A 72,089-nucleotide genomic window follows, 5' to 3' on the forward strand; every position below is an offset into this window, starting at 1 on the left:
GATCCCGGCCGCACGTGTGTGGGGCCCACTATTCAGAAAAAGGACACCTTGGCCCTGGTTGGCCAGGGATGGACTCCAAAGCTCCCAAATCTCAGCTCAATCCGATGTACGGTTTGTGCATGGTGCTCCGCCGAAGTTTCAGCCCTCCTATAGAGCCAGATTCTGAAATTCTGTTGTGGGGAGGAGAATTGCTGCAATAGATGATTGATTCAAAGTGTAGATGATGGGGTGAGATGAGAAGAAGGGATGGTAAAAGATGGGTAGTAGAGATGGTGATGGATGGGGGCGAATTGGGATAGATGTGGCTTCGCACCACGGTAGTTAATCCTTTGATGAAGGGAGGGCTTTGCACCCAATTAGGCTTCACAACTCAGAGAGTAGAAAAATGTAGAATTTTTATTAATCTTTAATCAATCAAAAGAACTACAAAGGGTGCCTATTTATAGGAAAACCCTATACCCCAAAACTTGCGCCATGTGCGCAACCTGTTACTTGGCGATGAAGTAAACTACAATAAAAACTAAAGAAAGAAATCTAAAGCATTCATGATATTCTAAATAATAACAATAAGCAAAACCCAAAATATGAAATCAATCCGACTAGTGGGCCACGATCATGAGATCCCATGATGGGCTTTCTTGACTAACGGGCCCACTCTTTTGAATCAAAACTTCGTCTTCTAGCTAGGAGGCCCTCCCTAGACGTCGTCATCGATCCAGATCGACGGTGGGCTCTCCTTCTGGCGTACGAGCGTAGAGGGGGTAGTGTGCGTGCACGTGTGGATGGCGGGCACGGGATGTCCCCATCAGCTACTGTACCAATTTTTGGAAATAAATATCGTTTCCTTTGATTGAGCATCATGTACATTCAAGACAAGAACATGATTGACTGTATGTATGGCTACACTACAACAAAGTTAGCCTTTCCTAGCGGTCAAAACCGGTGGTAAAGGTCCAAAAAACCGTCGGTAAAGGTTTTATCGGTGGTCAAGCAAGTGCTAGTAAAGGCTCTGTTGGTAAAGGTTTTACCGGCGGCCAGCAGGTTTTACTAGCAATTTTGCGGGACGCCCCTAAATTGTAAGTTTTTTACTGCACTAACGGAAAACGGGAAAAAGCTACGGATATAGGTTATAGTCTGTAGTACCTCTGTAGCCATTGGTACATGACCATAGCTTTTAAAGGTATGGATACGGATCTGATCCGTAGCTATAGAACCTATGGTTACATATAATCTGCAGCCTTTTGGATATTGTTGCACCTGATAATCTATAGCTTTTAAAGGAAGGTTTTCTTGTAGTTATTTTTTAAGAGTAAGCATGGTGAAATAAATGACCACCTGCTTTGCATATAAACTCCATAATGCACGAAATTCAAACTCATCATACCATAATCAACATTTACAAAGTGTTATAATGACCGAAAAGTAGGAAAAAGATAAGATAGCCCTCTCCAAAAGATTTTTGGCCTATGGCACATCAAAAAGGTGGCCCATCTAATAAATAGTCTGGACTGCCAAGCACATTAACCAACCTTATCTGATGACTGTAAAGATGGATCACTTAAATTGAGGACAATAATTAAGAAAAAAAACGGTTACCCATCAAACCACTATCATCTTAAAGAAAGAAAAGAAAACACATCATATATATCCAAAATACAAAGGCCCATCATGATGGGGACATCACGCGCACACGCGCACTCAGGCTGCCCCCCCTATGCACGTACACTAGAAAGAGGGCCCCACCGTCGATTTGGATTGATGACGACGTCCAGGGAGGGCCTCCTACCTAGAAGACAAAGTTTTGATTCAAAAGAGTGGGCCCGTTAGTCAAGAAAAGCCCATCATGGGATCTCATGATCGTGGCCCATTACTCAGATTAATTTCATATTTTAGGTTTTATATATTAATGTTATTTAGAACATCATGGACGCTTTAGATTTCTTTGATTAGTTTTTATTTTGGTTTACTTCATCGCCAGGTAATAGGTTGCGCACATGGTGCGAGTTTTGGGGTATAGGGTTTTCTTATAAATAGGCACCCCTTGTAGCTTTTTTTTTAATTGATTAAAGATTAATAAAAATTCTGCATTTTCCTACTCTTTGAGTTGTGAAGCCTGATTGGGTGCGAAGCCCTCCCTTCATCGAAGGGTTAACTACCGTGGTACGAAGCCACATCTATCCTGATTCACCCCCATCCATCATCATCTCTACTACCCATCTTCTACCATCATCTCACCCCATCATCTACACTTCGAATCAATCATCTGTTGCAGCAATTCTCCTCCCCACATCATAATTTCAGAATCTGGCCCTATAGGAGGACTGAAGCTTCACAAACCGTATATTGGATCGAGCTGAGATTTGGGGGTTTTGGAGTCCATCCCTGGCCGACCAGGACCAAGGTGGCCTTTTTCTGAATAGTGGGCCCCACACACGTGTGGTCAGGATCACACGTACGTGCGTCTGGGCTATTGTTGTTGTCCGTGCGTGCGGTACTTTTCTGGTTCGTTTCTCTCCTCTCTTTCACTTCACTTTTACCCAAAATCCCTAAATCTAACCCTAAATTACTCAAATCACCAATTTTATGCCCCTTTTCTTACCCTAGGATTTCCAGAATTGGAATTTCTGAATCCCTTGGATTAGGGACTGATTACTATGCATGTGTGGATGATTATTTCTTATCTTTGAGTATCGTTTGGTTCATAATTTTTATTGATCCAGCCCTATCATGTGTAGGCCTGAACCCGCATAGATTCCCCTTAATTGAATGTTTGGCCTGTCATGTGGGATATGGAATTTGTGTAATTGTTTCTGAACTAACGTGATCTTAAGCCTGAAATCTCGCGTATCATATTTAATTTTCATGTCCTGCATCACATCACCTCATTGCAGCTACATCCAAGAAACATAAACCATTAAACTAAATGAAGTTGCCATTCTAGACATTGAATCACATATATTATCAATAAAAAAAAATGCCAAAAGAAGAAGAAGAAGAAGAAGAAGAGAATTGAGTGAAAGATATTGATGGGTTGGGATTTTTTAATAAAGAAGAAAGAAAAAAAAAAATTGATGAAGGGTGAAGAGCCCAGCCCTTGATGATATCAATGCTCATCTTGATGGGGTCTATAGCTTTCAATTCCACTTGAAATTCATTTAGCTCTCTCTTTAACCTGTCCTTGAAGCTTGCATATAGCATCTTACTCCTCACTTGTGATGCATCTGGGGACCTGACATGCCAGACCACAAAAAAAACCCATCAATTTCTTTAAAACACAGGCAGGACTGGATGGTCCAACTGGTTCGAGTAGGTCCGCTCATTACACTACATGGTCACTTGAGTTGGTGATTTTTTATTTTTTTCCTTCTTTGCTGTAGAAGATTCCTTGCAATTTATTTATTTAGTTTGGACTGAAATGGACCAGACCATTTTGACCGCTCTTGCACTGGCCATTGAACCAAAACTGTAAAAAAAAAAAAAAAAAAAAAAAAGCCCTTTCAAATCATCAAATATATGCCAAACCTATTGGTCAACTGAGATCGGTCGATTGAATTACCAAATATCCATATAATGTTTTTTTTTTAATGAATTTTATCAGAAGTCTGCTCCATACATCAATGGTGGTAAGTTGGAGCTTTACCCTTTAAAACTGGGTCATCTTCCAAGATCCAAACTGCCTATATGACAAGTGTCAATTTGTATGGTGGATAGATATTCATTTGTTTAATACAATGGTCTATCAAGGATGTAAAACAGCCTCTTATTTTCAGGCTAGAAGATCAAAAGTGTGGCCCATTAATTTCAGATCTCCATACAAGTTACATGTTAATTAAAGTGGACAGGTGAAATGTACATATGTGCTCCAAGCTTCCAAGCTCCTAAAGTAAAGTCCTACTTATTAATCAAGTTCTTTTGGTGCCCATATATAAGAATCATAACATCTGAATGATGTTAACTTAGGAAATTTAAAATGAAGGTGAAATGATGAAATATGGTTGTGACATCCTTATCAATGAGTGTCAAATGTCCCATTCAAAATCATATATGGTGTTTATGGAAAATTACTTCTCTTTAGTAACATCGTATGTTGGTTGCCCACAAGTGTTTATGTTGTTTTAACTATATTTGCTGTAGATCTGATTAAGAGTTTGGATGCAGGAACGCTGAGGAGGTAAAGCAGTGGTGTGGATAAAATGTCAAGGTATAGAACAATTGAAGTTTATGTTTTGGGTTTGCAAGACTAAGTCTTAAGTTACCTATAGCTTCCTTTCTTTGATTCGTTTCTTTTCCATGTTGTTGCAGGAGATCTGAATATCCTAATAATGCTCCAAAGCTTTGTAGAAATGCTTCTGCTGCAGTTGGCATCAGTAGCCTAGCTTCACAATGCTCTCCTGTCAATCCAGGTAAGTTGTGACAACTAACAATCATAATGCATACTTGGTACATCAGGGCCAAACAGTCCCTTCTACTGATTGTGCCTATTGGCAGTGTTTGGCAAGCACCGAGGTATCAAATCCACCATTTGACTAGTAGACAGTTTAACCTGCATTTTGTAGACATTATAAGACTATACACCTGGGGCGCTTTGGCAAGCACCTGGTATCAAATCCAACATGTACTGTCAATGAGTATTTTACTGGCTGATTAGTTTAGTCCATCACTGTTAGTAGCATTAGAATCAGTGATGTAAGTACCTTTTCTTCTGGTAGGTCATGCCAATCAGCACCTGGGCACTTTGGAATTCTTTGGCATCGGATGTAGTTCAACTCATTCTTTTCTTTTGATATGTGATCACTCAAAACCAACATGTTCCCTCGGATTTGCTTTTGGAACCATGACACAGGATCATTTCCACACTGCAAACAAAAAACAACGAGCAATTGTAAGAGGAATGAAAATAGACCATCGGTAAAATGAAGGTCAAAAGGATATCTCAAAGTGTATTCCATAACTAGAAGTTTTAACTAAATTTGTTTTGTGAAGACAACCGAGGACAAGGTTTCATCAGAAATCTCACATCCACTCCGTTTTAGATGCTCCATTTCCAACAGATGGGAGATCTCCAATTATATCTCTCACAGTTATTACACGGAAGGGTGCCCCTCCAGCTGTACTCCTGATGGCAGCATACTGTACATCCCTTGGTAATGTGATTTTCAGTTCTGGGCCTGCAAAGACGTGCATTGGCTCTGGCCACTCTGGGAGTGTCTCTTCTGGAGAAGTTGCCCATATGAATGCTCGTTTCCTAGACTGAGAAACACCAAAGGCTCCAGCCTCTAGAACACCAAATTTCACCTAAAAAGGCACACACAGAAATTATATAGCTACTTTACAAGAGAAAAAAAAAAGAAGGGAAAAAGTGTAAACTGAGAGATGCAGAAGATTTTCTGTGTATTTGAGACAACCCAATGGGGTTGAATATATAGAGATTACAACTATCTATACAAGGAAAGTAGTAAACGCAAAATCCCCTACCTATAGAAACAAGATATATAAGGTAACAAGATATACAAGGTATGTGAGGTGTCTAATATCCCCCCTCAAACTAATGCTGGTTATCGACAAGTAATAGTTTGCCAACAAGAAGCGAGTGACGTGCAGACGTGAGGGACTTGGTGAGAATGTCAGTAATCTGATCATGGGATGCCACATGTGGAAGAGAAATGAGCCCAGACTGAAATTTCTCACGAATAAAGTGACAGTCAACTTCAATATGCTTCGTTCGTTCATGAAAAACTGGGTTAGAGGCGATCTGAATGGCACTGAGATTATCTACATGGAGTGGAGTAGGATTTTGTAGAGGAATGCCCAAGTCTGAAATAAGTCCACGTAACCAGACAAGCTCACTACACGCAGCGGACATCGCCCGATACTCGGCTTCTGTACTCGATTTGGAAACAGTGGCCTGCTTCTTACACTTCCAAGAGATGAGAGAAGTGCCGAGAAAAACACAGTAGCCAGTGGTAGATCTTTACGTGAGAGCGCATCCGGCCCAATCAGCATCCGAATAAGCACGAAGGTCTAGAGTCACCGTGGAGGAGAAGAACAGAGATCGATCTAGAGTTCCACGAAGGTACCGTAGGATGCGCAATACCGCAGTCATATAAAGAGTCCGAGGAGCAGAAACAAACTGACTGACGACTTGGACAGCATAGGCAATATCAGGGCAAGTCATAGTTACGTAAACCAGACTCCCAACCAGACGGCGATATAAATCGGGCTGTGCAAGTAGATCACCATCATCACGACCATAGTGAATGTTAAGTTTTAAAGGAGTCTGAACCATCTTCTGATCCGTCAATGATGCTAAGGCAAGAAGATCCTTAGTATATTTACGCTGGCTGACTAGAATCCCATGGTTGGAACGTGAAAATTCAAGTCCAAGAAAATATGTTAGATGGCTGAGGTTTTTCATCTTGAATGATGATTGCAGAACTTCCTTTAAAGCCGAAATGTCAGTAGCATCACTACCAGTCAGTAGGAGGTCATCAACATAAACTAGAACAATAACAATGCCGTGAGCAGTGGTGCGCAAAAATAAGGATGGGTCATGACCACTTTGAGTAAAGCAGCACCCGTAACCACATTGTGAAAGCGTTGGAACCATGCCCGCGGTGCCTGTTTGAGGCCGTACAGGGCTTTCTTTAGGCGACATACCTTATTGTCAGGAATTAAAAAACCAGGAGGAGGTTTCAAATATACGGTTTCTTGGAGGTCTCCATGAAGAAAGGCATTTTTTACATCCATCTGAGAGAGTGGCCATGAGCGAACAGAAGATATAGCCAGAAGAGTACGAACAGTTTTCATCTTGGCCACAGGAGCGAAAGTCTTATCGTAATCAATTCCGTATTCCTGTTTGTATCCCTGAGCGACAAGTCGAGCCTTGTATCGATCCAATGATCCATCACACTTGAGCTTTACAGAATAAATCCATTTGCTACCAATTAGCTGTTGGTCAGCGGGTCGAGGGACAATCTCCCATGTATGGTTATCATCAAATGCCACAAGTTCTTCTGTCATAGCCTTCTTCCAACAATCATGAGTGGCTGCCTGAGAATATAAAGTAGGAACAGAAACAGTATCCAGAGTAGCATTCATGGCAGACATAGAGTATATCAAGTGATCAGGCGCTCGATGTTCATGAGCAGAACGACGTATCGAGGTAGGTTCAGGATCCGCAACAGGTACAGTAGGTTCGGGTTGAGTAATAGGTGGTGGATCTATACGTGGTCGACATGAGTATACCTGCAATGGACGAGGGAGAGTACTCGAGGCAAACGGAATTTCAGGAAAGGTGATTAGACCAGAAGAGTTTGGAGTGTGCGGAGGAGGAAAAGATGAATGAAAGGCAATATGTTCAAGAAAAACAACATGTCGTGAAACCCGAATACGACGAGAAACAGGATCATAACATCGAAAACCCTTTTGAGTTTCCCCAAATCCCAAGTACATACATTTGACCGATTTTGGAGATAGTTTATTACGTTCACGTGAAGCCAGGTGAACATAACAAATACAACCAAACACACGGAGTGTGGAATATGCAGGAGGTAAGCCGGTGAGAACAAAGTAAGGAGATTTACCATTCAGAACTTTGGTTGGCATCCGGTTAATCAAGTAGACTGAATGTAACATGGCTTCCGCCCAGAAAGAACGAGGAACACTCATAGCTGTCATCAGAGTGTTGGCAGTTTCAACAATATGACGATTTTTCCGTTCAGCCACCCCGTTTTGTTGTGGAGTATCAGAACAGGTGGTCTGATGAATAATCTCATGACCTTGAAGAAATGTACGAAATTCGGTTGAGAGATATTCCCCCTCTGAGTCAGAGCGGAGAGTTTGAACTGGAACCCGAAACTGAGTCTCCATCATAGAGTGAAATAACTTGAATTTTTCAAAAACCTGTGACTTTGATTGCAGAAAGTAAATCCAAGTGTACCATGTGAAATCATCAATGAATATAACATAGTATCGTAACCGAGAGAGAGACATAATTGGTGATGGACCCCAGACATCTGTTTGCACAAGTTCAAACATAGAAGATGATTTTGTAGTACTTAAAGAAAAGGGAATACACTTACTTTTTGAAAGACAACAGGAAGAACAAGAATAATCCAAATCATTTTTATTAAGAGAAATATTCCCTAACATGCCAGATGAAATTAACTGAAGTAACCGATCCAAATGTGGATGACTTAGGCGAAAGTGCCATAGTTTTCACATTTTATTTGCTGAAGTAATATCTGATTAGATGAAGAAAAGAAACAACGAGCCGGAGTGATAAATGGATCAAAGTCAAGCACGTACAGACAACCATGCCACCTACCCTTCCCAAGTACCTTCCCCGTTGCCAGATCCTGCACAAAACAACAGTTGGGAAGAAATATGACTAAGCAGTTATTGGAAGTGAGTTGACCAACTGAAATTAAATTGGAGGAGAGGTTAGGGACATGAAACACATCACGAAGAGTGAACTGGCGATGAGCAGAAGGAGAGAAAGTCAATGATCCAACGGACTGAATAGGTAGTCTAGTGCCATTCGTAGTAGAAATAGTCTGATTGCCGGTATAGGGACGAATGTCACGAAGATGGGATACATCACCGGTCATATGATTGGAAGCACCCGAATCGAAGAACCATGTAAAGATGGGGATATACCTGACATACTGGCGGCAGAAAGGGCCTGAACAATTTGTTGGAGCATCGCAGGAGTCAATGGAGATGAAAGACCTTCAGCAGAAGTAGTAGATGCAGACTCACTAACAGATGGCTTGGAAGAAATAGTGGCAGCCGTAGCAGAAAGAGCACGACCATGGCCACGACCACGACCACGGCCACCACGTCCATGGCCGAAAGAAGATGCATAAGCTCGTGTACGGCAGTCCTAAATACCATGACCAGTCCGTTGACAATAAGCACACCATGCCTTACATTGAGCGACAACATGACCCACCTTGTTGCACCCACGACAAGTCAAGAGAGAGGAACCAGAACCACGTGTTGGTGGAGTTGTGGACACAGCAAGCACCATATCAGATGAGCCGGGAGTTGAGAGAACTTTCAGTCGTTGTTCCTCAGCCAATAATTCATTAATAATCGAATTCAATGAAGGAGTAGGGCTACGGTTCAAGAGAGCAGCCTGACAATGCTCAAATTCCGGACGTAACTTCATAATTGACGAACTTGCGCACTCGCGCGCATAGTTTGGAATATTTTAAAGTCATGAGGAAATGTTGGATCCATCATAGCCATCTCTGTCCAAATTGTGACAATTTTGGAGTAAAATGATTGAATACTGTCATTACCCTGAGTAAGGGTGACAAGATCCTGTTCCAGACGGTATAACCGGGCCGCATTACTCTGTTGATAAATCGACCGGAGATGTTCCCACATCGCCTTAGCAGTGCGATGAGGCGTGAGTCCAACAGCAATGGACCGATCGACCGAATCGAGAATCCAGGTAATAATCCATCCATTGTTTATTTCCCAATCATCTAATTTGGCTGCATCTGTGGGGATAGTAACAGATCCATTCAGTAGTCCCCACAAACCACGACCCTTGAGGAAGTTCTTAAAATGGATGGCCCATAGAGAATAGTTCGTACCATCAAAACTACAACGTGAGGCTTCTGTACGTGATGAGTCCTTATCCATTGATTGATCTGAAGTAATGGAATACACAGAAGAAAGTTTTGAAAGTTTCAGATGTACCGTACAGCAAGGGATCGGAACAGAGAGTGATGAATCCGGATCTGGAACAGAAGGTGGCTGGATCTGGATCTAGATGAGCAGAAGTTGAATCTGGACGAACAGGATCTGGACGAGCAGAGTGTGTCGGATCTAAATCTGGATTTGGATGAGCAGAGGCCAAGCAGGGGCTGGCCGGACGAGCAAGGGCTGGCCGGATGAGCAGGGATGAACATAAGAGCAGAGGGACAGAGGCGCAGAGGTGAGCAGAGGCGAGTAGGGATGACCGGACGATGCAGCAGGGTCGGACGAGCAGATCTGAAGCAGAGGGGTCGTAGGACGACGCAACAGGGACAGCCAGACGACGCAGGGGAGGTCGGATGAGCAGGAACAATGACCGAACGCAGCAGGGATGGCCGGAGGATGCAGCAGGGGCGGTCAGACGGCGTGGGAGAGGTGGCCGGACGACACAGGGGCGGTCGGATGAGCAGAGGCACTTACCGGATGCAGCAGAGGTGATGAACGGATGACGTAGGGACGGTTTCGGATTAACTTGGCTCTGATACCATGTAAACTGAGAGATGCAGAAGATTTTCTGTGTATTTGAGACAACCCAATGGGGTTGAATATATAGAGATTACAACCATCTATACAAGGAAAGTAGTAAACGCAAAATCCCCTACCTATAGAAACAAGATATACAAGGTAACAAGATATACAAGGTATGTGAGGTGTAACAAAAAGAAGAAGAAGAAAAAGAAGAAGAAGAAGAAGATCCCAAGTACATGCAAAGGGACAATAGCTGATAACCCATTTCAAGAAGTGAAGCAAGCATTAATCGGAATGTCTGCCCTTTGTTTAAAGAAACAAAATTCCTTTCGTTTTCTAAAAGAACAAAATGGCCACCAGTTGGATGGGTGGCTATAAACTGAGCATCATAGTAATTGACAACTCTAACCAGTTGATTGTTATGAGTTTTCCCCTGTTGATATAGCCATTGCTTGTTCTTTCAGGCCCCCAATTGGAATGGTTACCATAGTCAGATGGCCATGCTTTTGGGGGTATGACCCATTGATGTGGTAGCCCACGAAATCGAGGGTCCAGATCATCATATGCAAATGCCAAGTGTACAGTAGAGATGTTTAGGGGAAGTAGCATTATTCAATAGCTTAAAGAATACAGAAACCAGTGAGGAAAGGAAAAAAAAAAACACTAAAGAATGCCATCAAACTACCTGGAAATCAAAGGCAGTGAAACTATGTGACAGTCGAGAATGTGAATTTTGACTAGAAGACCAATCACCAATACACTCAATGAAGATCATGATATGATATTTTTCATTCCTCACCGTACATAACCTGCCCAATGGTTTGAAGTTTCTAAATAAAAAGATGCCCCCCGTACCAATGTAAAAATATCAGATTTGACAGAAAAGCATACAAGAAATTTATAAATATTCAATCAAATAGCATCTCAAATAGTAGTATGCATTGAAGGAAAATAAGGGCAATGTCATCATTTCTAAGAGAGTTAACTCAGACTATCCTTAAAAAGAGTTCCACACTTAAGTTGCTAAAAGCAAAGGAAGATTATACGAGAAATACAACTGAGAGAACTTTTTGACGCCTTCTTAATCCAGAAAGTCGAAGCCGATAACCTGAGTCGGCATTAGGAATATCTGTGCCAGGTGAAATCTTCACTTCCCTCCTTCACAATCCATATAAAGACTTAGAAAAAGAAGCATTTGGAAATAAATGAAATGTGAAAAAACATTATTGAATACAATTACCATTACATTTAATCAACATAAATGAAATGCTTATTTACAATTTAAATGCATTCCAGCAAGGTGAACAACAAAAAGAAAAGACACAACAAGTTTAGCATCTTAAACCAAATGAAACACACAAAAGATGCATGTTAAACTCCTGGATAATCCATTACACGAATTCAGAATGAATGGATCTTGGTAAAAATAAAATAAAAATGCATCAAGTGGCATGGTTCTTCCACTTCTTATTTTGCTTATGCATTTGGAAGAAGCAGGTCAAGCTGTTAGATGCAACAACGATTTCCATGAGAATTATTTAAACATGAATTCCAATTTTTATTTTTTATTTCAATAGGTAGTGAAAATCTCATATTTATCTCAAAATACTCATTTAATTTTTTATGCTAAGAATCCAAATTCAATACTCGCATAAAAGCTCACCTTTGAATAATGGACACTCCACACAACTTCTTGTAGAAGTCTACTCCAGTGTACATGGACCATGGATAGAGAAAAAGGAAGACAAAACATGGACCATGAAATCAACTTCATAAGGTTGAATAGTTCCAAAAAAAGAAAGAAAAAAAAAAGATGAATGTGTACATTGCCAAAATTGAGGTGATTCTAATGTTGTTTGAATAAGCTGAATAAACTTATAATGATAGCATTAAAAACCTAAGGCATCTTAAAGTGGTAGCATTCAAAACCTCAGTCATTCTCATGGACTGACAATTCATCCAACTTGTGGCTCAGAGTCAGCTAAGTGTAGTCCTGTGGATATATAGATTAGTTGAAGGAAAGTTGGATAAATAGAGAAAGGAAAGAGATTCTTTGGAAATCATGGAAGAGAGGAAATCGAAATTCAAGTGGATTTGTGTATTCTCTGGAAGCAGCCCAGGCAAGAAAATCAGCTACCAAGAAGCTGCTATTCAGTTGGGAAATGAATTGGTGGAAAGGAGGATTGATTTGGTGTACGGAGGTGGTAGCATGGGGTTGATGGGGCTATAACTGGCGACATTGTTGGTGAAGTGAGAGCTGTATCTGACATGCACCTATGAAAGGCTGAGATGGCTCGCCAAGCTGATGCTTTTATTGCTCTGCCCAGTGGATATGGGACACTCGAAGAACTGCTGGAAGTCATTACTTGGGCGCAGCTCAGAATCCATCAGAAACCGATGGGTCCCTTGAACGTGGATGGATATTATAATTCCTTGTTATCATTTATCGATCAAGCTGTTGACGAAGGTTTCATCGCACCAGCTGCCCATCGAATTATCATATCTGCCCCAACAGCCAAGGAATTAGTCAGGCTACTTGAGGAATATGTTCCAGAGCAGGATGAAGTCACAGCCAAGATGATCTGGGAGGCGGAACAACTAAGCTATGTGCCTGAAACACGTGTCGCCATGTGATTGGCTTGGGAGATGGACCCCACATTTTGGCCTAACATATAAATATTTATATAAAATACATACTGTGATCCAACCGTTCTACAACACATACACGAAAACTAGAAAATGTTATACATAGTCACGCTCAGCAGCTTTGTTTTGGGGGTTTTGTTGGTTTTATCTTTTGATGAATCAAGTGCAAAATTATTGAAAAAAAAATTAAAAAAAGTGTAGTCATGTTCAGCACTAGAAGTTAGCATTGAAAAATGAATCTGGATCCTCTGTTTGCCACAAGTAGAAAAATTCAGTTTTTTTGCATCGTGATTGGTCCACCTGATGGCCCACCATAGGCTTGGAATTACCTCAATTTTATCTAAGTTGTGCTTTGATGGGCTTATTATAATGACCAATATCTATAAGGCATTCTAGTTGCAGGATGTAAAACACAATTAAGAATTTTAATATATTTATAAGATTTGGAATTTATCACATTCCAAATACAAACAACCAAATGAGCCATCAAACACCTTTTCTTTTCTTTTTTATTATTAGCAGAAAGTATACATATAACAGAATTCACCTGCAGAGATATGATTATTTGAAGCAAACAGGACCCACCTAAATATTGTTAGGTCTGCAAATGGAAACAGGTGGGCCCATGGGAACAATGAAATATTGTACCTTGGTAGGCCGCAAACCACAAATCAGCCGAATGGAGAAAATTTTGCCGTTGATGAAAGGTGGGCTCGTGAGTCATGTCAATTTGCAAATGAAAAAGAAGAATACAGGTGAATATCCTTTTCTCTGCCGAATTGATAACATCTCACTCTTCAAGGCACAAAACATGTAGATAATAATCACAATATCTTTACTACTACAAAGGATGATATATAAAACCATGCCATGTACTCTCTTTTTTCTAAAGCTCCACCCTGTCTGAACCATCATCTGACCATAAACCACAACATCCACTGACCTATCTCTATAGGCTTGTGTGGGTGGACTTTGGACAGCTGTTCCCTGATCATTTATAGAATGCTACGCAGACTATAAATAAAATGCACAGTTAAGAGAGAGAGAGAGAGCGCGGAGAGGGAGAGGGATAGGCAAAGATCGACACAGAGAGAGAGAGAGAGATGGGGGCGGCTTGAGGGAGTGGGAGGTGTACAAACAACATCACTTCCTGAAAGTTATGTGCCCCCTGCAGATGAACCTTGGACAACTGGAATTTTCAGTCAATTGTTGCCAAAACTGCCTCGTCAACTGAATGTGTCTCATCTAATGTTCTGGTACTTGTGTCTCAGTTCTGCTCTTAACTCATCTCAGCCATCACTTAGCACCACTGATACATCTCTTTCTTCTGGCAATGGAGCTTTGGATCCTATGGATACGTCTCCTTGTTCTATGGATATCATGCATGCAGACATCTTGAAATTTTTGTTGGATTGATTCTGAGGGTCTTACAAGAATGTCTGTTCTCACTTTTGTTGTGCAGGATTTGGCAACTGTGGTTCCAGATCTTGAACCAGCAGGAATTGATCTTCTTTCTGTAAGTTTTGGTCTTCAGTTGTTTTGTTTTCATATGCTTACATGTAATCTTACATAGACATACACAACTGATTGTTAGTCAAAATAACTCGAAGTATACTCCAGGTTTGTATGTGGTCTCTTACATTTATAGTTTGCTGAATTCCCAGTTAAACACATAATTTCAGTGGAATGCAGGGTTTTATCTTGTAGGGAGAGCAGGTTTTTAGATCTGATCCCTCATCCTAGTCGGAATACTCAGCTGAGCCAACATGCGCATGTAAGGGATCCATTGACACACTTTCTACTTTCCATCATCCAAATTCGAAGTCTCTAGATATCATAGTAAATTTCTGACAGTGAGTAAGATTATCTTGTGATCTTCATTTTGTGGCGTATGAAATATATGCTGAACCTAGTAGATCTTCAACAACATAGGGAAGACAAAAACCTTTCAACTAATGGAGTTTCAATGGTCCCATAGTCTCTCTAAATCAACAGTCTTATATGTAGAAATAAAGACAGTTTTAAAATTATGATTTAAATATGTTGATACTACAATCAAGAATTAAATGAGTTTGTGACAAAGAATTTAAGCATGGATGGCATTGACTTGAATATATTGGATTTTTCTTTCTGCCTTGTTATATGGTAATGGAGAAGCGCAATAAATTGAATGAAGTAAGACCCAGCTACTCCGACATATGAAGTCATCGTTCATTATGATAGCTTGGCACCGACTCATGAAGGTGATTTCCTGGTTTCATGTTTTCTGTATTTAATTGAAATCTACACTAGTGGAAACAAAATCTGGTGAGTGGAAATGCAATTTTTAATTATCAATAGAAAAAGGAAAATCTTTTAGTTCTTTATTGCATTATTCTTCTGATATTGATAATTTGGTAGAAGTATTTTTTGAAATGCTGCGACAGACAATCAATGAAAATGCAGATCTTTCCGAGACTAAGAACCTTCTTGACAAGCTTGTTGTGCTGAAGCTGAATGGAGGTTTGGGGGCTACGACGGGTTGCACTGGTCCTAAGTAAGCTTTCATCTGATTTTGATGATCAACATTTTCTTTTATAGCAATTTTGGCAAGTTGATTCTGTTATAATGTTATTCTGTGAGAGATTGCAAACCTACCTATATATGTATATGAGGAACTATTTTTGTTTACATATATGAAGAATCATGTGAGGACTTCATACAAATTTGCAATTGGCAGTGGGCCCAATTTTGGATGCCATGGGCAGTTGGGTTACTTAAAAGGGAGCTGAAAACTAGAATAGAAAAGATGAAAGAAAATTAAACCCAACCAAATGTTGACGAGGAATTATATGGTCCTTGATTCAAAAATATACATGAAAAGGATACATGTGACCGACCTCAATCAGTTAGGATATGGCTTAGATGACATGATTCAAGGATATGCATTGTTCTCAGCCTTGATCTGTACAGGTGGAATAGGCAATGCCCTAAAAGTCTCATCACACGAGAATCGTACAACCCCTAGACCTGTGATCAGTCAAAAGATGGCTGAGAAAAAAAAAATAGCTAAAGACAACATTCAATAGCAAAAAGGCCAAAGATTTGGCTAGGATTTTCCAACATGAGAGACTTTTGAGGCATTCCTATCCATGGTGGACCCATCAGATCAACTGTATGTCTAATGTCTCACTGCAACCTGCCACAACCACCACCCGCCACAACCACTAGCAGCAGCAAAAAAGAAAAGAAAAGAACAGAACGGAAATACAGTTTCAAGATAATTGGTAGAAAGTGCCCTTTGATTTCGAATTTTTCATTGTTGTTTATAACTGTCATCATGAGGGCTTTTCAAGGACTCGGACAATGTTTGTATCTATTATCTTTATATGCTAAGTTGAATCTCCTGTCATCAGCAAGTAATCATGCAAGAACATTATGTCCTCAATGCATGATGAAATCAATTTCCATCAGCATACCTGAGACTGGAGGTTTGCTAACCCCTCATGTATCCTCCACTGGTCCACATGCACCTCTATTTGGGGGTCCACATGTCAACCTGGAAAATGTTATCTGTGTATCACGTGTGAACCAGTGTAGATCATCTAGCCAGAAACTCAAGCTATTCAACTGTCAGGTCAGCTGCACGGGAATAGGCAGAATAGATGGCCTTGAAAATGACTGTCCAATGTTTTTGTTCATTTGTGGCTGGCCTGAGTGGTTTTCTGGACTGGCTTTTGGCTGGATAATCTACACCATTTTCCACCTGATACGTGGCCTGGATGTCATATGCACGTGCCCAGTTAGCATGCATAGCCACATGTGGAGGTGCCTGTGGGGCTAGAACCTTGAAGTAGTGAGCAAACATCTCTTTATCTACTGAAACTTAATGTTTTACTGCTATGAATTTGTTCCGCTTCATTTAATTGATAGTTGAATCTCACTTTTGATTGTTCCTTTTACTCTTTAATTGATAGTTGAATCTCACTTTTGATTGTTCCTTTGAAGAGATCTGCTGTTTTCGATCTGGTGGGAGTTAATTCATTCATTGAATAGAAATAGCATTGAACTAGGTGCTGTTGTGAACAAGGTGTAGCTTGGAAATCACACAGATCATAAGACACTAACATTTTGATTTGGCCTGCCAAATTCAGCTACTTTCCATTTTCTTTCTAATTGTACATTTCATTGTAACTCGAGGAAATATTAGGATTATCTGATTAGTGCAATTTTAAGGTTATACTCCTTCATAAAGTTAGTTTCTTATCATTGTTGAATGCTTTACTGGTGTCTTTTGTGCATTCATTCATTGAATGGGATCTTATTAACTCATGGTATATGCTCTTTTATGGTGATTCCAATGCATTAGGACTTCTATCATTATTTGCAGTCCTTGGTCCCTATTGCACATGACCAAATCATTTAAGTGTACTTTCCTTCATCTTGTTACCTATTGGTGATACCCCTAAGTTCCCATCCAATTCATTCATTTCTATTTCTATCATTCCTTGTCTTGCCACTCATCCATCTCAACATCCTCATTTCAGCGCCACACATCCTATGGATGTGTTGTTCCTTAGTTGCCCAACTTTTTGTCCCATAAAGCATGCTTGGTCTTATAACCATCCTATAGAATTTCTCTTTCAGTTTGAGTGTAACACGGCGATCATATAAAACTCCAAGGGTACATCTCCATTTTTTAATGTTAGAATTCTATGGGCAAACATCCTTCTCAATCTCTCCACTCTCATGAATTATTGACCCACGATATTGAAAGTGGAAGTAGAGGCTCGATTCTAAAATATTTTATGCTTGCAGTAATATGCCAAGAGGAATCGTGGTTTGACTCTGTTAGTATTGAGGAGTCTGACTCAGATGATGGCTTCATCAGCGTTCATGGGCGTAAAGTTCATAATTCTGTCTGCATTTCGTTTAATGATATAATGCTAAGAGGATTATACATTTGACTGATAACTGATTTTTTGCTTTGTCCCTAGACTGCTTCCCTTTTGTAAGCAATGCAATTGGGAATATCTCAAGTGCACAGAAGCTACAGTATGAAAGTGCATCATGCTTTATGGATGCCATGTGTAAGTATGAGGAACTTTATGACAGCACCCCAATAAAATTTTCTGTTGAACATTATTTGAAAATTGATGGAAGCAAGACAGAAGCTTTTGGGGAAAGATGAATACAAAGAGGCTGACATATTTGCAGATTTAACTTCGCAAGGTTATGAGCTATCTTGTTTTGGAGTGTAGAACTCCATAGCAGCCATGAGATGAAACATGAACTTGTACTTTTGTACTTGTGTGCTTCTTTACACATGTGTGCTTGTTTTTTACTGTAGAACTCTGTAGCAGCCATGAGATGAAACATGAACTTCATTCTTAGTTGAGATCCAAGAGGCAAGGACACAAGACTTAATAATTTGGAAAATTATGTCTTGTTTTGAATCATAATTTCTTGTTTTGTTTCAACTTTGGATGATTTTTTTTTTTTTTTTGGTTTTGGGTTAGCTTGTTAGTACACACCCATGTCAGTACACACACTCCAAGTTAGCCACCCCCACTAGGGATCGATACCAAGACCTCAAGCGTTGAAATGAGGTATCTCCACTCAGTCTGCCAGTTGAGCTATGGATCTGGGTGTGGATGATATTTCCAAGCTCGTGCTTGAATTATTTGAAGTGCCTATGATGGCTTTAAATATACTTTTGAGTTATAACTACGAAAAAAATATGATCAGAGGCACATCTATTTATCTTTATTTTTTTTCTTAATTATTCTCTATTCAATTTCAGATGATTGCTTTCAACTTAGAGAATATAAGCTTTATTACTAGAACTCTATTTATAACAATTCACATCTATTTTATAAATATTTGTGCCCGTGATTTGTTTGCTTTTTGTGCAGATTTTGAGTAAAGGCTTTATCAGCATGCCTTGGCTGTCTTCTTGTGTTAATTACAGCAAGAAGTGTGTTCGCTTGGTAGTGTTCTTTCGTGTCTTATTTTTTTAAATTTCTTTGAGTTATCCCATAATTCCATTCTATTGCAGTTTCCCCATACATTTTACTTGTTTACATCGATGTTGATAATACATATGGCATCACTTAAAATATTATTTTGAAGACTGCATTGTCTAGGAAACATTTATGTATGTCATTAAACCATAGGGATTCTTGTACTTCGGTGGATTTCAGGGATATTTGGTGAATTACCTTCAAAAGAAAGGACGTCTACAGCCTTCTAAAGCTCTGAGATTTGCTCTTGATATTGCTTGGTAAGCTCATAACTTGATATTTGGCCACCGACTGATTATTTTTTAATTGAAGATGATGTGGTTTTCACTGACTTTGTTGGTGACAGCAAGTAATCAAAAGCCATATCACTTTTCCCTTAGTTTTCTTTTCTTTTGTGGGGACCTATGATACCACCAAAACCACAAGATCTGACAGTGATGTATAGCTTCATCTACAATTGGGTCAGCAATTTGGACAATCTGGATTTCTGAACAGCTAAAAGTTGTAATTTATCAGATGTGTATCATTACAAGCTATGTAGTAGATACTTTGTATTTATAGAATTCTATAAGAATATCTGTATCTCTTGTGTTCTTTGAACTGACTCTGAACATTTCTCATCACATTATGGAATCAACCAGCTTGTTTTCATGCAAATGCCAAGATTAGTCTCCTCCATGCAGCCCTGTCTTTTGAAGCCCCCAAATTATTTAAATCTTGTGATGTGTAGAACAACATAAACCCATTTTAATCTCCCTTTGTGCAGGTTCTAGACCATGGTGAGAAGATTGAGCTTCTGGTAGATAAAATAGAGAACCTCCGCTCACAGGTGGTGAACCTCAATATCATTGAGGGCCTGAACTTGCTGAAGGACTCCGAAATACTAGTGTTGATGCCTGTTACTGCTACATAGCTTACCAAAGATTGACAGAAGAAACTAGTCCCTTGGAAACAATGGCAATCATTGGCAACAAAGAGATCATTGACATTAACCAAGGTATGTTAGCTGCTTAGACTGGTGTTTAAAAAATAAAAATAAAATAAAATAGGATACATGTGGGTCACCTTTTCTTTCTTTCTTTACTTTTCTTTTTTTCTTATTATTATTATTATTATTATTATTATTATTTATTTTTTTAATAAACTTTTTGATAAGAAAGATTTTCTCTATGGCTACGGGTTGTTGGTGGCCGTGACCTCTATAGCTACGGATTTTATCCGCAGCTTTTGACCAATTTTCTGGTAGTGTAGCAAAAAAGTAACGATTTAGCGGCGCCCAGTACAACCGTCAGTAAAGGTCCTGATTGCTGGTAAAGCCTTTACCAACTGAGGCTTTACAAGATAGTCAGTTGAAAACGTCTACGTGAGAGTTCAACTTTACAAATATTAGTAGGGCTTGGTTTATATATATATATATATATATATATATAGAGAGAGAGAGAGAGAGAGAGAGAGAGAGAGAGAGAGAGAGAGAGAGAGAGAGAGACGCTTATCTGGCGTGCAAACCTTCCTATCAACCGTCAGATAAGGTAGATGGTCTAGATAAAGGCGCTCTTATGTGCGAGTTTGAGAGAGCGCGTTTCCATCTCTGGCATGCTTCTTCTACCTATTCTTTAACTCTTTGAAGGATGCGGCGGAAGCGTTTTATAAGAAGTTCTTCCATTGGGTTGCAAGGTGGGTCCCACCAAGATGTTAGTGACAAATCCACACTGTTCATCCATTTTGAGAGGTCATTTTAGGATATGGGACCAAAAATGAGGTGTATCCAAAACCAAAGTGGTCCGTATGAGAGGAAACATTGTATATTTAGTGACCACAGTTTAAATATTCATGGTGCAAAAGAAGTTTTAAATCAGGCTAATATTTGTGCTCTCGATTCTCCCAGTACGAATGATGTTATGAACGGTATGGATGGTGTGTCAATGTAGGGGCATTTTCACACCGGGCTCAAGTGGGGTCGCCTGTGAGATGTAGGGTCACTCTCGGGTTGGGTGCGGCCCACGGGGAAGGTCTCGTATTTGAGACTCCTCACCAGGGGTGATTAATGTGCATTTCACACCGGGCTCAAGTGGGGTAGCCTGTGGGATGCAGGGACACACAGTGGGTGGGGCGGCCCGTGTGAGGCCGTACCCATGTAATTTGGAGCCCACAAGGGGGGTTCGGTCGAGGTCCTAACCAATGAGATGTGGGGCTTAGGCTATAAGATAAAAGGATTAATTCGCTATGCTTTAACAGTTCGAGCTTTTAGAGTAAATGGTTAATTGTTCTGCATCAAATTGGTATCAGAGCGGGGAGGTCTTGTGTTCAAGACTCCTAACAAAATCTCAAGTGGGCCACACAGTGTTGATTGAAATCTCACCATTAAAAACTTCCTGGGGCTACCAAAGTTTTGGATCAATCCGATATTTGTCTTTTACCATCATCCATGTCTGTATGACCTAATCTAAGGTTGGATGTGAAATAAACATTATGGTGGGCCCTAAAAAATATTTAATGGTGAGAATCATTATCATCGCTGCTTCTTGTGGTGTGGTCCACTTGAGATTTGGATCTGCCTCAAATTTGGGATAATGCACTGAAATGATAAGGAAAAATGGATGGATGGTATGGATAAAACCCATACGTCACATGACCACTCAAAGCTGCTGCCCATTCCTAGATGGAGACTGACAGTGGAAGTACGCAATCCCCGTCCCCTCTGCACACGCGGAATAATCAGCTGCACACACGGGACTCGGGCAAATTTTATTGAGAAGTCATCATACTTGATGTGACTTCAAAATCTGAATGTTACATGTGAAGCAGAACCTCATGAAACCTCCTTAGCCCAATTTTTATTTGATTCAAAATTTTGGTGGGCCATGAAAAATGAAAACAGTATCCTCTCTTGATTTGCATTTTCTCTTTGCTAAGGCCCACCAGATTTTTTTATCAAGAAGAAAATAATACTAAAAAAAAATGCACAGACAGTGTGGATATAACCCATACATCATGGTGGCCACTCAAAGCTCCCGCACGTTCCCAGTTGCAGATGAGCGGATTTCTGCAAAAGCCTTTTTGCATGGGGACGTGGATTGCGTCCTACCCCCATTCGGGCAGGGCTCTATGGGGCCCAACATGATTTAAGTGTTTTATCCATGCCGTTCATCATTTATCTTAGATCATTTTATTGTATGAGACAAAAAATTAAGTAGGTCCACGTCTCCAGTGGACCACACCAAAGGAACCTACAGTGATAATGACACCCACCGTTGAAACCTTTCTAAGGGTCACGTGATGTTTTTTTACCATCCAGCCTATTCATAAGGTCATGTAGGCGCAGATGAAGATAAAAAACAAATATTAGTTTATCTAGCCACTAACAGGCAGTTCTGTGGGCGGGCCCACCTTGATGTATTTGTTTATCTAAACTGTTCATTCCTCATGTCAAGTCATTTTAAGGTATGTGCATAAAAATGTAGTAGATCCAACGCTCAAGTGGGCCACACGACAAGAAGCAATAGTGATAATGATTCTCACCGTTAAATGTTTTTTAGGACCCACTGTGATGTTTATTTGACATCCAACCTGTAGATTAGGTCATAAAGACCTGGATGATGGCAAAAAACAAATATCAGCTTGATCCAAAAATTTGGTAGCCCCATACAGTTTTTAATGGTGAGAATTCAATCAACACCGTATAGCCCACTTGAGATTTTGATATACTTCAGTTTTGGGTTCATATCATAAAATTATTTTTAAAAATGTATGGACGGCGTGGGTGTATCACTAATATCTTGGTGGGACCTACCTAGCATCCCAACATAAAAACTTAGTGAAAGGCTTCCGCACCATCCATTGGAGAGTTAGAGAATAGAGTGAAGAGGCTCGCTCTTTCAAACTCGCGCATAAGAGCGCCTTCGTTCAGATTGTCTGACTTATCTGACGTTTGATAACAAGTTTCGCATGTAATGACATACAAACTGAGCAGCCGAGCGTTCCTCTCTCTCTCTCTCTCTCTCTCTCTCTCTCTCTCTCTCTCTCTATATATATATATATATATATATATATATAGGGCCCAGGTGCCAGCAAAGGTTAACCGCATCCGCAGTTTCACCCGATTTTCTTGTAGTGAGCTACAATGTGATAAAACTAAAAGAGGAAAGATTCTATTAGCTATGCTGTAAAACACAGCAGCCCCTGAGCAGATAAATGTGTCTATCCAAGTGCCATGTCAATCAGGCCAGCTGCATCTCCTCACATGTTTCGATTCTTTAAATATGATTACCTACAACTGGTTACTGAGTCAGATATGAGGCAAGGCAGAAAACTGCTACTGCCAGCAATTTTTTGATAAGCATCATCATTGTCCAATGAAAGATTAAGAGAAAAGTGGCAAAAATGACAAACCTCTGCGACATGCTGAACAAGTTAAAAATATATATTATATTACGATGTTAATGCAAGCTAGTTGGTGCTTTTTATTTTTCTGGGCCCACCATCTGGTAATTTAAACCATTCATCTAGTAGAACCCCATCATCGATGAGCCACGGCCAAAATTCCCTCCATCAGACAACCCTTTCCATCTGATTGGTGGCTCACAAAATGGAAGGTTACAATCAACAGCTTTCACTAAAAGAGAAAAACATGGGTCCAATTGATCAATTAGGAGTTAGAATCATCCCAACAGTGGAGATTTTCACAGCATGCCCCATCCACATGAGGCCCACCAGGCTGTTTGGTGTAGCCAAACATTATATATTGTTTCCTTCAAAATGCATCATGCTTCATCAATCAAAGTTGGGAAATTGACAACCATCTACAAAATGTTTTCAAATTTCAGCTGAAAATTCTATATTATATTTCAAAGTCACTACTAACCATAAGTGCATGCAATGTGTAAAGCTGTGTGGATGCAAAACCATACTGAATTGTGAAAATTCAATTCTATGAAGAGGAAATGACCAAACTGAAATGATTTTTCCAAGTATTTAAAATTAGGAAGTAGCCCTTCAATGGAAATCTACTTCTCATGCAAAGCCCAATCATCACACCTTTCGGATGATTCTAGGCATTTGATAGGAAGTGAGTCTTGTGGGAAAACCGCAACGGTTTAAACAATCTCAGGCAACCGTTCACGTTCAATTAAGAGAGTTCATCCAAGCACTTAGTATTGTCATCCAAGCACTTAATATTTCTCTCCTTTATCTAATAATGAGAGAGAGAGAGAGAGAGAGAGAGAGAGACGATGGAAGATGGGAGGATCAGTTGCATATTTAACAGGGTGGGGAGCTATATGATACTCTGGCAGGGTATGACGCTTGATACGCAGGTACTCGGAACTTGGACTCGTGACTCACAATCAATTAAATTAAACAGTCTAAATTATGAAACTTACTGTATTTAAGTATCATGCAGAAAATCATATTATTGGACACTTCCTATCCTCTTATTAGAAAATACGTTTAAACAGGACCGTTGGATGCCTTTTCATTTTAATAGTCCAATAAATGCCCACTAATTTTCGGTTGATGATACAGTTAAACTCAATCTCATAATTTGGACTGTGTAATTTTAATTATGTATGATTTTTATGTAAATTTCTTAGTGCATGTGTATCATCTATCATATTCTGCCAGAGTATCAAAGTATAGTGTCAAAGTATTGTATAGTTCTTCTGGAAGACGTAGGGATGGGGCTGCTTTGCGGCTTTGTCATTATCGACGAATCACGCAAGCAACCGAAAAGAGGGCCTCGTATAGTATAGTCCTAGGAAGGACGGTGAGGGATCTTTCTCCACTTTCTCGCCCTGCTCCTCTTTTGAGTACTGCTCTCACATGGAACGTCTGTACGGATGATCCAAGCTGTTCATTAGGTAGGATGCACCTTTTGGGTGCCTGAACGTGAAAGATCGAGCTGATCCCTTGTTAATGTGGGCCGTAGGTCTACAGAAGGATAGGATGCTTGGAAGGAATTGATTGACTGTCCATAATGATTTGGATGTGTAGTTCATGAGATGAGATAACTGTCCTGGTTCTCTGATCTGGAGAGTCTACACGGTGGGTCTCTGCTGATGGACGGTTTTTCTTATCTCCTGTGGGTTAGACTCATGTGTTGGTTTCCCACTATTTAGATAAGAGTACTGACTATTAATTACATCTTAAATATTATTTTCCTTTTGTAGTTTAATCATCCATTGTGTTGCACATCTCATTTGATGAGGGAAATGAGGCCATTGATTTAATAAATTCATGAACTAGGTGAATTCATGAATTTGCATTGGACTTGGACACATAAAATTTCAAAGTCTAATGAAGATTTAAAGACCTTGAATTTAAAAGCATTTATACCAATGTTAGAGCATTTATTATGATGAAATAACTTTGAGGGCTTGTTTAAAAAATGAAAGGAAACTTAATTTTTCATTAAATCCAATGAAAGAAACGTCATTTTCCAACTTTGAGGGTCTGTTTGAAAATGTTAGAGCATTTATTATAATGGATTAACTTAGAGGGGCTGTTTGAAAATGAAAGGAAATTAACTTTCCATTCCTTGTTAAGCCTTTATTTTGTATAGGAATTTGTGGGAAACACAATTTCTGGCTTCTTTTTATTAGAAAATTAATAAATTTAGTTTTCCACTTCCATATCTAAGAAATATATTTTTTCACATAAAGATGAGTTTTTCAAGAGTTAAAATCCAAATATGCCGCCACCTACCTTAAATAAGGTCACATGTGTCATATTTGCTAATGTAACCCCATCGTATTTTGGTCCCCATAATTTAGACAATGCCATTATAATGTCATGTGTGCCAATCATGCCATTTGGTTCTTATAACCTTGCGTTTGTCACATTTAGTCCTTGAAACTCATGTATTTGATCCCTATAACTCAAAATTGTCATCCACCTGTTTGGACAAGATCTGACAGATCCAGATTGAATGATATAAATGCAGCCTCATAGTAGGTACGAAATCTTCACGACGTATGTTAAATATATAAAGGACAACTTATTAATGATCAGGTCTTCAAAGAGTCATGTTACTTAGGTAACTCGTAGATAAGAAAGATGAACTGTTAGAGCTACGTTAGTATCGAAGCATGATCGATAACCGATTATCTTGATAAAAATGTGTTCAATGATGGCAAAGCACAAACAATCAAAGGCAACGACCTCTTTACAACTGACAATATACGGTGTTGCCATATAAGCAGTAGTTATTCTCATGCCCCCACTAGAGAGTCTATAAATAATGAGTGGGAACGCAAAACAAAATGGGAGAATCAATCAATCAATTAAAACTAACCCAAATAAATCAACTTCGGTACAACATTGCTTATTTAGTCCTTCAGGACACTTATCATCTCCTCCATTCATCAATGTGGAACCAGTTCATCATCACTTTACATCGGCTGACTTAGTCGAAATCAGTAGCCATCATTCCCTTCCATCTGCACTCGTGTGACAGATCTGAAGGAAGATCGACAATAACTTATAATTTTGGCATTGCTTATTTCTCCCTCATTAGCCTATTGCTCAGTTAAGCACCTCGCTGCTCTTAGCCAAGATAGTGATTTGTGTTAGTGACAAATTTTAATTTTGACCTCCATCACTAATTTTTGTTCGACCAAACACTTGTTGCACTTTTTAAAAGTCATTTATTTCCAAGACAAAAAAGAACTCATTGGAGAAAGAGATCTAACCATTGCAAATCACTTGATAAGTGCACTCGACAATTGGTAGAGTAAACAGTTGGTCTCCCACCATTTAGTTTAACCGCTTTATCTCGACATTAGGGGCCAGTGGTATTCAGTTTGAATTATACCAAAATTGGTTCTGGCAGTTAGTGCACTTATTTGTCTATTTGTCAATCACATGCGTCTGTGTGTCAAGGAGTCAGTTGAGCCCTTAGAAGCTGAAGATTAAAGACACATGAAGACTTGGAGTATTGAGGAGTGAAGAATGGGTATATGAGGTGCCTTGGTGACTTGTAACACCCTGTACTTTTCAGTACTCAGGTTTTACCATGAATACCTAACTTATTAAATCGTACGTTAATGGTTCTAGAACTTAACTATCAGAATCCACCGTTCATCAGACTGACAACCTCTTGTAAGACGACTTGGGTACTTAATTAAACAATATAATCATCGAACTTTAAAAACAATGGTTTAAGTGTATCTATATTAGCCTAGGAACATTTAAAAACATTGATGATCAAATATGAGCATGATCCGTCAGTTGAATCATCGGGTATCATTAGATAGAACACAAAATCATTTGATGTGGGCCTACTTGAGCATGGGAACTGTTTGATCAATGGATTGATGTCCCATCTATGTGAGTAGAAATGAATGGACGTAGTGGATTGGTTCACACATCATTATGGACCCCACACAAAACCTGGGTGGGCATAGTGTGTGTGCACTTGTTGTGCACTGAACACTGAAACCCAATCAAACTGGGTTGACCTAAGCCCAAAGAAGAAAAAAATCCTCATTCCTTTCGAGTTTTCTCGCCACTTGCGGTTTAAATAGACTGAGCCCATGTGATGATCAATGGCCCAGAATGCCCCTCTAACTCAATGATCTGAATGGTCCATTGTGTTGGGGTGACAAATCTAGATAAAACCCAATCTTCTCTACACATTGGAATGCACGTACGTGCACACGACAGCGGGCACAAATCAAGTTATATGTTTGGAGTTTTATGAAAATGAAAACTTCAGTACAGTTGCTATGCTAGCAATCCTCGGAGAATTTTTCCTTACATCTCAGTCATCCACCTCAACAAATCCTAGCCTCACAACCCAATCGTTTTAGGGTTTTCATATGCTAAAGGATAGCGTGGAAAGAATCTTTCCATTTCGGTATCATGGCCAAATCTCCAACATTCCATGTCCTTTAAAAGCCTCGTTAGTGCATCTTGGATGTCAAATCTACGGCTTCTAAAATTTCCTTTGCTTTGGCTATGAGGTCTTGTATGAGATCTCATTGCTTCAAGAAAACTGCGTCGAGAGAGAAAATATTACGAACCATTGGTATTTTGTTGATCTTTGTCCAAATGGTGGGTTTTACAAGGTCTCTACGGTCTATCTGGTCTGTCCAGTAACATTAGAATGAAGGATTAACCCTCCGATTGTAAATTACCATTATTAGGGCCATCATCTTCCCAGTTAAGCCAAAGATACCCATCTCCTTTTAGTGGACCCCATCTTCTGATCTGATACGTCCAATATGTGGTCCTCAACACTAGAAATGCATTTGCGTCATGCAATTAGAAGCTCAAGTTACAATCTCAAACTCTCACAATTAAGAGTCGTTAATTTGTAACTAATCTAGCAATTAATTGAGATAAAAGCGTCTAAAAATACGTTAATAAAGCCCTATAATAAGCTAGATTCTAGGGCAACTCGTTCTCAAAATAAAAAGTAAAAGAGAGAGTTGACTCGGGTTGTGTCGCACGGGTCAGCTCATCGAGTCTTTTGGGCGATTCTAACCAAATTGGGATGTGTTTGGGCTGAGTCTTGACTTTGTGAAGAGTCCATAGAATCTAAGGAAAGGAGGAGTACCTTAGAGAAGGGGAAAGCTTGATAATCTCACTGCTTTGTTGCCACATCAAGACAATGGGAGAGAAACTGGGTTGCGTTGAGTCATTGACTCATTAGCGAGTCGAGTTGGGGTTTGCTGTCAAGTTTCGAACTTGTTTTAACGTGTTTAGATGGCTTGATTAGATCTAAACTCCTTGCATGTCTAGCTAGAGATGCTAGGTGAGTCAGATCTGAGTGCTCTCTATCCGACAAAAGGTGGGTTTAATGACTTCGTCAACCTCAGGTTGGAATCCGAGTTTGAGCAGGTTGCACCTTGCCTCGTTGGGTTAACTCGATAATCCAAATAGCCAAGTTTTTGTCGTGCTCAACCTTGGTTTGAGTCATGTGGCTATCAGAGTTACCAGTTCGTCGACGAAGTCTAAAAGAGAAGAAAGAGCATAAGGATGGAGAGATGGGGAGATGAGTGTTGTTTGTCGAGTCCTAGCAAGTTGATCATGTTACTCGTTGGGTTGTTATTAGGGTTAAATGAATTCAGTCCCAACCAGGCCCATTACCTGGGCATATCTAGAAGAAAGAATAGGGAAGGAGATGAAGGAGAGGAAGAGAGTCGAGGGCTGCTTAATTGGGTTCGGCTCAACTAAGTCAGGCCTTTGCATCACCTAGTCAAGGCGAGTTGGGGAGTTTCAAGCTAGGTTCCGAATTGTAATTGTCTAGTGGGTCGGTTGTTGCTCAGGGGCTTTACTGGCATTCTAAAATGATGAGAAAGATGGAAGAAAGAGAAGAGGATAGAAGAAAGAAGGAGAAAAGAAAAAGTAGATGAAGAGAGAATTTGATTGACTCGCTGCTGAGTCGGCTCAGTCCAGCTTGGACCGAGTCTTGTTCTGATTGGTTGTCTGGTATATCCAGAGGTGTTTTCGGGTGTGGCAACATAAAAGAAAGAGAAAGAAAAGAGGAGAAGTAGAAGAAGAAATGATCGAGTCAACTTGACTAGCTGACTCGACTCACTAAGTACTGAGTCGAGTTTTTCTTATTTCATTCATGTGTTGCTTATCGAGCTACGGTTGGCTCGGGGCATGTGAAGACTCTTATGAGTCGTGGGCTATTTGAATCGATCTAGCTCGAATTAGGGCTAAGTTTAGTTAAAGCGCATCAATCTTTCAAGTAAGTTGTTATATAAGGTTAACTTTTAAAATTCCCATCGATTATGTTGTAGATCATTGATTTAGGTTTTGAATCTTCTATAATTAAGTACCTTAATTAGTCTTTAATGAAGTTGGGTTATTATTTGGGAATTGATGTGCATCAAGTCATGTGGACTCAAGATCATCTATGTCGAATCATATTCAAGTATAGTTTAACTCAATCAACAAAATTAGAAGGGGTGGGACTTGAATTTCAAGTATGTGAGTTCTAGCGACTTTATATCGAAATCCGCATCCTAAGGTGAGGATCACCCTTCAAACTTTCCTATATCATGATAGTTAGTGTAATTCATTTATTTATTTATTTTTACTTATTTAATATAGTATTCGATGGAATAGATGATAAATGGATAATTCTTTATCTATGGCTGATGTTTAAATTGAAATTCAAGTATCTTAATATGTTATGGATCTCAAATGTCTCTACGCTAGTTTAGGATGAGAACTTTGCATATGTAATTGTTATCGATATTGTACAGGACTTGTTTTGTCACTTGGGATTACTGGATGGTATTTTTTGAGATCCTCGAACTATGGCCATTTGTTTAATGGATTAAATGGAATCTTAATGTAGATTTATCATCTTGTGGCTCATTTGTGCTTATGTCGCTTTTGGGTTAACCCCTTTTTATCTTATCCTTGAATGAACTTTTTTCCTATGTGGCTTTGATAGACTATTTTCCTATAAATTGCGATGGTAAGTTCTACTTATTGAATTATGATTGGCCACTAAGTGAATGGATTACCATTAAAAATCCTAGTTGGTGGAGTCTTATGAGCTAGGGGTGGTAGTATGGGACACTATGCTTGAGCTGTCGGCCTATGCTAGAGGACTAACCCCTCATAGTGACCTTTGAACTTTCTTAAAATGGTTGTTTGTATTAGATTAATAACAGTTGTTCTAATTATGCATTCATGGCATACATGAGATAATTGGTGACTAATTCTGGTTGTTGTAGCATGTATCCCTTATCGTGGTATGTTTTACTAGCTCCCAGATCACTGTCGATCGACCCAATTTATGTGAGTTAGTTACTTTAGCACGTACTTGATATATTTTCGTTGGCGATTAGCTACTTGCATGTGGGTTTTACTACACTCATGGCTTTTGTCTAAAAGCAAGCTGTATGAGCATCCCTAGGATGATGTACATTCACCTTCACACATCCATGCATTTAAATAAGATTATATTGTGAATTGTTTTGTATGTTCTCTTAATTAAAATTATACTTGACTAATGCGATGGTGTGTAATCTTAAGGGGAATTCTCACCGAGTTGGCCACTCATACTTTGAATATGCAACCGTACATATGATGCAAGTATATCATTAGATGGTGGAGTTTATGAGCTAGACCCTGAAGTTGATCCTGCTATGGAAAGAGAAGGGCATGCCGAGAAGTTTTATCAGGATGTGGTCGATTTATGAGCTTAACCAATAGCTTCTTAGTATTCTCCTTTCAGTAGTTTTATTTTGACATTCAAAACTTTGGGTTTCTACCAAGTCCCCAGCTGAGTGGGCTAGTATTTTCTAGTATTTTTTTACTTGATGGCATATCATGATTAATTTTCTCTCTCGTGCTTTTGATGCCTACTGACTTGTATTATACGTGCATTATATTTTCTCATGTTAATGCTCAAGTTTTCGTAAACAGAGTCCTATACTCGGGTTACAAAAACTGAGGTGTTACATGACCCCAATCTTAGACCCAAAATAACCTTTAACCTCTAGATGATCCTAACCTTAATGGGTAAATCTTATTTGATCATCCCTCAACCTTAGGAGCCTAATTGGAACATTATAAGTAAAGTTGAAAGAGGTGTAAAGCTGTTGTAATCTTACCTGCCCAAAACAACAATTTTGAGTGGTCTTCAATCCCATCGACAGTCTGTCGATGGGTCTCGATGACATCGAATGACCACTCGATCCGATTGAACAAATAGTCCAGCAACCCAACAAATATATTTTTGGATTTTCTTGATGGGATTGATAGTGTGCTCATTCCAATCGAAGGACTTTCGATCCCATCGAATGAACTTTTGATCCTTTCAACAGAGTCATTAACCAACCATTTTATAGTCGTTAGAACACAATTTCTTATAAAAGGGTATTCAGTTATTGGGCATTTTAATGTGTTTTTGGTGTAATAAAAGCTTAGGATATTCCTCACTCATATCCCTCATCCTAAGCCTTTAAAGCTATGAGTTCTAAGTAATCTTCTTTGTGATTTATCACTTGAAAGGGGATTCCACCATCGATTATGAAGATGAGCTTGATCTCCACCTTGTTTTAGAGATTAGACTTGAACCAATAGTCAAATCATTGTCTAAACCATCTACAACACACATATAGGTGAATCCCTTAGAATTTCAACTATTACACTAGTTATAGGAGATTCCACCATCCTTCCATCACCTTGATCACTGCATTATAGCATCACATGCAAGGTGTTTATTTGTGGAGCTAAACTGTCAGCATCAATGAACTTGAGAGTAATTGAGGAGTGGATTTAAGCATGGGAGAGCTTTGAGGAAGCGATTGAAGCAAGGCACAACAAATGAGCTCAATCCGACAAGTGTCAAGTATGAGTCTATACACTCTTTTCTTGTGTATAATTGAGTATAAGAGTTTCTGCCTCAAACTCAAATAGGTTTTTGTGTAAGATGTAGGCTCTTGGTTCTTGTGTAGGGTTGGATTCACCATATACAAGTGCGTACGTGTTGGTCTTTGGGGGAACCTTTGAAAGGAGTAAACATATATCCTTGTACTAGGACCGAGGTTGTTAGTTAACCGATAGAAAACCAACTAACTCTCCAAGGGAGCCTTCGACAGAAGTGTACGCTAGCTCCTTGTGTAGGGCTGTAAAGGTTAGGGGTGAACCTATTGAAAAGCTCTGATAGTGAATAATGCTACACTTGAGGAGAGTGTAGCCGCCAGGAGTGGAGTAGCGAAACCAAACCACTATACATACTTGTTTTTGTGATTGTCTTTTGAGTACATTTTTAATTATACTTGTAGATTTAATTTGCTGAATTATATGTATGTATGATTAGATGAATGCTAGGAGTTGAATAGTTAGCACATCCCAAATACAAATTCCTTATCTAAATTATATACCAGTTGTTTATTGATGCATGCTTTGTAGTTTATGTGATTGGACACACTTTGACTTGAAAGCCTTATTATTAAATTATCTTATTAGTTTTAATTTGGTAAATTATTTAATTAAGCAATTGTGGATTTAATTGAGAAAATTTTTAGTGGTCCTATTCAGCCCCCATAGGACAACCATTTATTCTATAGATTCGTCAAGCTTCCGCACGCACCATGGTAGTCTACTCCACACAATTTCACTAGCATGCCACAAACTACACATATCTACCACGTGACCGAATTCTAGACTAACACTACCATCCACCTTTAATAGCTTCACATGTACCAGTTTTTATAATGTATAACCCCCAATATGATTTGATCCCTGTAATTTGGATAATGTCATTACAAAGTAACAGGCACCAATGTGCAATTTAGTCTCGGTAATGATTTGGCCCCCCACATGTTACCTGTAATGGCACAAAGATGAACATTTCCATTATAGGTTAGATAATTTGGATGTCATTATTGTGTTATATGCATGCATAAATGCGGGCCCATCATGAAAAGGGTAATCTTGTCATTTTACATATGTGAATCTTTACTTTTTTTTACCATTGGCTCCACATCCAATATGGATGTATGATGCATTTTCATTAGGTCATGTTGGTGGGTTACTGGGGGCCCTTTAATTAGGGGTTATTGGCAACCCTTGCACCCACATATGCAAACGAACCCATGTGTGCTAATATGGCACATGTCCCTTTGTCTATCTTCAAATGTTCTATATATGTCATATGTGTCAATGTGCCAATGTTCACAAGTGCTATTTGTAAATCTTCTATTAGTTGGTCCCACATGCTGAATGGTTTGGATATGATCGCTAAATTATTTAGACTAAGCATACTTGTGGACCTAATATAAGTTCTGATTAGTTTAGATACGTTAGGGGTAGTGCACTAGGACTGTATTCCGTACGCACAATGTTTCAAAGAGTCATGAACTCTTGTAGTGTGGAGACTCCCAAAGGAGTAGTTGTAATGGGTTAAACTACTCAAACTCTAATTCTTATAAATAAAATCTGTCTCGTCATTTACACGTACAAATAAAATATATTGTCTCATCAAAAGTTTCTAGAAATATGAAAAGTGTGGATGATTAAGAGAAATCTTCATCAATAGCATCAACAAGTATGGCTACAAGTATGTGATTATGATTAACTATATATAATTTCCATGATTGATGTATAGTGTGATCCTTTATTCTTTAAATTAAGTTAACCATTAGTATTTAAGCCTATTTATATATCAATCATGTTGGATCTAGTAAGAGATATTTACAAGTCCACTTTAGATAGGTCAATGATTCAAAATCAAATTCATTGGACAATCTTAAAAGGTGATTATTGGTATCTTTTTATCAAATTTGGCCATTAAGATTCGCAATCTTGAATTTGTTCAACACTAGATATCAAAGACAATATCGTATCCTGTCTTACTTTACTGAAACATGTCAGCTTATTGTGCTTTCCATTTAGAGCACGAATTTTAAGACTACATATATGCAAATAATTGATAATCGAAAAGAGCTCGGACAAATGGAAAGTATGTTTGAATTGAATCATTAAAGGGTAAACTATGTGGGGCCCACAAAGGTTCCAACTGTATCGACCCTCCTTGCATCCGTACGATTGCTGGGGTGGGAGGAACCCCTCTCTCTCTCTCTCCCTCTTATTTTCACTCTTTTTCTTATTTGAGTTTGATTAGATTTTTAATTTTGTGTTATTTTCAAAATACTAATTAAATTAATATTTCTATATATAAAAATTAGAATATTGAAAATTTCTAAAAGTTTAGAAACTTCTAATATTGGAGGCCCAAATTGGCACCACACAATTTAATCCATCTATTATGTTTATCATCTCTTTATAATATGATTGTGTCCAAATCTACTCACCCGTGCGTGGATCTAATTGTGTGACGACTTGGGAGTATGAACTCACCCTTGGCTTTCTATGGATGGGCCTGAATAGCCTATGGACCATTGTATCATCGTGTGGGGCCCATGAAACATGTATGCTTTGGCCCACACCTAGCCTATGTTGCACAAGCAACTTGTGGGCCATTTTTTTTGTGCATTTTGAGTTTTTCTTTACTTGATTTGATCAAGCCATCTTGTTTTACTCATTGAGACTTCGAAATCAGTGGTCATTTGTCCATATCAAAGTTTGGATCATGAAATTATTGGATGATTAAGATCGATCATTCATTAAGTATGCCTCATCTCATGATCTATTGGTCGTAATGAGATAAAATTTTGTTTAACATGGATCCTCAATGCACTCTTAGAGATGATCCTATTAGATTTGACAGTGATATCCATATTTGGCAGGATTGATCGTGGCCATTCACAGATTATTTTGAACAAATCTAATTCATTTCAGATTTGCTTGGGTTGAATCTTACCACTTAGCCCAATTGGCTTGTTCTTAAAACATCCATCGACTTAGATTGGTAAATAAAATAAAATAAAATACATAAATGATAATTTTGATCAAAATAATCCATGAAAACAAACTTAATCATTATGGAGATACTCAAATTTCAGCTTGCAATACAATTGAAGCATATGAAAATAAATGGCCAGTTAAATTAAAAAATTGTTGTCCATTATGAGAAATGATTAATTGTAGATAAATCACCTTTCATGCTTGGTGAGCTTTACTATAATCTCAATGAATTTTCTCATTCTGTTTTTTTAGGACCATTCCATTTGTATCAATGAGATTATATCAAATATACCAAGCATGAAAGTTGATTAATTTAACTACAATTAAATTATTCCTAATCTCTAATTATTTCACATTCTTATTATGTATATCAAGTCTTGATTATGCCGAAAACTTTTATAGCCTTAACCATGCTTCAAAAGTTGATATGAACCATTATTGTGGTAAAAGAAAATGAAAATTCAACAATCCGTTTTACTCAAAATACTTCCAATGTATCAATGGTCAATATTAGCTATATCTTGAGCACAATCAAACTTCTTTATTTAGATAGAGCATAATTGTAACGCCCTGAAAATCGGGGGTTGAGCAGGAGCCCAACTCCCGAGTTCCAACGCATCGCTTATGCAACATAGATAATGATGATTAAATGTTGTCTGTATTAGCACATTAAATATGAATGAGATTACACTAAACCAACATATCATACTCCAGGGACAATTAAATTACGCAAGCGGAAGACTATGATAAGTATATAGAGCATATAACTGGTAAGTCCCTAGAGTATCAACATGTTGCCAGGTTAAATAAATTACATGTATAGCTTCCAAAATTACAGAATGATAAAGTGTAATGTCTGCTAATCCATATCCCTGTAGTCCCGTCGGCACAACTCCAGGTCTACATAGACCTGCCAGAGAGTTACATGTAGGAGAACTCCTCCTCATCATCATAAAAGTTAGGCTCCGCTTCGAAAGCATAGCCATCATCTACAACTAAAACAAAGTCTGGTTGGTGTTTTGAAACACCGTCCCAGAGTGAGAGTGAGTGATCAACTCAGTAGTACTATAAGGCAAAGGTTAACATGTTATCAATTCAGTCAAGCAGTAATAATAAAGCAATACAACAAGCATTCCTAGGTACTCTGGTTAATATAAGGATGATATATATTAATGATGCATGCCATCGCCTGCACTCCCTTTACGACATTATCTCACAATCGCGACATTTACCTCTTCCTCTGTGCTCAACTCCTATGCCAAAGGTACATGGAATGAGGTGCACGATCGTGTTAGCCCAGTCCTTTATTAGACCCATTCATACAGCAGGTTCGGGAAATTAAGGTACCTCCGTTTGTATTATTGACCCAAACGATGATCTATCTAGGGTCGTCAATCCTAGTCAATCACATACGATAGGCAAGTTATAGGGCAACGTCACCCCTGATTTAAAAGCAGTGGATAGGCAAGTTCAGGTCATTATGAAGAGGCTCGTCACCTCAACGTGGGCCTTCGTTTATACTTGAGGCCACCACAGGAAAGGCTCGTCACCTTAACGTAGGCCAACAGCTTGAATATAGTGTTTCATACCATCGTATTCGGCTCACGAGTTTTGGTTACTCACTGGTCACTACGGGGAGGCTCGTCACCCCAGCCTAGGCCGTCAGCTCGATCACGGTGTCCCATATCACCATACTCGGCTCATGAGTCTTAGTGGATCATGGTACCAAGGTTAAATGGGTTTTCCTCTTGTAAGTTGGTACCTTAGATTCAAGCAGTTGCGTCCATACATGGTAAACACACGATGAGCCAATTGAGTTACTTAATAAGCTCGAGCCAATTGGGTTACTTGATAAGCTCGACTGGTACGAGCGTACGTTGAGTTGATCGACATGAAGGGTGTAAGCACTTCGCGTGGCCTAACCACTGTCGACAAATAGCATAAACTCGGATTCATTGAACATGTTTTGCGTGGTGAAACGACCTCGGCCACTAATTCGGGAATCATTACCGATTGCCTGGGCTACGTCATAGCTCCAATCACACTCCAAGTAATAGTATTCACATGTGATAATCATAGACAACATGTGACAACAAATCTAAATATAAATCTTATTTGTGCATTTCAACAAACATATAGTACACATGTTACCGTACCTAGGCATTTCATCTGTAAATCACATAGTAGTAAGATAGGTTACATAAAGGAAATTGTAACTATAGATAAGGGGATTGAAAATCACATCTCAACACCCTAATTAAATACATCTCAACAAGCATTTTCTCATTCAGAAAATTTATCAAACACTTAAACTATACATATCAAATACATGTAATAGATTAGTTAAAACACATATTATAGCAAATCCTTCCACATAGGAGTTGCCACATGTACAACAATCATGTATTCCCAAACAACAATTATGGTAAGCATAAATCATAATTTCATATTCATTCGGACATTTAAACAAACATATGGAATGCATTACTTTCAACATAGTTCATATATATGTATAATACGTGGAAACATCGTATCTAAGTATATATGATAGCAATCAAGTCAGTTATAAATCATTAACTAACATTGAAAGCCTTGAAAACCATAACCTAAATGTTTATAGTCCGTACCTTTCACCGGTAAACAAGTATCGAACTCAGTTTGTACACTAAGTTTTTGTCTACGGCACGACGGTAACCTATAGCATGAAATAGGTTAGCTATTTTATCACTTACTCTATTTGGATCCCTAAAACAGATTAAGGTTAGGATTTCTTACCTAAAAACGGAATCGAAATCGCCGGAATAGCAATACGGGTAGGCTGATTCGGCTTGTGGAGTGGTGAGATCGAATTCCGACAACTGTCTCTTACTCTCTGTCACTTCTCCTTACTCTTTCCTTTTCTTTTTCTTTCTTCTCTTTTTCTTTCTTCTCTCCTAGGGTTTAGAAATTCGTATGGAATGAGAGAGGGGTGGGTAAAGGGTCTTATATAGGCCCAAAACTGATCTCAATGGCCCCAGGGCCATGGTATACTTACGTTATAGCCAAAAGTCATCTGTTTCGGGCCAACGGAGCTCATCTAGAGGCCCCTTTTTTGCATACGGTCCAGAGAAAGTTTCCTGACATTGGATCTAGGTCAAGTTAAGTTTTCGGTCCGATCGGATTTATAGATCGACCGTAGCGAACCAGTTTCAGTTCAACGGTCATCGCCACTCGATCATGACCACAAGTAAACTGACCTGTGTTGAGAAATTTCCCTGATTCGAGGATGTAGTTGGGTCAGATTCCGATGGTCTGGAACTAAATTTGGCCTGCAAGTGAACGGCCCAATTCACTTAAGTTTGGGTTCATTTCCTAAAGATATTCGCATTTCTCACACACTTTGCTTCGGGCTCAAGTTGTGCGTTTCCTATATATATATATATATATATATATATATATATATATATATATATATATATATATACATATTTGTGCTAAATCTACCTAGGGTTCAAATCTAGTTCCAATATGCTTATGCTAGGGTTGCAATTCTACCCAAAGTTTTATAACTCTTCTTCTAATAAATTTTACGTGCTAAAATTTGTAAAAGTATTATTTCTAAGTGAGGAGATGTATTATGGAATTCAAGTTACATTCACAGTATGCTTCCCCAAGAGTATTATTCCTAACTTACGAAATTTCTGGAAGTTCATATCTTAAGTTTTTTTTTTTTTTTTGGGAATTTTTGCTTGGGAGTAAGTATAAGGAATGTTCTTAAATTGAAATGGTTAAACCTATAATCCTCAAGGGACTTAAGTTCAGTTCGTAAGTTCTAGGACTATCCAAACAAGTCTACATGGAGCTTAGATCTCAAGTTTCTACGTTCTCAACTTCTGCTAGCTGCAAGGAGATTCCTCCTAAGTTCAAATAGTTGCTCTAATAATTTTCAAGGGGACCTAGGTTTTGAATTTCTATATTCTCAAAGTGTCCTTTGCTCAGATGGAATTTCATATAAGTTTGGGTTTCTACGTTTTCAATCATTCTTCTAAGTCTAAGGGAATTCACTCAAGTTTAAATCTCTAATTTCAAATATCCTAACTTGAGACATTTAAAGTTTGTATAGAATCATTTTCTAAGGCTAAGTTTGTCCAAACTATGCTCTGATACCAACTGGAACGTCTCGCGTTTTCAGGACCCGAGTATATAACCCGTTTCCCAAAAACCCGAGTGTTAACCTAAAAAGAGCCGAGTCCCATATGCAATTTTTTCCTTTTATCAGAGTTAGCAGGTAAGCGTAGAATGGATAAGTCAGCATAAAGGAAAAATTTACATTTACATTTAGGATGTACAAGAGGTTGCCCATAATGATTTATACAAACCAATGTCTTCACAAGTACGAATACAAGAATTACAAAACTTATACAAGAGAGATAATAAAGTGCAGATAAATTGGAGCCCAAGATCGCGCAGCTTCTCTTGGCAATACAGTCATGCATCCTTGACCACCAAGACAACTCCTCATCAATCTGAACTTGTATATCCCTTAAGCCACTTATGCTATTTGTACGGTTATATATTTGATGGATGAGTGACCAGCTCAGTGTGAATTCCCCTCAAGATTACACATCGCCACCTTAACAAACATAATTAAAAGGAAAACAAGCAGTAATCCAAAACAGGCAATATGCAGCATTATTAGATGTCTGGATGCATGAATGCACATCCAGTCGGACTTGGGCTCGTCACTTATACAATCATCGACCTAGGAATGATCATCCAGTTGGACATGGGTCGATAGTCGATGGTCTGGGAGCTAGCGAAACGATACCCCATGCCAACAACTCTAGGGCATGTGCTACAACATCCAGAATAATCATCCGTCATCGCCAATATGCTATAAATGCATGATTAGCCAACCGTTATTAATCCAGTTACAATCAGCCAATGTAAGTAACTCAATGGTCACTATGGGGGGCTTGTCACCCAGCGTAGGCCGACAGCTCGAGCATAGTGTCCCGTTACCACCATCCTCGGCTCATGAGGTCCTCCACCTTGGGATATTTTAATAGGATACCTTGATCAAAATGACACCAGTCAAGGTCCTTATTTCCCACACATTTGTCTAATTACATCCCAAGTGTGGCTTACATACAATCATGGAATCCTCCAGGTGTAGCATCAAAAGGTTATGTACAGAGGCAAATCATGTTAACATGCGATAATATATGACTTCAAATAAGGCATGTAAGGAAGCATCATGAGTCAATAACTACTGAGGATATATTACCAAATCATGTGAATAGTGATAATTGTTTAAGGATTATCTAGCATGTGAGCCTATCATATAGTGAAAGCAAGTGTCACAATAATGGTAATTTAGTGCAAACTAGGTTTAGCTAATTTAAAAATGGAAAGCTCAAGGGGAAAGTCATCACTTGTATGGTAATGTTCCCGAATTCGACCTGAGTCTTCTCGAGGCCTGAGGTCGACCAAGGAATCACCTAAATTTGTAGTTTATCTTTGTCAGATATTTCTATGGCTTTGCATATTTAAAAAGTTCAAGGGGTGCAACCAACAGGGCCTTTTAGGCTTGTGATAGGCCCACCATGTATTTCATCAAGGTGGTCCAATAGGACTCAAGCTCGACCTTTCCAGGGGTTGGACAGGTCCTCCCATGTGGATCTCATATGTATCATGTTGGCCTTATGAATGGGATGCACCAACCTACCCCTTAGATATCTTTAAGGGGTCACTTTTAGAGTGTCACCCCAAAGGGTAAATTCTGTTTGAGGGGGTCATCTGGGCCATACCACCAACAGCAATGGTGGTCATGATTTCTACTGTTGAAATCCCACAGGGCCCACCATGGTGTTTTATTTTCCATCCAAGTTGCTCATAGGGTCACCAGGACCTGTTTTAAGTGGTTCGGCAGATATCATATGGTCCCAGAACCTCGGTGCTCCAAAAAGGGTTTTGATAGTGGACGTTTAACCCATCACTGTTCATGGCAGCGGCCTAGCCCTATCCTTCTCCTTAGCCTTTAGGGTGAGTTCCACGGATGGTTGGATGGTTTGGATGAAACACATACGTCAGGGTGGGGCCCACAGAGGTGGCTCACCAGTTGGATGATGTGGACGAAATATGTGCAGCGTGGTTGTCCACACACTACGGTCTTAGGATGGACGGTGTGCCAAAGCACATGCATTACAGTGCCCCTATCCCTTCCGTCCAGCCCATCTGGATGGTATGTATACAGCATATACCTCGGGGTCGAGGACACACACGTCACAGTGGTCCACTGTCCTCAGCCGGACGGTGTGAAGAAAACACTCACCAAGGTGGTCCTACGTCCAAACCTTGGACGGTCTGGATTTAACATAAGTATCAGGTGGGTCCCACATGGGGCCACCTTATACATCAAGTATATATATAAATAATATTATATCAACCTCACATGTACCCGATATATGCTTAAATATTATATAGATCACGTGCATCTGATATGTATTTAAGTAGTATACATCAAATGTATCTTACATGTATTTAAATATTATTTCAACGTGGGTCCCACATGAGGCCTACTTCATATGTATGGTACTTCACATGTACACTGCCTCAAAACATCTCTTTTATATAAAATTTTTTGTTATCGTGTGCAGCAACCCGTCCCGCACTGGACGTCTGACGATGGACGGCCTGGGTGCAACATCCATTGCCGGACGGTTTGATTTTTGGTGCGGCCCGCCATGGCTTGATGGTGCGGCCCACCAGTAGCACACGTGTATGTAGATATATATATTATACTATATCTATTATGATAATAGAGAAAAAGATTATTTTATTTTGTGAATTGCAGCGTCCAGGGCCTGATGCCCTCTGATGGACGGCCTGGATGTTCCACGTCATCAAGGTGGGGCCACATACATGGCCCACCGGCCGTTGCAGGGTGGGGTCCACCTGCTGATGCAGGGTGCGGCCTACGTGTACTTGTGCAGGGCCCAAAGCTGGGGTAGCCCACCAATTTTGGGTGAGGCCCACCTGCATTTGTGCAGGGCCCACCTGCGTTTTGGTGAAGCCTAAATGCACTGCAACTGACGTAAAAGCAGCTTCTGTCTCAACCGTTTTGGAGGCCATTCCCGGCCCCTTTTTCGGCTCAAACGTGGCTCTCTTTCCGGCCACTTTTCGACCCACATCAGTACTCGACCAGAGGTATGGTAGCTGCCACTTCCGCCGTCCAAAAATGGCCTGAAACGGGGTTGTTTTCTCCCTGATTTTTGGACCATTTTCAGCGTGATTTCTAGGCATACTGTAGCTCGTCTGCAGGCTGTTTTCAGGTCAAGTCTCAGCATGCAGCTGGGACCATTTTCATGCTTTTGTTTGGTCACAAACATAGCCCGAACTCAGGCCGGTTTGACGTTAAAACAGTGCCTGAACGCAGGCCATCTTCATCTTCAAAACAGAGTCTGTTCTTGGCTCTGTGCATGGTTCCGCTGGTGGTTATTTTCAGATACGAATATGTGTGGGTGAGGTGTGATGGTGTTATATAAACTATTTTTGGATACACTGAAAAATAAATAATAAAATAAAATTATCACTAGGGTGAATCACGTATAAAATACGCTGTCCTTAAAGCGTGATTCGCCCCCATATCAACTGCTGATGGGTTACAGGCGAATTGCTTCCAGGATAAGACAAGCCTTATCTGGATCCAGCGTGCAGCAATCACGATAGGTCCACTATGGAACAATTTTAACGCAGTCGATTTATTCTGGCAGACTTAGACTATGGAGATGACAACAGTATTCTAATTTGAAGCTATGGACTGTATCTGATTTGATGGGGAGATGGTGTGTTGAGATGATGAAATCGGACTGGAATGGTCCAGTTTATATAGGCCTCAGGTTTAGACCCATTGCTGTGTGGTATTCAATGGTCCAGAATGTTTGAAAAATGTTTCTGGCCGTTGTCCATTAATCTCAGACGTTTCTGGTCATTAGATCTGTAGATCTGACCGTTGGATCATCTGGCCCGTCCGTTTTCGGACCGTTGTGGCTTTTAAGGTATCTATCCGTTTAAGAAACGGCTGGACGTTTCGGATTTAAGATCCGAACGTTCTCAGTCACCTATAAAACCCAGGCTCATTTCCAACATTTTAGATCCACACCGCCCTAAGGCTCTGACCAGACCCATCGCACCGAGGTCGCACCGAGTTCGCCGGTTTGTGTAAGGTCGCGAGGGAGCGACTACTCTGCGACACGATGCGCACGTGTGAAGTGCAAAGTGCGCCATCTAGCGCCACTACAGCCACACTGCCACACTGCCTCACTGCCCACGCCCACGCCCTCGCCCGTGCCCGTGCCCGAGCCCGAGCCCGAGCGCGAGCGCCCGTGCGTGCGTGTGTTCCAGTGCGAACACACAACCAGGTTTCATCTCTTCCAAAAAAGCTCCAAGTAAGAATACCCTTCTCAACTTCTCATATAAACCACAAAACTTTTCTCTGTATTTCCGATGCGGGACAAAGCACACACACCACACTTTTTAATTTAAAAATTCAAAAAGGTATTTTGGCGGGAAAATCCCGAAATTTTGAAATTTTGAAATTTCATTTTTTAATTATTTTTTAAACCACAAAAAGGCAACAGATGGAGTTTACTTTTAGCGTTTATTTAAAGCTGTTAGGAAGAAGAAGTGAAGGGAGGTGTCCTACCTATTTGAGTTGGGTCTGACCCGAGCTTGGGTTGTCACGCACACACCCACCACCCTCACCTACTTCTTCTCTTTTCTCTCTCTCTCTCTCTCTCTCTCTCTCTCTCTCTCTCTCTCAAGTGGTGTGGCTGTGGGCTCACACTGACTCAGCTCGGTCCGTTTCTCACGGACTGAGTTGGGACAGTGGGTGCCAGGCTCACCCAAACGCTCTGTTTCTCTCTCTCTCTCTCTCTCTCTCTCTCTCTCTCTCTCCTCTCTCTCCTCTCTGTTCTCTCTCTCTCTCTCTCTCTCTCAATCAAGAGAGCATTGGTGCCTATTTATAGGCGGGGCAAGGCAACCGTCGACGGCTATGCCAGCTTCTTTGAAGCTTTAAATGGAAAGCCTCTGTCTTTATTTTTATGTTCCTATTTAGCCATTTTTGGTCGTGAAGAGACCCTCCCAGCTGTGCTTGGGGGAGGCTTGGGTCTGCTGGTTAATGGGGGTTTTGCCTTGTGAGAGAAGCATTCAAGTAGTCCCTTTCCTCTAATTCTAGCCACATGAGGAGAGAATGGATGGTCCATCCTCATCTCACCCGTTCCTATGAGCGAGTCTAAACCCTTATACGGTTTTGATCAGGGGACCCATGTGAGTGAAGTGGACGGTTTGGATTGTCCGGAAAGCGGCCAGGGTGGGCCACTTAGAAGCTCAAAGGTCGGCTGATTCGAATGGCGTGTTGGCGGGAACTTTCTTTGAGAATTTTTTGTTTGAGTTTGATCAAACACTATTTGACCATCCGTCAGTGCACCTCGTGTACTAGCATTTGAGGTGTACGTGCGCCTAGCTTTGGGGGCCCACCGTGACTCAAGTGCTTGATCTACCCCGTTCAACTATCTTAGGGACCCGTCATAAGGGTCCCGGTTTGTTTTATGGTGGAGTTGAGGCCTAGGTGGGCCGTTGTACACCTTTTGGGGCCATATTTGGCCCACATGTCGAAATTCGACGGTCGGATGGATTCCAATTCGATCATCAACGGTTAAAAGGTACTTAAGAATTTATTTATGTGACTAGGACCACCCGTTCTATGATTTTAGAACATTAAATGTTTTTATTAGGGTTAATTCAACATTTATTATTATTATCGTTATTACTATTATTATTATTATTTATTTCCTTTATATATTTTGTCATATATAATTTATATTATTACAAATTGTTAATATATATAAATTATATGAATATCAGTAAGCAGAGATTTATATATATATATATATATATATATATATATATATATATATATATATATATATATATATATATATTATTTGTATATTATTTGTATGGTCGTATATGTGTTAGGTTTTAAATTTTATATAAGTATATTTTATCCAATATATTTTATTTTCATGTATTATAAATTCTATAGTTTGTAATTTATATTAATGATGTTGTAAGTATATGCATAAATATGGATTATAGTTACATATCGTTTTAATATGAACTTTAAATATTTATAAAATATATAAATAACATTTCATGGTATATATATTTAAGTTGTATTATTTTATTATTATTATTATTTTTAATATTTATATTAAATTAAATTAAATGGTAACACTCGAGAACTGGAAAGTACGGGGTGTTACCATTATTAACTCATTCAAAATGGATGGCTATTTATATATGACGTTGTCCTCAAACAGTGGCTCACGTGATTGGAACTACTTTTACGATGGTAGGAGATGGGTGGCATTAGGGGCCCACCAGGAAGCTTTACTATATTACTGACGCATGGATGGAGTCAGATTCGAGATATTGAGGTTGTGGTTGGTATGGGTCGGTGCTGTGGTCCTTATAATAATGCATGTGTTTTATCAGATCCAGTTTTTAGGTGGACCATACCACAGGAGACAATGGTGATTGAATGCCTACCGTTAAAAACTTCTTAGAGCAATGAAACTTTTGGATTAAGCTGAAATTATAATACTTTCCCTTTGTCTAAGTCTGTGTGGTGGGTTGGCAATTATATATATTACAGTTGGCCTAGGAAGATTTTAAAGGTGGGCGTTCAATCACCACTATTTTATATGGTGTGGTCCACTTGAGATTTGGATGGGTCTCATTTTGGGCTCATGCCCTAAAATGAGATGGAAAAGTGGATGGATGGCATAGATAAAACACATACATTATGGTAGGGCTCACAACACCGACATGAGGAGGTAGATTTGTACGTGCATGTAGGTCTTGTGCTCGGAAGAGGCATGGGCTTGATGGGTCACCGTGATGTATAGGTTTTATCCACATCATCCATCTATTTTTTCATTTCATTTTAGGTTATAAACTAAAAGATGAGGTGTCATGCCCCAAACCCAGAGATTCTGTCATGCCCCAAACCCGGAGATCGGACTCATAGGAATCCCAATCGCCAAATCCGGTGCCGACAGCCTCCGTAGTACCCCATTCTCGGCTCCTAGCGCCCATACGCCAGATTCCGATCCTGGGATCCTACAAGGAGGATTTTTCAACGTACATTTATCTCGTAAGAAGCATAACCACAAGTTTACCCAAATCACAAAGGCCACATCATCATCACATATCCACTAATATAAATATTTGAATACAATGCTGAAGGAAAATACATATGTCAAAAATCAAAACTCCAGAAGACCGCTGCACACTCCAAGCTCAATGTTGCGGCAACCTAATGCCACCGGCATGCATCTATCGTGCATAAGCTTATAGAAAGCCTAGAGGGTGGTGAAAGTGTGTGTAAAGTAAGTGTCAAGTATTCAATAAAGCCCATAAATTATACATTATCAGAATAAGCGAAAATACTGATAAGATCATGAATCATACAATATCAGAGTAAGCAGAAATATACTGGTAAGTCCACGAGTCATATAATATTAGAGTACGCAATGCATATCATAATGAGTCAAATATCATATACTGCGGATGCAATGCAATATGCAGATCCTGCGAAGTCCATCTAAGCCATATAAGTGCAGAAACGTAGCAATCCAAAATACCATATGCCGTGGATGAAATGCAACATGCGATGCGAATGAAATAACTAAGCTGGAGTGAAGTCGGGATGATAGTACATAGTATCGCAGGCTATGGGGTCCATCACAAGGGAATTTTATCCAAACCAATCCCATACCTAAATTTGGATAGTCGAACATAATGTGGTAAACTCCTAATCTCAGGCTACTAGCGCGCCCCAACAGAAATCCTGGCCATTGCGAAGGTACACGTAACAAATAGTTGCGCACCACCAGCCTGAGTGAATAGTGGATGAATGAATGAATGAGTCAAGTGCTGAGTATGCAACTCCTGCACAGTAGCCTGTTCAACCATTGGTAGCTCGCCCAGGCCTCAGCCCTGCCTACATCACACCTGCCCATATCAGCGTCCGCCCACGTGCCCGCCCACATGTGCAACAGTGACGGGGTGTCATAATATCATGCCAGTCCTCATATCAAGTCCACATATCAGTACAGTTCCTCTCTGAGATATCATTGAGGTCTATTATACTCTACGCTAACTGTCGCCTCCCTAGCCGTATAGCCCAGCGAGTGGAAGAGACCACACTATCCGCCTAACCAGTAGTCTGCTAATACCTACCCGGCTCGTTAATAGCGAGCTCATTTACGAGCTAGTCAAACTCAGCCTAGCTTATAGCCTCCTCACTTGGGCGGATAAGGCCACACCCCCTTCTAACCGACCACGATATAGTGGGAGACGCGGCCTACTGGTATTCGGCACTCGGGCTCTCGTGTATCCACTCGGTCTAGATGTTGCATCTCTTGGTACCAAAGAGGTTCTGGAACTTTCACCCAAGGACATCCTAAGTGCTCACAGTGCTAGAACCAAGCATTTTCGGTGTCCCATCTATCATCCACGACATGCCTGTGGAGGTCACAGCCTTGATGTCATTAAGGCGTATAATAATTACAATCACACAATGCAAAATGCATGAGTCATACAATCCAGTCATGCATTAATTCTGCGCATACCTACACTCATGTGAGACAATCTCCGCCTATCAGGGAGTCTCATAACAGCCAACACTATGACATATGTAATGGTCAATCATTTCTCATAACAAACATGCAGATGATGTGCATAGGCATGTATCATGATACTATGCTGTCACATACTCATAATCAGTATCAACAACTGGCATCGACAATCGACCTCAACAATGTGGACATTTAACCAACATTGCCCCCAAGGAATGACCCACATAGAGCCTAACATATAGTGAACCCATGGCCTCACACAAGGGCCAAATATATAACACAGTGGGCCTTACTCAAGGGCCACATATACACAACAGGTGGGCCCTACTCATGGGCTTAATACATATCACAATGGGTCTTTGTCATGCCCCAAACTCGGAGATGACTCATAGGAATCTCGATCGCCGAATCCGGCGCCGATAACCTCCGTAGTACCCCATCCTCGGCTCCCGGCACCCATATGCCAGGTTCCGATCCTGGGAGCTGTGGGTTATGGGTGCCGAGAGCCGAGGATGGGCTACTACGGAGGCCATCGGCGCCGGAATCGGCGATCGAGATTCCTGTGAGTCCGATCTCCGAGTTTGGGGCGTGACAGAAGTAGTTTTTGATCATAGTGAATTTTGTGATGGTGTTCTTGTGGTTATTGTTCGTGGGTTATGCTTAGGGTTATGCTCATTACAAATCAAACTGATATTAGAAATCCTCCTTGTAGGATCCCAGGATTGGAACCTGGTAAATGGATGCCGGGAGCTGAGAATCGGGTTCTATGGAGGCTGTCGGCGCCGAATTCGACGATCGGAAATTTTGTGAGCCCGGTTTCTGAGTTTGGGGCGTGATAGTCTTGCCCATAGGGCACAAATATATCACAAGGGGCCTTGCCTATGGGCTATGAATACATCACAATGGGCCTTGCTCATGGGCCTCAAATGCATGACATGTAGGCCTTACACATGGGTCTTGAATACATCAAATGGGCCATGCATCATGGGCCTAATACATATCAAAATGGGCATTGCCCATAGGCCATGAATACATCACAATGGGCCTTAACTACGGGTCGCATGTATATCATATAGGTCTTGACAATTGGCCTTGACAATCGAAATTGGCCTCGACAATTGAAGTCGGTCTCAACAATCGGAATTGACACTTGCAATCAGCCTCGATACTTGGCCTCGACAATCAGAATCGGCCTCGACAAATCGGAATCAGCCTTGATACTTGACAATTGGAATCAGCCTATATGGGCTTATCAAAGGGCCCTTGAGAGAGTTACAATGCGGACATTTAACTAACATTATTCTTACAATGTGGACGTCAAACCATCATTGCTCCCAAGGCACGGTCCGCCATAAACATCATTACATAAACCATGATAGAATCACACATTGTAATGGACTTGTGTACATCCCATTGGGCCTCAACCTATGGGCCTTAGATACATCAAATGGGCCGCATCATAACATGGGCCCCATATATATCAAGCTGGGTCTCAACGGATGGGCCATAAATACATCAATATAGGCTAATCACATGGGCCTCATGTATATATCAAGGTGGGCCTAATCACATGGGCCTCATGAATTCCCAAAAAAATGAGTCATATTGAAGGTTCATTTGGACCATACCTCAAGTGACAGTGGAGATAATAATTTTCACTGTTAAAACAATTCACAGGGCCCACCATAAAGTTTATTTTCCTCCCAATCCAATCATAAGGTTTTAAAGACCTGGATTAAGAGGGAAAACAAATCCCATATTGATCCAAAACTTCCATGGCCCCAAAGGGTTTCAATGGTAGACGTTCAAATCCCACTATTTCTTTGCGGTGTGGTCCACCTGATCAAAGGGCTGGTCACATCATGGTGTGACCCGCTGTGATGTATTTGAAATCCAACCTATTCATAAGTTAACATAGTGATAGATGAAGTGAAAACAAAAATATAAGCTTGAGTGGAAACTGCTATGGCTCCTAAGAAGTTTGAATGGTGGATGTCACTGTCCACTACTTTAAATGGTGGGGTCCACTTGAGCTTTAGATCTGACTTGTTCTTGACCCCATACCATAATATGATATCTCAAAATAGTTAGGCAGTACATCATGATGGGCCCCACCATCTAAATAGTGGACAGTGTAGATAAAACAAATACATCAAGTGGCTCCCACGCCGCACGGACGCAGCTCACGTATAGGGGGGCAAGCGCAGATAAAACACTTACTTCATGGTGGGTTCACATGTGCGGAATATAGTACATACATCAGTGGATCCCACGTGGGGCCCACCATAACGTTTATTTGCCATACAATCTATTAATAAGGTCACACAGATCCGGATGAGGAGGAAAAACAGATTTCATAAGGATCCAAAACTTCTACGAAATCCAAAAAGGATTTGAATGGCAGACGTTCAATCCTTACTGCTTCCTGCCATGTGGGCCACCTGATGTCCCACATAGGCTGATTTTGGCCACTGCCCTAAGGGGCTCATCAGATGCACGGTATGGATGTTCGACACACGTCACAGTGGGGCCTACTGTTGGGATCGTGGGTCCTTGCCTATTGTCCATAGTGCAGCAAGCGCTGCCTACGCGCCCTCTGGCAACAGCAGTGTCCTGCTACATGTGTTTTATTTTATTTATTTTTTACTTTTTTTGAAAATAGGGTTTTTCGCGGTTTTTCCCAAGTGGGACCCGCATCAGGTGGATCCACTCCACCCATTGGATTCTATAGCCCAAGACAGACCAAACATGCCCAATATTTGATGTGTTTTGGTGTGTATAAACATCAGAGTGGATTTCAATGGTAAAACCACTATTTTCTAAGCTATGGCCCACCAGAAAAATCAAATTAGTTCCATATTTCAGCTCAACGCCTAAAATGAGCCGGGGAATGGAATGGACGGTGCGGATTTGATTTATACATCACAGTGGGGCCTGTATGAGTGGCCTACCAAAAAGCTTTGAATCAAACTGACATTTTTATTTTGGTTTGCATGTTAGTACACCGACCCGTCAGTTCACACTTCACCATGGCCACGTCCAGCGTCCCTGGACGCTGGACGGTTTGCATGCAACACATTTTAACGTGGGCCCTACCTACAGATGGCTTGGATAAAATACATACTCCATGGTGGGGTCCATTCGGGCAGGCCACACGGCCACATCATTACACACAATAAAAATGAAAGAGAGAGGGTGAGAGAGAAAGAAGGAGACACGTGCGATAGAGGGACCCTGACACTATGGGCCCTCCGTTCCAAGCATTTAATCATACATCAAGTGGGTCCCAAAACATGTGGGCCGACCAAATCAAGAATCAACAGTGGAGATTTCTTCTCCATCGAAATGAAAGGTCTAGATGACCTTTTTCAAACTAGAAAGTAAACATCATGATAGGGTCCATAGAGAATGGCCCCATCATGGAATGATCATGATAATCAAGGTATGCTATCGGCCACATCTAGGGTCCAAAATGAGATCCATACTATCAATCGGTAGGCCTCACTTGGCCCATCATCAAAAGAATGAACTCTAAATCTATAAAAACACCCACCGTCCGATCGTCTTGGTCCGATGGAACACCGATCTCCTTGTGCTTCTCTTTGATGGAAGATGATGAGAAATGAATGGCTAGGATGAAAGATTTTAGGGTGGGAAGTGGGCCACACACATCTCACTTTCTCTCTTGGAAAACCATGGACGTCCACCACTTTGCTTGCTTGCAAAATGTGTTGAGAAAGAGAGAGAGAGAGAGAAGGGATGGTTGTAAGAGAGGTGATGGATGTGGGGTGATAGTTGTATTTGAAATGTATGGGTGTGTAAGAGAGAGGGTGAGAGAGAGTTGACTTTGGGGTTGCTCTTGTACATGATATGAAGTGATTGATTGATTGATTGAGTGATTGATTGATGGGATATGTTGTAGAGATTCTCTTGGGATTGCAAACACATGGTGTTTCTTCGAAATAAACGTCGGCCCACATCTACTGGCCAGGGTATCAGATTGGTGCGCAAGACGCGGCGTCGGAACCGCGACGACGGAGCGGTAGCAATGGTATAAGTCTCGGATTAAGCCGACTCAAATTTATAGGATATGATTTGGGATTGCATGAAAATGTCGATTATTGGTCGTAGGTTGCCGGAATTAGATGGGAAGGATCGCAGGAGTCGACGGAACAGTATGATCTAGGATACGGGTCTTACATGAGGCTAATGTAAGGCTCTAGTGGACCACACCATAGGAAGCAGAGGTGATAATGACACCCATGGTTGAAACCTTCTTAGGCCCAAGGGTGATACTTAATTTCCATCCAACCTATTCATAAGGTCACGTGAACTTGGATGAAGGGAAAACACAAATATCAACTCGATCTAAAACTTATATGGCCTTAAGAAGTTTTCAATAATAGGTTTTTAATTCGCGTTGTGTGGTCCACTTAATCCTTTGATCTATCCTATTTTTTTGGGACATTGCACCTAAAATGATTTGGAAAAATGAATGGACCGTGTGGATAAAATCCATACATCATGGTGGCCCTTCAGAGACCCTGCCTGTTCTGATCTCAGGACGGGCAGGGTAGTACCAATCCGCGTCCAGTACTTAGTACTGGAGGCTGCTTTTTTGGTTCCCCGAATCCACTGAGGTTGGTGGATCCCTGACTATGGGGTCCATCGTGATATCATGTCTTATATCGACATCATCCATCTGTTTTGCGGGATGATTGTAGCCCAAAAATAAAGTAGATCCAAATTTCAGGTGTTCCATACCACCGAAAATAGTGGGAATTGATAATTAAAAACTCCTCGGAGAAATAAAAGTTCTGGATCAAGCTGATATTTGTGTGGTCCTTTCATCCATGTCCTTGTGACCTTCTTAACAGGTTGGACGATGAATAAACATTTCAGTGGCTCTCAAGAAAATTTTAATGGCAAGCGTTCAATCACTAATGTTTCTTTTAGTGTGGTCCACCAAAGATTTGGATCTATTGCATTTTTGGGCTCATACCATAAAATGATTTGGAGAAGATGGAGAGAGAAGATTTAATACACATACATCACGGTGGGCCCCACAGTCCTAGATATGCCAACCTTGGTGGATCGTATTGGATCGCCTAGGACATGGAAGTTCCTATGCACTCATAAGCTAGGTGGGGCCTCCCATAATGTTTGTAAGAAATTCACTGGGTCCATCCATTTTCCAGATCATGTTAAGACATGAGTTAGATAATGAGGCAGATTAAAACTCAATTAGGCAACACATTATGAAAGTGAGATTGAACGTCCACCGTTGAAACATTTGTAGGATAACATAAATTTGAAATAAGGTTAATTTTTTTTTTTTGTGTTTTCAGTTAATCCCATTAGGAATGATCTTATGAACAGTTTAGGAGAGCATATAAACATCATGGTGGACATGGAGGTTTCATCGCTCGGCTTTTTTCTTACCTACTTTTTTTTTTCTTTTTTCTTTTTTCTTTTTTTTTTTCCAGTCGTGCTTTCTTGACTTTTGGATCCGCCTCCCATTTAGGCCCATGCCTTGTAATGAGCTTTGGAAAACGGATGAGCATGGTGTATTTCTGATAAACATAGCGATGGCCCCACCTAGACCATGATCGAAGAACTTCCTATCACACAGGAAGGGTGCACGAAGAATCTTGTCAACTATCACACCTGGGATGGTATAACTGCTTAAAATCTCAAAATTGAATCAGGAAGCTTTTTGTTGGATCCACTCTTACTCTGAGTTCAGCCTGTCAAGGCCATTTATGTGGCCAAGGGCTTTTATTAAGTGCACAGGAGGCTTGATGGAGCTATGGAACGAAGGGTATGTCCTAAAGGTGGGGTGATTATGACCAAATAAAATTTTATGCCATTTTAAATAAAATTGCCTACTTAACTAATTTCTAATTAAAGGTAAGCAATGCATTTAACTTTAAGACTTTCAAACTAATAGCATCTCCGATCACATAAACTACAAAAGATGCATCTGGTAATTAAGCCATTATTCTATAAACATGATAATGTACATGTGTGTAGGGGATGTGCTGCCTATCAACTCCTAGCATTCATCTAATCATGCATACATATAATTAAATATTGAATCATATAAACATAATTAAACAAGTGTTCAAATAACAATCCCAAACACAAAAATGTATAGTAGTTCGATTTTCCTACTCCGCTCCCGACGGACGCACTTAACCCATTAGTTTATCGGATTTCACTATCGGAGGCTTTAAATCAGGTTCACCTCTAACTTTTACAATCCTACACAAGGATCGGCTCCGTCGGAGACTTGCGTATTTTCTGTAGGCTCGAACCTTGGTCTAGTCCAAGGACATATGTTTACTCCAGCCCGAGGCTCACTTAGATATTAACACGTACACACCTGTCTGGTAGCCTACATAAGGATTTTGATTTAGGTTTTACATAAGAACCTAATCAAGTTTGGTCATTCAAACTCTACACTCAATCATACATAACGAAGAAGTGTACATGGACTCTTATAAATGAGAACCTGTCAGATTGAACCTATTTTGATCGATACTCTCCTATGCTCCAATCAACTCCCCTAGCTCCCCCAATTATGATGCCGATGTGTCGCCAATGTTTCATCTCAAGGATCAAACACATTGCATGCATGCTACTTTTAGTGACTAACGTGATTGGAGGTTGGGTAGAATCTCTTACAATTAATTGGAAGTTGTAATGCCTAAGAGATTCTATCAGAAGGGTCTCTTAGAGAGTTTAGACAAAGGATATTCTAATAAGGTTAGGTCTAACTCTGAAAAAATGGTGGTGATTGAGTTCATCTTCAACATTGATGTTAGAATCCTCATTAGAGTGGTAAAGCTCAAGAAGATTAATCAAATCTCATGGAATATTAGGCTTAGGATGTGGGATATGATTGGAGATTCACTTAAACTTCTATTGCACAAAAAATTCTCTCAAATGCTTAAAGACCAGATCTTCTTTTTAATGGAATCGAGTTCCAACGGTCATAAAATGAGCAAAAACGGCTAGTCTTCGGTCGCACCAAATTAGATAGGAAAGCCGCTAGACAAACTTGGGAACCTTTAGTCGCACCAAATGTGGTCTTCGGTCGCACCAAACATGATCATCGGTGGGACTGAATGTGGCAGTTGGTTGCAACCGAACTACTTGAAATTCTATTACAGCATGGTGTCCTGTTTTAGCCAATTTCGGTGGATTTGGTAGAATCAAAGGTTAATGAAATTGTGTAGTTTTTCTAGCAATACAAGACCTTTAAAGCCAATATAAGGATGATCAATTTAAGCTCCTATTTCTTAATGGTTAATCAATAAAGGTTTACCTATTATATTTAAGATCATCTAGATATTTATGTTGTTTTGGGTCAAGTGGTAGGGTCACCAATTAAGGCACCTCTTATATATGCTTTTAGCTCTTTGATGCTCCACCTCCACTTGTGTCTTTGGTCTTTAGCTTCCAAGGGCTCAACGGATTACATGACACAGTGGACTCACGTGATTGACAAATAAGGTACAAAAATCAACACACTAACAATAATGATAGAATGCCTAACGACGAAGGAGGAGCAAATGCAGATATTATTCAAACACGAGTATAATTCTGACCATGCCAAACACGTAGTGTCTCCACGTAAAATCTTTCTAATGGTCCATGTGTGTAACCACCCACTATAAATGTATGTGGTTTATCCACGCCGACTGAACCATATATACCACAAACATAGTGGGAATAATGATTTCCACCATTAAAACCTTGCTTGGGCCTATAGTGATCTTTGTTTCTCATCTAACCTGTTTATAAGATCACAAGGGCATGAATGAAGGGAAAACACAAATATAGCTTGATCTAAAACTTCGGTGGCCCATAACAAAATTTTAACAGTAGACGTTCAATTGTTTCCTATGGTGTGGTCCACTTGAGCTTTGGAAATGCTCCATTTTTGGTCTCAAGTTCTAAAATTATGTGATAAAATGGATGGATGAAGTGGATAAAATACATAAATCATGGTGGACCCCACAGTTTACTCAGTATGCAATCTTCTTCCAAGATCCCTGCCATTCATCAGATTTGGTGGACTACAAGTGCCATGGGCCAAGCATTAGAGCGGTTCTCTTGCCAGGTACCTTGTAAGATAAACAGATAGTCAGATCTTCCACATTCAATCTACATTGATGTGTAGAAAACTAATTTTTTTTCTTGGGAATGATATCCGTGTGCCCTACTTGATGAATGGTCCTAATCTCATACAAGTGTGGAATGTTGCATTTATATCCAAAAGTGAGTCCATCTCATGTGTGAGATCACATGGTGCAGAGAAGAGACAATATAATAAGGAAAGACCACCTTTTAAAGCATTTAAAAAAAAAAAAACCATATGCCACTGAACACATGACGCACGTGTGCCATGTGAGTTAATAGCTACATCTACCGACGTCTTGAGACTGTCGTTGGTAGTATTTAAGAGGCATTACAGGTCCCTGCCATGAGACTGGAGACTACTAGGTTTATTTATCTAAGTTCCTACTATGGGTGATTTTGGGCCGAACACAAGTTGGCTGCGGCTTGACCATAAGGCCACTTCGATGTATTCATTGTATATCCACGTTGTCCATCTGTTTTTCCAGCTTATTTTAGGATATGGATCAAAAAATTATAAAAATACAAATTTCAAGTGGACCACATCACAGGAAATAGTGCTCATTGAATGCCCACCATTAAAAACTACCTAGGATCCTCCAAAAGTGTTTATTTACCATACAACCTGTTGATAAGGTCACACAGACCTAGACGAAAGTTAAAAAACAAATATTAGCTTGATCCAAAACTTTTGTGCCAACATAAGGTTTTTAATAATCAATAACCATTGTTTCCTATGGTGTGGTCCACCTGAAACTTCTAGCTGTTTTAGTTTTGGGACCAAGGTCTAAATTAAGCTGGAAAAATAGGTGAATGGCGTGGATATAAAAAGCATGCATTGAGTTGAGCCCCTACAGTCAAGGTCTCACCCACATTGCTCGTTCTGGAGTCGTAACCAAAGTTCGTCAGGGATGAATCCCCTCGACTTGGCTGAGTTGCAGGTGACACTAGGCATGGTACTGGATCGGTTGAACCTAGCCTCAGTTGAATCAGATGGGCCACATGGTTGAACCGTCTGGTCCAACTGAACAAAAAGCCCAACCCAGGCATTTGACCCAGTTAGATAGATGGTCCAAACGGTTTCTGGGTTTCTAGCTGTGTTAATTCGTTATGCGGCTAGTTGTTTGCAAAACTGGTCCACCCATCCTAGTGAACCCTAGTCATGTTAGTTGCAGTCTCATGCCTGGGCTAACTAGGTTCGGGTCTTGTTAGGTCTGGGTCCTTTTAGTTTCATGTCTCATTCTTCACTACAACAAATAGGTGTTTACGCAGTGATTTTAGAGGGGCTTTTGCCAACGCTAAGCAAAACCAGGTGCTGGTAAAACATCTCTATAAATATAAAAAAAACCCTACTCCTTACGCTCCTATTCCCCTGACTCTCTCGTTCTCCCCGCCCCCCCCCCCTCTCTCTGTCTGCAACTCCATGACTCCTGCCAATTCTCTCCTCTGTCTCTGCAACTCCATGAACTAAGTCTCTCTCTCTCTGTGCAACTCCAGCAGCTACCCACCACGGCTCTCTCTCTCCCCTTCTTCCAAGAAAGATCTTTCTCTCAATTGGGCAGCGAAGCAACCTCCATACGTTGCACAATCACTCTCGATTTCCCTCTCTCAGGTCTCTCTCTATCTCTCTCTGTGTGTCAATGTTGCATTCAATCTCTGTCACACCCCAAACCTGGAAATTGGATTCACAGGAATCCCGATCGTCGAATCTTGTGCCGACAGCCTCTGTCCTACCCCATTCTCGGCTCCCAGCGCCCATATGCTAGGTTCCAATCCTGGGATCCTACAAGAAGGAATTTTTTTTAAACGTATATTTTTCTCGTAAGAAACATAACCACAAGTTTACTTAAATCACAAAGACAACATCATCATCATATATCCACTATTATGAACATTTGAATACAATGCTAAAAGGGAAATACATATATCAAAATCAAAGCTCCAGAAGTCAGCTACATGCTCCAAGCTCCATGCTGTTGCAACCTAACATCACCTGCACGTATCTATCATGCATAAGCTTATAGAAAGCTTAGAGGGTGGTGTAAGTATATGCCCAAGGTAAGTGCCAAGTATTCATACAATGCCACAATCATACAATATCGAAAATACTGGTAAGATCATGAATCATACGATATCAGAGTAAGCGGAAATATTGACAAGTCCATGAGTCAATCAATGTCAAAATATGCAATACAGATCAGCTATGCAAATGAGGAGTCATAAAGAGCCAAATATCAGATGCCGATGATGCGATGCAATATACAGTACCTAATGAGTTCACGAATAGTGTCACCCGTACCTAGCCATATAAATCAGAAACACAGTAATTCAAAATGCCATATACCACGGATGTAATGCAATATGCGGTGCGAATGGAATGACCATGCTAGAGTGTGAAATTAGGATGATAGTACGTAGTATTGCAGGTTATGGGGTCCATCACAAAGGACTTTTATCCAAACTAGTTCCATACCTAATTTGGGTAGTCAGACTCGATATGGTAAACTCCTGATCTCAGGTTAGTCGCGCGCCCTAACCGAAATTCTTGCCATTGCGAAGGTACACATAACAAATAATTGCGCACCACCAGCCCGAGTGGATAATGAATGAATGAGTATGCAACTCTTGCTCAATAAGTTTACATATTAGTATTGTTCATCTCTAGGATCATCACCGGGGTCTATTACACTCTACACCAGCTTGCCGCCCCATCAAGCGCACAACTAGGTAAGTGGAAGAGACCTCACTATCCGCCTGCCAATATCGGGCCCGACTCGTCGATAGTGGACCCATTCCTCAAGCTGGTCAGACTCAGCCTAGCATTACTTACTCCCTTAGGCGAGTAAGGCCACACTGTAACGCCTCGTACTTTTCCACATTCGGGTATTGCCGTGTAACCCAACTTAGTATGGATACTAACATAACTAAGTTAAACGTTCACCTGTGTTCTACCCTATATTAGATTGATAAGAGTAACATGCATCCATTCCTCGAGCCACCCAACTCTTTATCAACACTTGGACAATCAGTGAACCCTAAAGATCATCACTCATCATATTTTGTAATGAGTTGACTGTCAGATCTTCATATATCGTGAAATAACCTATGTGTGTGGCGCACTTACAAATTTAAGAATGATCTAACCTTTCTTATCAAACCCTACAGTAAATAAGAGGTATTGGTCTAAATGCAGATCACGATAAATAACTTAGAAAAATAATAAAGATAATAATAATGATAGCGATTGAACATTTAATAACACAAAACCAGGAGATGATATTCCTAATAGCCTATAGAGTGGCCCACAACACGAATTATACATGTGCGTGCACACACACACATATATATGTAAGTGCATATAATAATAATAATAATAATAATAATAATATTAAGAATAATAAGAATATAAAATATAAATAAAAATTAATATTATTATTTAGGCAGCAACAAGTCTGGAGCATATAAACGATCCCTTAGGACCTTTTGATCGTTGATGCTCGAGTTGGAGTTGATCCGGCCATTGAATCAACGTAATCAACACTAAAAGAATGCAAATCGAGTAATATGGCCCACCTGGACCTTGGATCTGCCCCATATTTGGTCAACGATGATGACAGGGCCTACCAAGTGGGATAGATGGACTGGATTTCCCACTAGAATCCTATGGACCCCACATTACACGGCGTGTGTGCACATCCTGCGTGCAATGGAGGTGCACCAGACTTAGGGTTGGGTCAAAGGACCTTTGACCCGACAGTTTCTGTGAAAGAGAGAAAATCCCTCTCTTTCCACAGTTCCCGCCTGCGGAAATTTCAAACGGACGCCGTCCGTGTGATTGGAAATGGCCCACCGTGATCATCCTCTTAGTGATCCGAACCATCTATCATGTTTGGGGCATGGCCTCGACCAAAACCAAGAAATTTGGCATGTTGAAACCCACAGGCATGTGCGCGGTTTTAGCCGAATCGAGTCGACGCGCGAGCTGAGGTTGTGTTTCCAAGCTCTCCGAACCTGACCCATGGTGACCGAGGTGGACCACCTTCAGCCAATCCAAACCGTCCATCGGATATAGGACTCCCATTCGACCCTGACCACGTCGTCCGTACGAATCCATTCACACGTACCCGCGCTCAAATCAAGCCCGAATAAGGCTGCAAACGGCATTTTCAGAAATGGAAACTACATCTAAGAAAGACCTTTCTTCTTTTACCCACGATCCGCGTGAGTTTCTTTCTCTTAATCTCAGCCATTCAGTGAGAGAAATCCCAGCCATCTAACAGCTCGCCACGTGGGAGAGGATTCCCACCCACAGAAAACCGAAACCAGCAACCGGTTTCGGCTCTGACGGACGTACGGGAAGTCTGTTGCTAACCGAGCCGTTTGCTCCGTATCCTACGGTCTAGGATCGCTGCAGGAACCCTACGAAGGAGAGAGAACGGTTTCTTAAAGACCATCTCCACCTCCTTGGGGCTGAAAGAAGGAAAACGCCGATTTCTTGCTCTTTCCGAACCCACCCACCAAACAGAGTCCGATCTCCATTCCATCCATTCGCCAAGCTCCAACACACCCCTAGAAACCCTCCCATGTTATCGGAATGAAGGAAAAAGTGTCGGGAGGAAATCTGCCATTGTTGCCATCTTCTTCCTCGGTAAGAAACAACCACCGATCGGGTTGTGTGGGCCGTTGAATGTCCATCAGGGGGCCCTTCCGGGCCTCATCAGATCAAAAACAATCATCTGGGTTGCTGCGGTGGGAGATCCGATCAAAGCAGGGGCACCGGTTTCTTCCTCGGGTCCTGCTGCTGCTGACCAAAGAAAGAGAGCAGGGAGGAGAGTGAGGAGAGACTAGGTAACTCCTTACCCTCCATTTGCTGCAAGCTACTTATCAGGTTGAAATCAGGCTCCCAAATGAGCTTTGTACCAAGCTGAGAACAGGCTCAAGCTAAGCCAAAACAGTCCTTCAACCGGACTTCCAAATGAGCCACAGACGCTCCACTTGGGCCATGAATGGACTGAAATGTGGGCCAGTGATGGGACGAAAATCAGACCTTTATCAGGCCATGATAAGAGGATGAAATCAGATCTTCATTGGGCCTTGAATGGGGCTGAAAATGCCCCTCAGCAGGGCCTTGATTTGAGCTGGAAACAGACCCCATTTTGGGCTGTGATCTGGACCGGGCCCAGCCACCAATCTGGGCCAGGTTTGGACTGACATCAGCCTTTACTTGGGCCGTGATTTGGGCCGAAGTCAGCTCAAAAGATGGGCCAAGATCAGCCCAAAATCCATGCTAAACCAGGGCCAGATTCAGGCCACTATAGGCAGCAATAGCTTGGCTAGGAACAGCCTAGCCCAGGCCCAGTTTCTGGGCCTGGATTTCACAACGCAGGCTGGGCCAAACTAGGCCCAGTTAGGGCCTTGTCTATGGGTGGATTCTAGGCTCCAATAGGGACACTTGTTGGACCAAAACCTGGTAGGCCTATTCACCCTAATGCTGGCCCAAATAACCTCATTCATGGGGCTCTTCAAACCCACACTAGACTCATTTTAATGTAGTATTGTTATTGTCACCTTTCTTTCATGGAGATTAATAACATTAGATGTGGCTAACCAGGGTTAAGTTAATTTGTCTAGTATTAGTTATTTTAGGTATTAAATATTAACAATTATCATACTATTCCTACTTTGTCATTTGTAGAATAATGTTGTTAGTATTAATAGACAATTATTACTTATCTCTACTTCATTCTGTTATTATCACGGGCTAATTGTAGGATTTTATAGTTCATGATCATAATATCGACTATCATGACTAAATTGATTATCAACAACTATTATTATTATCATTAGAAAATATTACCATTTTCATTATGGGGTTAGTACAATTCTGGTTAATATGGTTGTTATTATTAGTCCTTATCGTATGATTGTTAGTAAATAATAATAATAATAATAAAATTTAGTATTATTACTCATATTATTTAATAGATTATTAGTTATTATGAGGATATTAAATAGCGTTGGTATGTTTAATTATGAACTTGTGAATCATCATTACTGGTATGGATCGATTAATACTCCCATTATAAATATTTATTCATGCTTGTGGGATGAATAAGTTATAGTTATAAATATTATAAATTTTTTTTTTTTTTGTATACTCCCATTAGCTTGAGTTATAGTTTTTTTTTTTAAAAAAAAACTTGTAACTAATATCTCTATTTTATAGTCACATGTGTTAATTGTTGGAATTAAATTGCTATATTATATGCTTAATGTTTATCCTGCATATTTATTCATGCTTGTGGATTATTTATTGATTGCTTATGGAACTTAAACTGGTACACCAGTGAGAAACCCCCACCTATATGTGTACACCCATACTTGGGTTGTAACCCGATTGGTTGTAATAGTAATGGACCTTCGGCTTAGTGGTTATTGAATGATGATTTAAATTAACCATTGATGTGGACCTACCATCCAGGGTTGTTGTGTCCAATTGTTTTCAAGGATGGTCTTTTATCGCATGGTTTTGATATTCGCCCTATGTGGCTTATTTTGGTATTTGTCTTATGTGGCTTGTTTTGATATCGCCCTATATGGCTTTGTTCTGGTATTTTTCCTACATGAGTTCAATGTTTTATACTATGCAACCATGCGATGGTAAGCCCCATGTATTGTAATATGATTGACCACTAGTCGACGAAGTTCCATTAAACATCCTGAGATGGTAGTTTCATGAGCCGGAGATGGTGGTAATGAGACACTATGCTTGAGCTATCGGCTTACGCTGGGTGACAAATCCCCCGTAGTGACCATTGAGTTACTTAAATTGACTGATTGTAACTGGATTAATAACGGCTAGCTAATCATGCATTCATAACATATTGGCGATGACGGATGACTATTCTAGATGCTATAACACATGCCCTAGAGTTGTTGGGGTATCGTTTCGCTAGTTCCCAGATCATCGACTATCGACCCCTATTCCGACTGGATGATCATTCCCAGGTCGATGATTGCATGGGTAACAAGACCAAGTCCGACTGGATGTGCATCCCTAGGTCGATGTGCATTCATGCATTTAAAAATACTGCATCATGTGTTGTTTTGATTGCATTGTTGTTTTATAACTATGCGTACCTGATACGGCGGTGTGTAATCTTGAGGGAAATTCACACTGAGCTGACCACTCATCCATCAAATATACAACTTACAGGTAGCACAGGTGGCCCAGATGATGTTCACATTCATGTTGGTGAGGAGCAGCTTATAGTTGACAAGGGTGCATGTTTCTATTTGCTAAGGATTGCTATAGGATTTCATAGTTCAAGATTGTTGCAGTTTACCTTGTTTCACATGTAATGTTATGTCATTTTGCATTTGTAAGAATGGAGACATTGGTTTGTATAAGTCATTATGAGCAGCTCTTGTATATTTAAATGGTAATGCAGACTTTCCTTTATGTTTGATTTGTCCATACTATGCTCATCTGCTTACTCTGATAAATGAAAAAAAAAATGTATACTCGAATTTGACCGTCCTTTAAGGTTAACACTCGAGTTTTTGGGAAATGGGTCATATACTCGGGTCCTGAAAACACAGGGCATTACACACACCCCCTCCCAACCGACCACCACACAGTGGGAGACGCGACCTACTGGTATACGACCCTCATGCACTCATATATATCCACTCAGTTTCGACGTTGGGGCGTTTTCTAGTACCAAGAGGGTTTAGGGATTTTCACTTAGGGCCATCTATGGCAGCCCGATGCTAATAACATATTTTCGGTGTCCTATCTAGCCATCCACGATATGCTTGTGGAGGTTACGACCCTGATGTCGGTAGGGCGTACAGTAATCACAACACAATGCAAGATGCATGAGTCATACAATCCAGTCATGCATCAATCCGACGCATGCCGTGCGCTCATGTGAGATAACCTCCGCCTATCAGGGAGTCTCATATCATCCTGCCCAAGGACATATGCAGTGGTCAATCACATCTCATAACAAATATGCAGATGATGCATATGCGCATGTATCATGATGCTATGCTGTCACATACTCATAATCGGTATCAACAATCGGCTTTGACAATGTGGACATTTAACCAACATTACCCCCAAGTAATGACCCACATAGAGCCAAACATATAATGGGCTCACGACCTCACACAAAGGCCTAATATACAACACAATAGGCCTTACTCAAGGGCTATATATACACAACAGGTGGGCCCTGCTCATGGGCTTCATATACATGACATGTGGGCCCTGCACATGGGTCTTGAATACATAAATGGGCCATGCATCATGGGCCTAATACATATCACAATGGGCCTTGCCCAAAGGCCATGAATGCATCACAATGGGCTTTGCCCATGGGCCATGAATACATCACAATGGGCCTTGCCCATGGGCCTCAAATATATCACAATGGGCCTCAACTATGGGTCACATATACACATATAGGTCTCGACAATCGGCCTTGGCAATCGAAATCGACACTCGGAATCGGCCTGGACAATCGAAATCGGCCTATACAATTGGCCTCGACAATCAGAATCGGCCTCAATACTTGGCCTCGATGATCGGAATCGGCCTATACAATCGACCTCGATAAATCGGAATCGGCCTCGATACTTGGCCTCGGCAATCGGAATTGGCCTATACAATCGGCCTTGATAATTCGGAATTAGCCTCGACAATCGGAATCAGCTTTAACAATTCGAAGTCGGCCTCGATATCTGAACTCGACAATCGGAATCGGCAATCGGAATCAGCCTCGATAATTGACCCCGACAATCGGTCTATGCAATCCGCCTCAACAATCACCATGGGCCGTATCAATGGGCCACGCCAACGGGCCTTGTGTACATAAAGTGGGCCGTATCAATGGGCCGCACTAACGGGCCTCGTATACATCAAATGGGCCGCACGATAAGGGCTTAACACACATCATAATGGGCCTTGCCCATAGGCCATGAATATATCATGATGGGCCTTGCCCATGGGCCTCAGATTCAAGCAGGTGGGCCCTATCATATGGGCCTCAAAATACAAAACGGGTGGGCCCCATGGCTTGCTGACGTCGATACAATAGCCATATAGCTGGTGTGACTTGTTGGCCCACCATCCAGGTGAATAGTTGGATATAACACATGTCATGGTGGGCCAAAGATGATGAAACACATACATCACAATGGCCCTACATGGATGGACGGTTTAGATTTAACATACATACATCTATGTGGGCCCCCCACACGTGTGCCTATGGAGGGACGGATGGAATGCATATCACTTGATCAGACTCCAGAGCAGTCAGTAGCTCTCTGCTGATGTGGGGCCACCGTTTGGAGGGTGTTGATGGAATACATACATCGTGGTGGAGTCCACACGTGTGTGGGTCTCGTGGCTGCAATGCGGTAGGGATAAAACACATCTATCATGTGTAGCCCACGGATACACAGTATGGATGAAGCACACACCTCACGTGGTGTCCACGTGTGGACAATGCACACATCAGGTGGGTTCCCATCGTCCAGAGACACTAGACGGTGCGAATAATCACATACATCAAGGTGGGTCTCACTTGCCATGGACGGAGCGGATATACAACACATCATCAAGGTGGGTCCCATCTGCCATGGACGGAGTGGATATACAACACATTATCAAGGTGGGTCCCATGTAAGCTGAAATGGATGGACGATGTGCATAAGCACATACGTTACTGTGGGATCCACTCCACTGTCCAGGATAGATGGACATAGTGGGTATAGAATAAATGCATTCAGGTGGGTCCCATCCACACGTGTGGGATGGTCCCCACACGTCCAGCAAGGATAAGATACACATATCATGGTGGGTTACTCCATCGTCCAAGTACGAATGGTGTGGATTAAAAACACTTACATTAGGGTAGTTACTCAAAGCTTCTGCCCGTCCCAGCTAGGTGAATGGATGGAGTGGATAATCATACATCAAGGTGGGTCCCACATGGGGCCCACCACCTATAATATTTAATTAATATATATTATATTGCATTATATATATATATATATTGTGTGTAATATATAATATTAAATATAGTCTAGTGTCCAGATGGGCGGTCTGGATGGTAATACACATTACAAGGGGCCCACCGTCCAGAGATCTGGATGGTGTGGATGACATAAACATCACGGTGGGTCCACGTGGTGTGGATAAATAAATCAAGGTGGACCCCACATCATCTAAAAAAACAGACGAATGGTTTGGATGAAACACAGACCTCATGATGACGCCCACAGAACTGCTGAGTACAACAGCTATATAGCTAATGCAAGGTACACTAGCCATTCCATTTCCACAGAGATGGGCCCCACGTGGGGCCCACCATAACGTTATTTTCCACCCAATCTGACCATAAGGTCCCGTGATGAGAGGAAAAACAAATTTCATAAAGATCCAAAACTTCTATGGCCCAAAAAAAATGGTTTCAATGGCAGACATTCAATCTCCATTGATTTCTACAGTGGTTCACTTGATAGACAACGTGGATATAGAATAAATGCATCAATGGTGGGTCTCATCGTCCAACCATCTAGACGGTGTGGGTAAGACCCAAACATCACAGTGGCCTTCACGGCAAGTACTTTTATATGTTAAGCATGTCTTTGCATGATTTAAGATGGTGTGGGCCACCTTAATACCGTGAACGACTAATTTTTGGGATGTCCCAATAATTAAAGGGGCCCATCAAATGCACGATGCTGATATTCAACATACGTCATGATGGGGCCTGTGGTTGGGGCCACTGTCCCACCTACGTGCAGCAGCAGGATGTTGCAGCGTCCTCTGGACGGTGGACGTTAGTAAAGGGGGGGCGTCCAGCCCCTCAGTTATGTATTTATATAATTTTTGATTTTTCTGAGGTTTTTCTTAGGTGGGGCCCGCATCAGGAGGATCTACTCCATCCATTGGATTCTACGGCTCATGACCAACCAAATGAGCCCAATATGCGATGTGTTTTGGTGTATAGAAACATCAGAGTGGGCCCTAATGGATTTTAATAGTAGAAACCACTATTTTCTATGACATGGCCCACTGAATAATCGGATTGGCCTCATTTTTCGGCTTGGCGTCTAAAATGAGCTGGAGAATGGAATGGACGGTGCAGATTGAATATATACATCAAGGGTGAGGCCTACTGTGGTCCCATAGCCCCTCTCTACTAAAATAAGCTAGACGCTGCCTGCTGTAGCGTTTTCTGGATGCTGGCAGCAGTGTCCACCACACACACACCACCACACTCACGCTGTAGTGGGATTTCATCATCGGTGTGGGCTCATTTAGTGGATGGCCGGGATAAAATACATATTTCATGGTGGGGTTCCCTCAGGTGGGCCACAAGGCCTCATCATCGCCATAAAATAAAGGAGAGGGAGAGAGAGAGAAGGACACATGAAGGGGAGGGACCCCACCACTATAGGCCCTCCCTACACCGAACACAAAGCATACATCAAGTGGGTCCCACCATAAGTGGGCCCTTCAACAAAATCACTATCTAAGGTTAAGAACACCCACCTTTTGCTTCTTCTTAGGCTCCTCATCATAGCTCCAATGGAACATGATTCAACAGTCGAGATCAATTTTGAAGGGTGGGGATGGGAGATAGGAAGGTGGGCCACACTTGGCTCTCTCATGGATCATTGGACGTGGGTTGCTTGGGTGGAAAATGAGAGAGAGAGAGATGAGAGAGAGAGGTATAAGAGAGAGAGAGAGAGAGGTGAGTGATGGGTGAGAGTTGACTTTAAGAATGGGTGTTGTACTTTAGGGATGGGTGTGAGTGATAGTGAGTGATGGGAGTGTACTTGACATTTGATATAATGGATTCTCTTAGGATTTGCAACGCGCGGTGTTTTTCCTCGAACTGAATGCGGGCCCACATCTCCTGGCCCAGGTATTACCTAGGCGCACGAGACGCGGCATCGGAACCGCGGCGACGGCGCGGTCGTACAGGTACAAGTTTCGAGTCTAGTCGACTCTGATATGTAGGACTCGGCTTAAGATCGTATGTAAACGTCAGATATAGATCGAGGGTTACCGAAATTCGACTGGGAGGACCACGGAAGCCTATGGAACGGTAGGATGTAGGATATGGGCCTTACAATCTCTCTTTTAAGATCGAGTATCTTCAATGTTGAAACCCTAATTAGGATTTTACAATGGTGAATTCCTAATTAAGGATTTACAATGTTGAAACCCTAATTAGGGATTTACTATGTTGAATCCCTAATGGGTGGATAAGATTCATCATTTGATCCAGTATTTCAGCCTAATCTAAAACTTCTGCAGCCTTTAAGATGATTTTGACATTGGGTGTTTAATCCACTCTGTTTATTTTGGCGTGGCTGCTTGATTTTGGATCTCATTCATCCTAAAATCTGATCAGTTGGACCTATAAAGGCTCTGTATGATGTATGATGGACATTTGTTTGTTGAATGTAAGTCCTTACTCTTTGTAGAACAAATGAGGGTTGGTTATTTTTTAGCTATATTTTCTACGATATCTGGGATAGAAATTTGAGGTATTTTTTTGCAGATGGGTGGGATGTAATCTTATTTGTAACTCTTCTTTTTTCTTTCATTTTATAGTAGTAATAAGTGGTCTTTTGGGGGGTCATTATAGTACTCTTGCTGTGGTAATTGATGTAGTGTTGGATTTGAATTCCGAGGGCGTGTTTGGGTGGCCACCAGAAAACCATTCTAATTTCTTGTCAACCAAAATGGTCGTTTTGGTGATTGTTGTGATATTGGTTTGTGATGGTGGGGTTATATTGCTAGTTTATTTCTCGCTTGATGTTTTTGATCTTTTGGTTTTATCACTTGAATTTTCTCATTATCTAATGTAGAACGAATTGAATTCTGTCGATTTCTCCAGATCTTGTAATTTCATTACTTGATTTTTCTTTCTGCCTTGTTACATTGTAGCGGAGAAGTGCTACAGATTAAATGAGGTAAGTCCTAACTACTCCGACATATGAAATCATTATTCCTTATGATAGCTTGGCACTGGCTTCTGAAGGTGATCTCCTGGTTTCAAGTTTCCTGTATTTAATTAAAATGTATGCTAGTGGAAACAAAATCTGATGAGTGGAAATGCAATTTTTAGTTATCAATAGAAAAGGAAAATCTTTCTATTGAATTTCTATGTGAAATACAAAGAGACTCTGACAGAAAAGATCAAGATAACTTTCGTCGAACAAGTCAAGGTGAGAATTCCGTCTCAGCTACATTGTACGGGGTGAGTTTGTGGCGGATGCAATGAGCAACTACCAAAGCATGGTTAAGAGACAGACAAGCGCCGATGCTCAGACAAGCGCTGGTAAAACTGTGCTAGCGCCGACAAAACTTTTGCCAACACCCCCATTTACCGGTGCTTGCCTAGCATCAGGAAAAGCAACGCTGGCACTTTTTGGGGCTTTTACCGGCGCTCAAAAGCGCCAATAAAGGTCCTTCTTCTTGTAGTGCTTGAAAACCCGAACTAGATTCCAATCACGTTGGGTAAGTCTCAGATCTAATTTATACCTAGGTTTCTAGTTGGTTTGGGTGAAAATAAGAGCATTTGCATGGTTGAGCCCACTTGATGGACGTCTTTAGATTACACACACGTCATTTCGACACACATATTGTGTGTAAATATGCTCCGTTACATGCCTATGGCTTGGGCATGGCTAAAAATATTGATTAAATTTGCATGGCCTGCCCTCTTCATCCCATGGACTTAAAAATTATTTATGGACCATGATTGGAAATATAAGGAAAGCAAAAAAGCATCATCAGTGGTAAGTAGACCGTCCGTACCTTTTTGTTTTGCTTAAATAAATCCTAAAAAATACTTTTCCTTTGCATTGCAGCCATTTAGATTACAATCATATAAAGAAAAACCTTTTATACACTCAGATATTGTCATTAGAAACTGTTTAACATTTTGAAAAAGAAAAATAAAAAAAGGTTGTACTCTCTTATTAAGGGAAAATCATATGCAAACACTTTGATGCAGACATTTACCTTGCCCATGCAAACTGATTGAATTTCCAGTTTACATTCAATCCAAATGGTCCTGAAAAAACTGACTAAAGCAATTTCACTAAAACCTAGATTTGGAACCAACTGAGAGGATCCTCTTTACTCCTAGTATCTAATCGCAAAGATGGCTGCCAATGGTCATGGCCTCTTATCCAATTGCAAATATTTGGGTCCATTTGAATATTTTCTTTCCTTTCTTCTCCTTTCTCATATCTTATTTTAGCTTGGGAGCAGCTTGGCTGGCTATCTCATGGAACAAGTAATGGCGTACTACCCACATTGTTGGGCCCACCAGCAGTTAAGTGCTCTGGACCCAATGCCTATACGAACCAATTTAAATGCATGTTCTCACCTGTATCACACGAATACAAGTGATATTGCAAGTTTCCTCTTTAAAACTAACATACCTCTCTCTCAATGCTTAGATAAGCTGGATTTTTTAATGTTGAGAGATCCTTCTGGATGGGCTGGAGGCCACATAGACTAAGACAATGGGTCCCATCTATAACCCGATTAAGCTTATTCTACAATGGACTTGTAAAGGAACGGTCCTGACATAATTATCACAAGGTTGGTGCAAATGTTCTAGGCACTGTATGATTAAAATTTTGTGGTAATAGAGTATTATGTAATATCATATATTGCAGAATTGATAGATCATCTATGCATCAATAATGGAGATTTAACACAATAATCTTAAAGGTGTATCTGATTGGGAAGACATTCCCTTTGTTGTGATTTTCCAAGAAGGGATCTTAGTCTTCCGCACCTTACACCCTTATGAGAACCTCTCAATGAGACAAGGGTTTTCTCTATTATGTTGGTGAAGGGACTAAGACATGTATTTATAAGAATGAGGGCTATAAAAGCTTACCCATCACACTTCGCTCCTCCAGGGTCTTCACACCGTAGGTTTCCATATCTGGCTTAATAACCGTGTATAGAAAACACGGTTCAAGCATCCCGCCCCAAACCTATTTGCAATGATCACAGCTATAGTAGAGTCCATTGAATTGCTTAATCTGAATAATCCAATGATCATATATAAATCGATGATCTTGTGTGGCCCACCTGATGGAGTCTTACATTCTCCCACTTGGGCTTCATTGATCTCCACATGAAAAAAAATATTTTATTTTATTTGTGAAAATAATTTTATGAAACACATTTGCTTTTGAAAGTTCCTAATGGGCATCCTATTGAGTTTTAAAACAACATCGTTGGATAATTATGAACAACGCTTGTTAGATCCAGTCTACCGAGACCATTGATACTGAATCATGGTAGTTAACACAACATTTATATTTTTTGAAGTGTGACAAATCACAGTCATGAATACCAATAGCCTTAATGATATGGATCAAAGATATATGGTGTGGTATGAAGATTACACGTCTAATGTGATCATACGTGCCTATCTTTAAGTAGTCCTACTGAACGTGTCACCAAGACACAAACCAAAGTCTTTCTCACTCAAAACTAAATATGCACATTGAAGGAGAAACAAGATATAAAATGAATAACAGAATCATCAATGTATATAAATAGATCTCTAAAATGTCTATACATAATCAGATAAAAAATGAAAACCTCCACTATTCAAATACATCAATGGGATCTACAACTCTCATAGACGTCACATGTTCTTTAAAGAGCATGATAGTAAGGCCTTTAGTGAGAGAATCCACTATCATCTACCTCGTGCCGATGAGTTCTATAGACACTTGACAATTCTGAACTCTCTCATTCACAAAAAGATACTTAATGCCAATATATTATGACCTTGATGAATGCTTGTTGTTGTTGGAGAATTTAACTGTAATTGAACTATCGCAATAGATTTTCAATGGTTTCGAGATCATCTGCATAACTCATAAACTAGAGAAAAAACCCTGAAGCCAGATCGCCTGACTTGTGGCTTCATGACAAGATACATACTCTTCTTCCATGGTAGAAGATGTTATA

General features: G+C 40.5%; 1 protein-coding gene, 1 long non-coding RNA gene, 1 other non-coding gene and 1 pseudogene across 3 annotated transcripts; 2 read left to right on the forward strand and 2 right to left on the reverse strand.

The window, feature by feature from the left end:
- Positions 1-3,053: 3,053 nt before the first annotated feature.
- Positions 3,054-4,855, reverse strand: LOC131254778 (uncharacterized). Its single transcript, XR_009175866.1, has 3 exons — positions 4,695-4,855; positions 4,257-4,543; positions 3,054-3,229 (listed from the first exon to the last, which is right to left on the reverse strand). It is a non-coding gene; the product is annotated as an uncharacterized LOC131254778 (long non-coding RNA).
- A 158-nt stretch (positions 4,856-5,013) lies between these two features.
- LOC131254918 (DNA (cytosine-5)-methyltransferase 1A-like) lies at positions 5,014-11,530 on the reverse strand. The gene is made up of 2 exons (XM_058255620.1): positions 11,345-11,530; positions 5,014-5,295 (listed from the first exon to the last, which is right to left on the reverse strand). Exons 1-2 carry the CDS (start codon positions 11,354-11,356, stop codon positions 5,014-5,016), a joined length of 294 nt encoding a protein of 97 aa, XP_058111603.1. The 5' UTR covers positions 11,357-11,530.
- A 629-nt stretch (positions 11,531-12,159) lies between these two features.
- LOC131254777 (cytokinin riboside 5'-monophosphate phosphoribohydrolase LOG7-like) lies at positions 12,160-12,987 on the forward strand (annotated as a pseudogene).
- Positions 12,988-18,547: 5,560 nt separating this feature from the next.
- LOC131257262 (small nucleolar RNA Z267) lies at positions 18,548-18,618 on the forward strand. The gene has a single exon (XR_009177270.1). It is a non-coding gene; the product is annotated as a small nucleolar RNA Z267 (small nucleolar RNA).
- Positions 18,619-72,089: the final 53,471 nt, after the last annotated feature.

The sequence above is a fragment of the Magnolia sinica genome, chromosome 9 (genome assembly GCF_029962835.1).
Source record: "Magnolia sinica isolate HGM2019 chromosome 9, MsV1, whole genome shotgun sequence".
Lineage (NCBI taxonomy): Eukaryota > Viridiplantae > Streptophyta > Magnoliopsida > Magnoliales > Magnoliaceae > Magnolia > Magnolia sinica.